The 63,212-nt window shown below is 47.3% G+C and overlaps 1 long non-coding RNA gene and 1 pseudogene across 3 annotated transcripts; both read left to right on the plus strand.

Annotated features, from left to right (window-relative positions):
* Positions 1–41,767: 41,767 nt before the first annotated feature.
* LOC149346616 (speckle-type POZ protein pseudogene) lies at positions 41,768–42,442 on the plus strand (annotated as a pseudogene).
* Positions 42,443–47,467: 5,025 nt separating this feature from the next.
* On the plus strand, positions 47,468–60,565 carry LOC149346617 (uncharacterized). Of its 3 annotated transcripts, XR_016292104.1 has the most exons (5): positions 47,468–47,897; positions 51,699–51,825; positions 57,653–57,713; positions 58,591–58,685; positions 60,292–60,565. It is a non-coding gene; the product is annotated as an uncharacterized LOC149346617 (long non-coding RNA). The 3 variants fall into 3 exon arrangements; XR_016292105.1 differs by lacking the exon at positions 51,699–51,825; XR_016292103.1 differs by lacking the exons at positions 51,699–51,825; positions 57,653–57,713.
* The last annotated feature ends 2,647 nt before the right edge of the window (positions 60,566–63,212 follow it).

A 63,212-nucleotide genomic window follows, 5' to 3' on the forward strand; every position in this document is an offset into this window, starting at 1 on the left:
CCTCCAAATGCGTCACTATGTGCAGGTATATTAATAGTTGGCAGAAGAGAAGCTGGTCTTCAGCTTATCTTTAGTTTTTTTTTTCCAGATCTCAGACACACGGAGTATGCCATGAAAACGTTCTGAATCTTCCACATTAGAATGCGTAAAGTAAAATGGTTCTTTAATCCGCAGTAATCTGTTTCTGGCTAAGTAAAAACCTGTTTACCGGTTTTTTGCAGAAACTCTTGGAACACTGGGGAATGCGAAGGAAAAATATAACTAACGTGCGGGAAAGGAATTAAGTGTTCTCAGCAGAGTGCTATGTGGGCGTTATGAAATTATGAAAGTATCCGTTAACAGAACTTTTCAAGCTGACACAATTCGTGAACCGTACTTCATGCTTATTAATGTTCACGCAGCTAAGCTAAAAGGCAGCTTATGAAGATCAGAGTTTTATTTTTAAGTTTGCTTATAAATACTGCTATCCCATGACATAGGTACTTTGCAGGTGAGGGTACAGAAGTTAACGTAAAACAACAGTAACGCTAGAAAATGCACAATTGCTTTAGTGAGTAGAGAAATGCCCACATAACAGAGAAAAATACCAGAAGAAAAGTGCATGTTTAAGTAATTTCGGCACTAGCGGATCTCCAGACCAATCCAATGTACTCTATAATTCGTCTGTGAAAGAAAAAGAAACGCAAATTTAAAGCAGTCCAAAAGCGGCCTATACAGCAAGATGTTGAGTGCGTAAGCGGGGCGAGTGGCAGGTGCAGAACGGCCGAAAGAAACGGGGGCGCCAACATAAATTTATTGTTGATGATCTTGTAAAGAAAGATAATGCATTCACACATGTGGCAGTGTTGACCTGTGTCAAGGGATTAACCCCGAGCGCGAACTGTGGTGAAGGAAGTAGCGATTATAGCACTGATATATAACCATTATCGTTTTTTCCTTGATATTTCGAATTTAACCATCTATATGGCGAAATGCGGTGACCAGACTTCGGAGAATGAACTCTCCTTAGGCAGTTCACCGAAGCAGTCTAATAGAGACACTTTCAAAATCTGCGCCTTTGTGTGTGTTCATTCTTTGTGCAGTTGTTTATAATTCCTTGCTGCAGCACAACTGTCTGCCTGTTGATATCGCTAAAGCACATGCTTATAATAGAATAAGAGGCACCTTTTTTCAATATAATGTTCTCTCAAATTTAACGTTCTCCAATAATTTCTAACGAGCATCCCGTGTGTTTCTCTTCACTCACCACGACTGTGATTGTTTGTATGTAGATTTCATTCGTAATAGGATTTTCGTATCGTGCAAATACTGTCATGTTTCACTCACCCACGTTTTCCGCCACCACTTAAGGCAGCAAAAATTCACTAATATAAACCTCAGACGGGCTTATGCCCTGTTACGGCCAATAGAAAAACCTTGGAGGCCGCTAAACATATCCTTATTATTTAAGCATTCATTCTGCGCAAGAATCTTTTAGACCATTATAAATTAGTTGTCTATGTATCATAAGGCTGTTTAGATGTGATACGTCTACTAACGCAGTAGTGCAGCCGCCCTACTGCGACTTGTGAGGCCCAAGTTGTTCTTGCTGAGCCTCCATGAGGCACATTTTTGCACACAGTCTTTCGGGACCAATGAGATGATGTGCAGGTGTACGGTGGGCAGCTGTCACCTGGTATTGAATTCATTTGAATACTTTTCGTTTGCTCACATAATGTTGTTCACTTGATTTTTTCTGACGCAGATGGACGGTCGCAGGCTTTTCTCGTGGAAAGGACATCAAAGGTTCTCCAACTAACCCGCAACAAAGTTTCTTCAGTAAATACACAAGCGTGCAGTTGCATTGGCCAGCATATGTATACAGTGCATCCAATTTTCGCTGGGTAAGGCGTGCAAGAAGTTGTGAAACGTGAAACGTTCTGCGAACCGTTCTTCGTATTAGCATGTCTGCCACTCTACACTTAAGAGTGAGAACCAAGCTAATTTTAGCATCACGCCGCGCCATTTATGCTTTTGACATTAGCGTTTCTGGCTTGAAAACGGCATCCTGTTAGCCGTCCTTACCACTCCGTCGTCGCACTTCCAGCTTGTCTTTATTTCATAAAATCTTCAGTAGCCCCATACGCACCGCTCCTTATATTCTTCCTCCCCCAGCACGCATATCACTCCGCACCAGTCATCATTTTCATGTGGCCCGTCCACTCTTGCGCACTGTCACCTTCGCCAATTGCTTTTTTCCCCGAACAGCTGCAGACTGGACGGCCTTCCAAGCGACATTGGCATCATCACCTTCTCATGCAAGTTGAATGAAAATGTAACAAATTATGTACAGTTGTAAGAACGATTTCTTTATTAGTTACCACCCCTTATGTAATACCCCAGGCATGGGGCCTTTCAGGAAATAAAATGAAAATGAAATGAAATGAAATGTCTTCCTTGCAGTCACGTTCGGTTTCACAATGCGACGAACGCAGATTAAGAAGGTGTCCTTTTTTTGCAGCACACTTCCCGCCACTGAATCTGGCCACTTCCCTACACATCGTGCTGTTAGTGCCTAATTATTGTCAAGGCCATAAGATCTAACGTATTCCTATGGGGCGAACCATTTTTGAGAGAATAATATACTACGCAAAATTCCCTGAGAAAACAAACACACATATTCAAAGGAGCCGTGAAGTCTTCTCTTCAATTTCTATAATCTCCCCGGCTTAGCTTTTATTGTTACTCCTCTATTGTCTCACTCATTAGCAGCCAAGATGAGTTCCTTTTTTCCTATCTGCCGTGTCAACAGACCTCTCCCACAAATATAATGACTACTGAGGGAAAAAGATCAGGAGAGGAACAATTTTTCTTCGAAAACGGCGAAAACCATGCTGCCACAAAAATTGTCTCGATGTGTCGCTTTGTCCCATGTTGAGCAAGAAACTGGAGGAAGAAGCTAAGAACGATAATAGCTTGCAAACTCAAGCCACCAGATGGCCATGCTTACATAAAGATGCAACGTCGACTTGACACCATGCAATGTGATTATAGATTATAGAAATAGACGAAATAAAAGCAGTCTGCAGATGGAACGTTGGTGCTCAATGCGAGCGAATGAAACAAGTGTAGCTGAAAACAACATGCCAGCGTTGAGTTAAAAGCGTCAGCTAATATTCTACCTAAGACAGTTGCCTCTAAACGATGTCCGGCGCTGAAAGAAGAAGCGAGCAACGATAGAAGGCCCAGGACAAATGTCTGGGCGTGTATCTCTATCTCTTAGTTTCCCTGAACTTCCCTAATAGCGTTCCTTGAATTCATAGTTCCTTGCGCAATGTGCTGCTTTGCTCACTACTTTGGACCTGGTCGCGTTTTCTAAAACTTTTTCCGCTAGAGCCACAAAGGTGCTTTTTCAAGAGCAAGGTAAGAGGATTTTTTAGACACGTACTTTGGTTGGTTGGTTTATGTGGTTTAACGTCCCAAAGCGACTAAGGCTATGAGAGACGCCGTAGTGGAGGGCTCCGGAAATTTCGACCACCTGGGGTTCTTTAACGTGCACTGACATCGCACAGTACACGGGCCTCTAGAATTTCTCCTCCAAAGAAATTCCAGCCGCCGCGGCCGGGATCGAACCCGCGTCTTTTGGTTCAGCAGCCGAGCACCATAGCCACTGAGCCACCGCGGCGGCAGACACGTACTTTCAGGGCAAGAACAAAATCACATCACTTCCTATGCTTCATCGACAATTAGAAAATGCGAATATATTCCGAAGCCAACTATGATTCCTTGTCCAAAATTCTTCGACAAAAACTTTTGATATTGCAAAACTATAAGGTACTGGTAAAAGTCTATTATTCCGATATGTGCAAAATCTTTACTTTATACCGTTTCCGTCGCTCGCATCCAGAAGTTAAGACTGCCCTAAGACACCAAAGTGGAACGCTTTTGACGGTAGAAAAACGTTAATAGCAAAAATAAAACGCAAGCCTACCGTCGGGACATCTGATATATTGATAGGTATCGTGAAATCTCGCAATATATAAAAAAATTGCGTTCAAGCGCTCTTTCTCGTTCAAAAATGTTTTGGTCCAAATTTTGTAGGGCATGATTAATGACAGCTAGATCCGGAGCTTAATATATGTACCGATGTGAGCTGCAAACCGCGAGCAGCTTCAGCAGAATGAGTTCTGTGATGCTCATATTTCTATCAAAATCCCAAGGGAAATAAAAAGTGATGAAAGTATTCCAGACGTCTTAAAATTTATGGTGACAACACAGCGCAAACGACGAGGAACCAGATTAAGAAAGACACCGGAAAGGGGCTGACTCGCAACTAAAGGCTTTATTTGCTAAAACCTTCTTATATGAATCTTTACCGACTAGCCCCGTTGAACGTCTTGTTCAAAATTATATTCTCTGATTTTTCAATGAATGATATGAAAACTCGGAACAGGCAGCTTTAGTCTCACAAATTCCCTACGCAAAGCTTCCGAACCGATGTAGCGCAAAAACTGTTCAATTGAAGGCTCTGCATTAGGAATTTTATTTCTCCTCAACTTCACAGGGAACAAATTAGAAAGGTCACAGTACTCTTACACCTCATCATCAGCACAGGAGGAAATTGCGTGCAGTACTATGAGCTGCCGCTGCCTCTGGCTTCCAAGCAAAAACTTTCGCTCTGGAAAACGAGGAGCTCAAAAACAAGATGAGTTTCTCATGCTGGTGAACAGCGAAAAAAAGGCGGGACAACGACAAGACAAGCGCTGTATGAAAGCATACTGTCACAGAAGCAGGTAGGCAGGTTTGTATTTGCCACAACGTCCAAGCGCCAGCGGAAAACGGCCCGGCCGGCTAACCGACTAGCGAGCGAGCTCACGGGCGAAGACGAGCGCGCGCCAGCCTCCTGAGCGCGACTACTAGGTGGCGCCAGTAATGCGTTGCGGCATTGCCCCTCCCGGTAGAAAAAGCATCGTCCCGATGCTGCGTGGCGAGGTCAAGCAGAACCGTAGGCTTGACCTAGCGGGCGTGGAAGGGCTTCATCCGGGCAACGTGTACGACTTCCGACTGTGTTTGCCGTCGGGACGTACGAACAGTTCCTTGCGGAATCACTTCGTAGGTGACGTCGCTGAGTTTGCGCAGCACTTCGTACGGGCCGAAGTAGCGGCGCAGAAGCTTCTCGGAGCGACCCCGCTGGCGAACAGGAACCCACACCCAGACTTTATCGCCAGGGTTGTAAATTACCTCCCTGTGACGAAGGTTATAGCGTTGAGCGTCTTTAACCTGCTGCGTCCGGAGTCTCGTTCGAGCAAGCTGACGGGCGGCCTCAGCGTGCTGGACGAATTGGGCAGCGCCGGCAACTGATGGAAGGGCGACATCGGGCAGTAACATTGCATCCAGCATGGTAACGGCTTCGCGACCGTACACCAAACGAAACGGGGTGAAGCGGGTCGTTTCCTGGACTGCGGTATTATACGCAAATGTTGCATACGGTAGTACCTGGTCCCAGTTCTTATGGTCTTCGTCGACGTACATTGAAAGCATATCGGCGATGGTCTTATTGAGTCGCTAAGTAAGGCCATTCGTCTGAGGGTGGTAAGCTGTTGTTCTGCGATGACAAGTGCCACTGAGCCGCATAACTTCCTGGGTGAGAGCTGAAGTAAATGCAGTGCCTCTGTCAGTTAAAACGACCGCAGGGGCACCATGACGGAGGACTAGGTTAAAGATGAAAAAGTTCGCAATATCAGTAGAAGTGCCGCTGGGAAGAGCTTGGGTTTCACAATAACGGGTGAGGTAATCAGTGGCGACTATAATGTAGCGGTTGCCCAAAGATGACGTAGGAAACGGCCCGAGCAAGTCCATACCGACTTGGTGAAAGGGTACTCGAGGAGGACCAATAGGCTGCAGCAGACCGGCCGGCTTGACAGGCGGCGTCTTCCGACGTTGGCAATCACGGCACGTCCTAACATAGCGCCGGACAATAGCAGCAAGCTTGGGCCAGTAGTATTTTTGTCGTACGCGAGCCAAGGTCCGTGAGAAACCGAGATGGCCGGCAGAAAGCTCGTCGTGGCATGCCTGCAAAACGTCGGGACGGAGCGGCGTTGGGACCACCAGCAGGTACTGAATGTCTGTGGAAGCGTAGTTTTTCTTGTAAAAGACGCCGTCCCGCAAGCAAAACGACGACAGGCCACGTGTAAAAAGGCGAGGTGGCGATGAGGCGGTTCCCTCGAGGTAATCAATGAGGGGCCGCAGTTCGGTGTCATCTCGCTGTTGTTGAGCGAGATCAGGCGTCGTGAGAGCGCCAAGAAAAACGGAGTCATCTGTTTCAGGTGAAGAACACGGGATAGGGGCTCGGGATAGGCAGTCAGCGTCACTGTGTTTCTTGCCGGACTTGTACACAATAGTGACGTCGAACTCCTGCAAGCGGAGACTCCAGCGGGCTAAGCGGCCAGAAGGACCTTTAAGGTTGGCTAGCCAGCAGAGAGAGTCGTGATCACTGACCACTCTAAACGGCCGACCATACTCCGGCTGTCCTTATCGGCGCGCCGTGCCAAGGAGTCAGGACTTTGCGTAGGATTGTAGCAAGGCTACGACTCATAACGCAAAAATCAGCGCCTGTATCTACAAGGGCAGTCGTATGGTGGTTGTCAACGGCGATCGGTATCTCAGCGGAAAGAAGCTCACCGTCGACGAAGTGCGCGGTATCACGGATCGTCGGACTGACGGGTCGTTCAGTGCGTCGAAGTGCGGCGTCGAAGGTAAGCTTCTGTGATCGTCGGGAGGTCGTCGGACTCGATGGTCGTTCGGTGCGTCGATTGGGTGCGTCGGAGGAAAACTGCGGCGATCGTCGGAAAGTGGTCGGACTGCTGGTCGGTGCGGGGGGTCGGAGGTCGGAATGTTTGGTCGAATCGGCGAATGGAGGATGTTGGTCGTAGCGCTCATCGACGGCGGCTCTACCTCCGAGAGTCGCCGTCCTCAGTTTTCCCGGCGCGGACTTGGGGATTGTCTGAAGGAAGTACGCCGGTTGGGGGAAAACTGTCGCGGTGATGGCGACCTGGACTGGCGTCCCGGTGGGGACGCAGGTGGGACGTTGGCGCTGAGGTACTGGTCGATGTCCCGAGGTCGTTCACCATAGCGCGGCCGAGGGGCATCCGGTGAAAATCCGCGCAAGCCCATCCGGCGGTATGGACAGTGGCGCAGTACGTGTCCGGCTTCGCCGCAGAGGAAACACAGAGGTAGATTGTTCGGCGTACGCCACACGTGTGCTTTGCGAACGGGCGGTCGAGCGTCGGGCGCATCAGCCGGAGCTGGATGGCGGGGTGCAGGACGGACGAGAGGAGCGGGCCTGTAGGGTGCCGGCGGTGCTGGCGCAGGGGTACGCAACGCGTCGCTGTAGGACATGACGTGCGGCGCAGGCGGCTGGGGGGATGGTATTGATGGCACTGCTTGCCGGAGCTCTTCACGTATAACATCCGAGATGCCTCCAACACGCGGGTGTTGCTCGAGAAAGGGCAGCTTTTGCAGTTCTTCACGTACGATGCTTCGGACAAGCTCGCGAAGGGCGCCACTCTCGTTGTCGTTCATCGGCAAGCGGAAGTCCACAGCAGTGATGTTCGCAAAACGATCAAATTGTACGAATCGCTGTTGTAGGGCACGCTCCATACTTGTCGCCTCCTTCTTAAAATCAGCCACAGTACATGGAGGGTCACGTACAAGGCCGACGAAGATCTGTTCTTTAACGCCACGCATAAGGTAGCGCACCTTCTTTGCCTCCGACATGGACGGATCCGCGCGGTTGAAAAGCCGAGTCATTTCTTCTACAAACATGGCGACGCTCTCATTGGGCCGCTGCGCTCGGGACTGTAGAGCCAGTTCAGCCATCTCTTTTCTTGCGTCGTTGCCGAATGTGCTGAGCAGCTTTTGCCGGCAATCTTGCCAGGTGGTGATGGTAGCCTCGTGGTTTTCGAACCACATCTTGGCGGCGTCTTCAAGTGAAAAATAAATGTTCCGTAACTTTCGCTCATCGTCCCACGCATTAAACGCAGCGACCCGGTCGTAGTTGGTCAACCAGTCCTCAACATCCTCAAATTAGTCGCCATGGAACGGCGTGGGCATACGCGGAGCATGGAAGAACAGCGGCTGGGCACTTACTGGATGGTGAACGGGCTGGCTTGCCTCTGTAGTCGTCATGGTTCGCGGTAAGGAAAGAAGGGGACCACACTCGGGAGCTAGGCCTCTCAAGCGGCGGCTGGCCTTGTGCACAGGTGTGTCCACGGTGTGTAGCGGGGCTTCGGAGGCACCCAAAAGCTCTTCGGACATGGGATGTACCCAGCAAGCTCCACCAAAATGTCACAGAAGCAGGTAGGCAGGTTTGTATTTGCCACAACGTCCAAGCGCCAGCGGTAAACGGCCCGGCCGGCTAACCGACTAGCGAGCGAGCTCACGGGCGAAGACGAGCGCGCGCCAGCCTCCTGAGCGCGACTACTAGGTGGCGCCAGTAATGCGTTGTGGCAATACCTCGCCCAGATCTCAGCTTTACTAAGTAAGTTTCTCAATCACCACGTCCCTATAGGTAAATAGAATCGTCTCCTCAGCGCCTTCTCCAGCAAGCTTGTGGGCGGACCCGTGCACATTGTGGATGGCAGCTGAAGTCAGCCTGAGAGTCAGCCGGGGTTCTACCACGCACTTCATTGTCACTCTCATCAGCAACACATATTTTCTATTTGCCCAATTCTAGGTGTGTTTGCGCATAGGAATTGTGAAGCTACTCGACCAGACCGCTAATTTAGCACGGTGTGCAATTTACCCAAACACAACAAAATGTTTGCCTTGTTTTCGCAAGGCTTAAAAAGGGTTCCAGTTGCCAAGTGGTGGTCTCGGTCGCAAGAACCACAAGGTTCACAAACAGCTACAAATCTATTAACTGACCTTCCACTTTCCTCTTTTTTTTTATGCAATGCCTAGACGAAATACTAGCGCCTGCATGGCTGCACACTTCATCCGAAGCGACAAAAATGGGGGCTCGTGCTCATGGTAAGTGACACAGACTTACGGCGCTGACAGAGATCCCGAGTCATTCTGCCTGCAAACCGCTGTCTTTTTCGAGCTCAAAGTTCGCAGAGATGTGGCATTTGGGAGTCAGTTCGGGATCAAGCAGAGCTTGGGAGCGGTATAGTTGCATGATTCAATGAAGGCTATACCACGCAAGCACTGTATGCAGCAAGGGCAGATAAAAAAGACTCATAACTTCTCTCTCGTATGCCTCACCTGTCTTCCTTGAAAGAATGAAGAGGGCTGTTTTCTTCACGTCTTTCGACACTTTTTTAGCAATTCTGGCGCGGATTATTTAAACGAATATATTTCTGGTGCAGTAAGCAGACAGCCGTCAACACGAACGTACTGCGAAGTCACGCTTCTCTGTCTTTGCCCTTGACAGCGGCGCTTACCATGTACAGTCTTCGTCAAAAGTAACCAGGCTCCAAGGTTTTCTTCTCATTCGTATAACAGAGCCCTCGCGGCTGTCCTAAAAGCTCTTCGAAGGTGAGTACAGGGATTCTTTTTTACCATACAGAGATTCAGAGCTTGACGACTGGCATAATAGTTTAAATATACGACTGAGAAGAAAAACGTGCAGCCGGGTTACTTTTGACAAAGACTGTACTAGTTCCCCAGTTCAGCTGAGCATGTCCCCAAAGTATACTTATCTTCCAGATGATGGGAGGCAAGCGAGAAGGCTGCACAGTGCAATAATATCAAGGTACAACTTTCCTATTATTGTGTTTATGGGCCCGTAAATAGGATAGCTTGTGGTGGCTCGGCTCGAGCGAGCCGGCAGGCCCGTGCACTTTCCCTTTTATCCTCCTCTCAGTCGCAACAACAACAAAATAGGGACTGTAACCAGGGGCTAAGCAGACTTAACAAAATTATTCACTACTCTGCTTTACTGACGGTTCGCATTTATTTTCTTGTGTACCGCTTCTTGAACGAAGCTACTCAGGAAATAACCTAACTGAACTCTGTAAACTCGTCCTATGTGGGTCGGGGGAGAAGCATTCTCATTTGTGTAAAAGTCTTACCTGCCTCTGCGCTCGTTTATGGCAACGGAACATTTCTTTTTTTTTTGTTCGCTACTTCCGCTTGAAGGCTGTGTATAAATCATGTCTGCAGGCCCAGGGAAAGCGTTTTTTTATTATTGTATAATAGCTCTCAACGTTACTGCCCACATTTTGCGCCCTATTGCTGTCTCGCCATATTAACTATATTGAAAAGAAGCATTATGCACAAATATATACATATATTTGTGCGCAATTTTTTCTGTCTGGGCTCATTATTTTTGGTTCCGGCAGAGAGTTGAGCTAATTATGCCTAAATTATTCACTGTCATAACCACTGCACTTTATACAAGAACATTTACATCACTTCGAATTAAGAGCTCGAATTTCTGCGAAAAATTTTAGCTTTGCATCAGAATCAAATCGGAAAAAACTGCATAGTCTTTCATGCATCATAGGTCACGGAGAAGGCTATTTATTTTGCGTACGCTTTCCGCTGCATTCGCACTTACGCCACGCAGGCTTACTCGAGTACTGCATTATGCAACCAACGGAATAGTATGCGCTTACCACAACCGCGCCCTGAGCCATCCTTTTTACCCACCGCCAGTCTCCGTGAACTTACCGGGACTCGACATTGACTGCAATGTCTATTGTTAGTACTTAGCCATCCAAATAACCTTTAACCTTTAATTTTCACCCGGAAAAAAGTCTATATGGGGGGCCGTATAGTGTAACCGCTCGCACTAGTGAAGCCATGGAGAAGGTCGGAGTCAGCATGCGCTACAAAGAACGAAACTAACTCTTGGTCTGAGCGGTCCTGGGCTCTCCAGCGCTATCATCTTGACTTGCAATAAATGTAGTCGCCAACAGCGCAGATCTGTGTACATGATAGATTAAGTAGGGAAATAAAAGCTGAAAGGTTGCTTCCCCTTTTCTATAAGAAGCGGAAAACGGCTTGTACATTCGAGCACACTAATTACAGAATATTGAGATGAGTTATAAATAATAGCTGTCTGCAAGAAGTCCTGTGAACATGCTAAGTCGTGCTCAAATTCTGCTTTGCCTTTATTTTTTTCGCTCTTCTTTTATGCCATAATCTGTCATTGCATAGCGCAAAACAGGACTTTTTGCCGCCGCTGTTTCCGACCTCATGAAAGTGTCACACACGTTTCTGGTTGCGAAATGAAAGTACATAATCTCGATACGCATTGAGGGCTATAATTCTTTTGCGGATGCTTTATTTCCTGGACCTTCAAATGGGGCATACCAGTATAAAGGCGCAAATTTGCGATCACAGATAAAATGTAGATTTTAGATACATACCTGCAATCAAGACTTCTCTTGCAAAAATTGCATATCCACTCCACTGGCACTGTACTCTGATGACAAAAATGTTTTTCATGGCTCTTGTTGTAATCGCAATGAACAGAAATATAAACTCGGTAATTTATACAGCTTTTGGAGGGCAGGAAGGGCGGAACGAGAACCCCATAATGCAAACCGTAAAACTTTACATTGTATAGATTCTTGTAACAACGTGACAGGGTATGATACCCTCCTTAATAATCTAATACAAGACCTGGTCCTGGCTTGCTGTTTTGAAAACACTGCTTTTATATTCAGAAGGCAAAAAAAAACTCTCGCGCTCCCCTATTTTAGGATTACGACTTCCACGGACACCACAAGTGTCCTGCTACTTCATCGGTATGGTCAGTTTGGCTTGGACAATGTGCTGCCGTAGGTGCCTGCCCCAATAGCATCTGAGTGATCGTATCTTCACCTGGTATGCATGGCGTTAAAGTCACCCCCAGTAGTAGCGCAATCTCCGGGATATATCCGTGAGAAGTGTTCCAAAAAAAAGATATCTGCACTCGACACGTAGAAGTACCCAACGGTCTGGCATAAAACGGAAAAGCCAAGGCTTGTTGATCACCATCTATAGTACGGCGCACTCCATCGTGCTACCTCCTGCGTCTGCGTGCTCCAAGCGGGAGTAACAAGCTCGGTGTGAGCAGCGCACAAGAGGACACAAACGCATGCCTACCCATTGGCTACTGGATCCGCAGATCGCAACCCTGGCCCACGATGTAGGAGCTGTTTAGAAGGGCGCAGTAAGGTTTGTATACTATTAGATTGGGCCTATTAGTGCCCGTCTCCTGAAGTAGGATAGCTAGACGAAGCGTCCGTATGATGGACAGCCTCCTCTGAACCGCTTTTTTTTGCGACGGATTTCCCGGCAGTTCTATCGCAAGAACCATACAGGAGAGTCCGAAGGAGAAATGTCATGAGGTTTCGCGCTAATGCCCGCCATTATTAAACTGGAAGGTGCGCGGAGTGAAGAAGACGTGTGCCCGATTCCGGGCTCTTGATTCGGAGAAATCTATGGCATTCCTAAGAGTAGAAGCATGCGCTTGATCACCTATCCAGGGACCATTTCGGTAATGTGCTTGAGCTGGTCTTCATCTGGGTGTACCATGCGCGAATAATCTTTCGCAAGATGTGTTTCTGCGCTTTGTTGTTTAGCACAGAGAGTTTCAGCATAAGCCAGATTTATGCATGCTTGCATTGATGCCGGCGCTGAGTATGCTCACAAGCTGTTAGGGATGAAGAAACGGCATTCTTTAGACTAATGCCTTCGGGCTGTATGGAGCATTTGTGTGAACCTTGCCCTGTAAATTTATGTTCTCTCCCTCGTGTCTTAGTTAACGGCTCACTTTGTATTATAGACAAGTGTTCATTAACAAGCACAACTGGCTCCTAGGCTGGTTATGTATACTGGTAGGGCTCTTGTGCCCATTCATCGACAACACTTGGTTTGCACATAGAAGCTCGGCTTGTTGCTTGCGCTCATTTCGTCGCAATGCTCGGATACGGCGGACAATGCTTTTGCTCGGGGTTTTGGCAGCCTTTCGCCGAAGAAGAGCACTTCCAGTCTGTGGTAACACGGTGGCCTTTGCAATTTCGGCATAGTGGTCCTGTAGAACAAACCTCGAGGATACCATCAACGGGGCGACCGCAGAACGAGCATCGACGTTGGTCGACTAGTGGACACGAATTTGTCCTAAGCCAGATATTGTGACAGGTCACAGAAATGACAGATTTCGGGTGATAAAGTGTTACCGGTAAGAACATGCTGTATAGATGGATTTTGGGGGGAAATATGGAGCCCTCGAACGTGATGAGAGCAGCTCCGTTCTTGCCCTTAGGCCTGTCGTTAATTATTTTGCTCGAGCAGCACGTGAGGTTGGCCATGAGCTATTACCTCATTTGCACGATATATGACACCACGGATCTGGTCACGGCAATTGGTTCCATAAGCTTGTATAGGTGTCGCCTTTACAGAAATTAAGAAGAAAAGCATGAGCAGGCTCTTAGGGCAAAAGGACGAGGAGACGCCGGGATAATGAAACATAGGGCATTATGGGGGTACAACAAATATGAAGTACTAAGAGGTATTTGGAAAGGAATAATGGTGCCGGGACTTACTTTCGGCAATGCGGTTCTGTGCTTAAGGGCAGAAGTTCAGTAGAGATTAGACGTAAATCAGAGAGCTGTTGGAAGATTAGCACTAGGTGCCCACGGCAAAACCACAAACGAGGCAGTACAAGGGGATATAGGCTGGGCATCGTTCGAGGCACGGGAAGCTAAGAGTAAAATACTATATGAAGAACGCCTGAGGAAATTGGACGATAACAGATGGGTAGCTAAGGTATTTAAATATTTATACTGAAAGAACGTTGACTGACAGTGGCGGAAAAGAACTAGAAAACTAACCAGTAAGTATGCCGGTCATGAAGACGGAGAAAGAAAGAGCATTAAACGACAGGTTATAAACGCGGAAGTTAAAAATTGGATGAATTCAATGGAAAAGAAACATAGTGTAGAACTATATCGATTCTGGAAAAGGCAGATCAGGAAAGAATTTTTCTATGATAACTCAAGAGTCAGTGCCCTACTTTTTGAAGCTATATCAGGGTGTCTTAGAACGCGCAGCTACAAAAAGAAATTTAACGAAGAAGATGACACATGTGCAGTGTGTGGTAGATCTGTGGAAACAATTGAACACCTCATAATCAAATGTGATGGTATCCATCCGGATGTCGATGCAGGCACAGTCGCTCTTTTTGAGGCCCTAGGGTTTAAAGATAACAATGGTCATGTAAATAAATCTGCAGTGGAAGTCAGCAAAAAGCGATTGGAGGATTGGTGGCTGAAAAGCAGAGATGTGGCATAAGGTTAAAATTGTAGGAAACCGTAGGCAAAGGTGATGGAGAATCTTAATGAGAATTGCCAACAGAGTAAACAAAAAAATAATAAATAAAGAAAAGCTGAGCATGGTGGCAATTGCCACCACCCCGTTTCAAAGGGGGCGCTCCCTCCCATCCATCCATCCATCCATCCATCCATCCATCCATCCATCCATCCATCCATCCATCCATCCATCCATCCATCCATCCATCCATCCATCCCTCCCTCCCTCCCTCCCTCCCTCCCTCCCTCCCTCCCTCCATCCATCCATCCATCCATCCATCCATCCCTCCCTCCCTCCCTCCCTCCCTCCATCCATCCATACGCGCATACGCTTAGCAACCTTTTACAGCTGTCTGCGAGCGGCCAAGTTTTACGTCGTGTCGTTTGTTCACAAAGCTGGACTCTTCTTGAGCTACCTGGGAAGGGCCTAGCCCCGTCCTGGGTTGCTTTGCAAATTCCGAAAAAGGAAAAGTGCAAGATCCTACCTGAGAAGGGTTAGTCCCAGGCATGTTTTCCGTGGAAAGAACAGAGAAGGGATTGGAGACGGGTATTGCCGCAGTCACTTGGCTGGAATCCTCATCCGTCATGCTTGCGTCGGCGTCAAGCACAGCGACAGATTGCGCCGCGTTATCTGTGCCGCTACGGAGCGATGTTGCCGTGGCGTCTCGCCGAGGCTGCCAGGGAGCCATGTTGGCGCCATCGGCGGTAGGCGTATCCGATGTATCGGAATGGTTTTCTTGGGGTAGTCTTCGGCGCGGAAGCGTTGCAACCATCATCCGCAGGTGGCGAGGAACACGATGGTGTGGCCTATTCATTTCTGGCAGCCTAACCCAAAAACTTCTGGGCCAAAATGCTTTAAATAGACGGAGTCATGCGAACGTGCGTGTGGTCGAGACGGCTGCCTGCAGCGCAGCCCCCCCCCCCCCCCCCCCCTTCCCCCGACCATTTCTTAAGTACTGCACGAACAGCTTGATGTAACCAAAGAGCGCTGCTGCCATTTGGCTTGTGCTGCACCATTTATTATGAGTGTAATATTTGACCCCTCCCGCAACACTGCACCGCACTTCGCTGCGTTGCTTATCGTGCTGGTTTTTCCCTGTCGTCTTCTCTCGTTGTGTTTTTTTTTTCCACGCGCTGTTTTCTGGCTCTGGAAGTCTTTTCTGTGCGCTGTTTTGTCGCTATGCCGCTTTCTCTGAGCTGCTTTTTCGTGCCCCTATTATTATTTTTATTTTGTTCACGAGTTCTATTCCTGTTTACTCTCTCTTGGCAGCATCCAACTACATGCGAAGCCTTGATATTTATTTTACACATAGTTGCGACGTAAAACATACAATATAATTTCATCATCTCTATAAAAAAGTGAAGAAAGAAAATGCAACTAGGGTGAGAGCTACCCATTTCCCGTCGTCCGATAGTCGAGACAATCCCAGCCGCAAGTAAAACGTAACATTTGGAAATGACTCGTGTAGAGCCTTAGGAAACGAAGGAGTGTTTGCGATGCCAGAGGCCGAACTTCTACCTATACCGGCATCGCGCTCCCAAGAGAAGAAAGGTGAAGTACGGTCAGTCGTTTCACTAACGACTTCGTTCTCGGCCTCCGGTGCTTTCTTTGTTTTCCTCGAGAAGGCTTCCGTTTCGTTAAACAGAGAGTGTTGTTATTTTTTACACATACCAAAGCCCCGTCCTCTCATCACTCATATAAATGATTATAAAAAAAACGCAAGAAATATTTCCACTCTCTGGTTTGCTCAATATCGGAAGCATCGTCGGATGCTGCTGGACAGTTTAGCTTAACGAGATTTTTCATAAGCACCGCAGTGATCGGTTTATAAGCGCGAGTATTTTATGTCAATACGTTCGCAAAATGAAGGCTCTCCAGCATCTTGAGTGAAAAAAGTTTTGGAACCATGTCCATAAAGCGGGGTTCGGTCATGCTTTCGTTTCAACTCTTCTGTTTTTTTTTTCAACTTCATTAGCAGAATACGAATCCTTCACCCAAAGTTTAAGTGGCAAAAGTGCAGAAGCAACTACAGCGGTGCAAGCACAGCCCGCATTATTTCCATTTGTTCTTTCTTGAATAAAGACAAAAACGAAGTTCAAGAAAACAGCCCTGTGATAGAAAGTTTAGCACGCACAACCATGAGAACCTCTTTGCAAAAGAAGTACGACCTGACAACCGCTCACGCCATCAATTTTAATTTTGCTGGAAAGGACCTGTTCACACTCACGCACACGTACACACACACTCACGCAAACACTGGTGAGGAAACGTACGCACCCATACGCTCACACAAAGGCATGCCAAGAAGGAAAAAATAGAGCAAAGGCTTTTCGATCCACTACGTATCAGCGTGTCTGCAGAGGGTAGAAAATCAGGTCATCTGGGTGGATTTATCACGCGGCAACGCGTGCAGGCTAGGAGCTTTTGGAAAATTGCACAACTAAAAGTGTGTTTGCGAGCACAGAGCACATATTTTGCGCACTGTGGGCGTAACCTCTATAACATAGCTAGTGTCATCTTGGTTTTGCTCCTGACATGAGGAAGTACACTTGCACCCTTCGTTCAGGAGTAACATCTCGCGTGAGTTTTTTTTGTAAACAAATTATTTTGCAGAATATATGCCTCCTAGTTTTCTAGGTCAGCACCAAATAAAGAAAAAAATACTCTCAAGTGTTGTCCGCACACATGGGTCTCCTATGCTCAAGAAAAAGGTCAGTGGACATTCTGACCTATGGATAGTAAGTTTCATAGCGTGAAGGCAGCGGCCTTTATCTCTCATTGGAATCCATCCATCACAATCCTACAATTGCGGTCAATCGTCATACAGAGAGTCTCATTACTATAAAAGCCCAGACCGGCAGCGACGTAAAGCAGCTCAGATTTAAGCTATGTCTAGCTCAACCGTAGTTCGGTCTTTCACACAGCAAACCAGATTTTCTTTCGTTTTGCGGCCATAAAAGGTCGGATGCTCTGTTGCGCCATGCTCTCCCCAAATATAGGGCCGCTGTGCCTGGTCCTTGCTTCTTTGTCTTCGTAAGAGGCTCTTGTTGTACTGTATGCGCACATCTCCATATATTATTCTCTGTCCTCTGTGCCCTCATGAAACAGAAACTTTACCATATTTCCCGCCACCCTATTATCTGCCGGTAGAAGAATTTTAAACAAAATACTTCAAGACCAGCCAAATATAACGTGACCTTGAGCACTTAATCGTATGAAGGGCTTCCTTATTATGATATTGCCACGTATCTTTCTAGCGTCCGTTCGTTCGCGCAAGGCCGCATAAAAGGGGTGTTATCATTTTTGTTCGTAACGCGAGACGCGACCGGTCTAATCTCGATTGTTCGCAGCCATGAACAGCTGCATCTACGTGTTTCCAGATTACTCTAGATGATCTCGACCTGTTATCTCGAAGTTTCCTTGCCGCCTTTAAATTGAACGATGCCGCGAGCAGCGGGCATTCGTAGTTCCACGATTGACGAGCACGCTTGTTGCTTACGCCGCCACCGAGTGATTCAGTTCTTTTGCGGCCGCAAGCCAACCCAAATAAAGAGCTTCGTTTGCAAGTCTTTCTGGTGTCTTCCTGACCGCTGGACTGCCGTCACAAAAACGTGACATCTGGTGGAGGTGCGGGGTAGCCTTCCATGTTCCGGACACCCCCTACAAGCCGTGACACCAGTCCTCTGAGTCATCTACCGCAGGACCTGAGTCCAGTCCACCGCGCAAGCCGACGCCTGCAAGGGGACGCACCTGAGTTCGGGATTCTGCCGGACCCTACCCGAAAGCAAAAGACAGCAGCAACGTCTACCATGAGCTTGCCCCAGATGATGACTCCAATCATTCTTCACCAGCCCCGGGTGCCAACTACCTTCGACGCTTCGCCTGGCGCCGACCCCGAAGAATGGCTGGAGCAGTTCGACCGTGTGGCTATCTTCAACAACTGGGACGATGCCACGAAACTTAGGTACGTCTTCTTCGCCTTGGAGGGACCAGCAAAAGTCTGGTTTGAGAATGAGGAAGCTAACCTCACGAACTGGGAAACCTTCAAAAAGCAGCTTCTAAAGACCTTCACGAACGTCGTGCGAAAGGAGAGAGCCCAGCAGCTGCTACAGTCTCGCATACAACACCCAAACGAGACCGTTGCTGTGTACACTGAGGAAATGAAGCGTCTCTTCCGGCGTGCCGACGCGAGCATGAAGAAAGAAGAGAAGGTGAAGTTGCTTATGCGAGGAGTTAAAGAGCAACTATTTGCCGGACTCGTTCGCAACCCACCGAAAACCGTCGCGGAATTCGTAGAAGAGGCATCCACAATGGAGAAAACTCTTGACGCCCGAGCCCGCCAGTATGACCACCAGCAGAGCTTTTTCTCAGCAAGCTGCATGGACACCGCTAACAACGATAACCTGCGGGAGGTTATACGTGAAGTTGTGCGAGAGGAGCTCCGACGATTGCTGCCAACGGGGACGCAGCCGCAACGTTCATCCCTCACTGACGTCATCCGGGACGAGGTACAACAGGCCTTGGGTGTGACGCCGAGACCCACGCAGCCTGTGCAGCCCCCAGCCATGACTTACGCCGCAGCTGTGCGCCGTCCTGCACCTCGACGGCGGGACCCAAGCCCCTATCGCCCTCAGCCAGCTGCGTTGGACCACCGCCCTCTCGCCCCAACCCGCCCGTCCTACGAGCGTCGCACACAGCCGAGGAAATGCGACGAGTGGAGAACTCCCGACCAGCGCCGGCCACTATGTTTCCACTGTGGCGAAGCCGGTCACGTCCTCCGGCACTGCCCATACAGACGACTAGGCATCCGAGGGTTCTCTTACGACGCTCCACGACCACTACCCGGCCAGCGACCAGCCGAAATCGAGTTTTTGCGTCGGGAAGGATGCTCATCGCCGAGCCGCCTATCACGTTCGCCGTCGCCATCTTCACCGCGCTTTGTATCTCCTAGCCGAGGTTACACGATGCGTGGACGCTCCCCCAGCCCCCGAAGGTTAAACTGAATAAAGCAGCCTGTGGAGGTCAGGTTGCTTCTGAGCGCAAGAACTAAGATCCTCCATCGACGAAAACACAAGACTATGCCTCAACTACGACGACCTCTATGACGACGACCCCGGTGACGACGACCCCTACGACGACGACCCCTATGACGACGACCCCTACGACGACGACCCCTACGGCGATGACCCCTACGACGATGACCCCTACGACGACGACACCTACGACGACGACACCTACGACGACGACACCTACGACAACGACACCTACGACGACGACCCCTACCCCGACGACAACTACGACGACGAAAAATACGACAACCCCGACGACGACGACGACACGGCCAGACTTGAAGCTTTTACCGCTGCCCTTAAACCTTATTAAGAACGCTAAACGACTCGAAGTTAGCATTCTCCGTGTTTATTTTCGTTTTAAAGCATCGAGGCGATGCTTGTTTGGAAGGGGGGTAATGCCACGTATCTTTCCAGCGTCCGTTCGTTCGCGCAAGGCCGCAGAAAAAGGGCGTTATCATTTTTGTTCGTAACGCGTGACGCGACCGGTCTAATCTCGATTGTTCGCAGCCATGAGCAGCTGCATCTACGTGTTTCCAGATTACTTTAGATGATCTCGACCCGTTATCTCGAAGTTTCCTTGCCGCCTTTAAATTGAACGATGCCGCGAGAAGCGGGCAGTCGTAGTTCGACGATTGACGAGCACGCTTGTTGCTTACGCCGCCACCGAGTGATTCAGTTCTTTTGCGGGCGCGTCAGCCCTAATAATGAGCTTCGTTTGCAAGTATTTCTGGTGTCTTCCTGACCGCTGGACTGCCGTCACAAAAACGTGACAATATCCTGACAATCCTTTTGAGTACTAATTTAGGAGAAGCTCAAAATAATCTCATGTAATAAAATTCTTCTGAGTCATCTTTGTCTACACTGGTTTAGTTTACATCTGCACGGAAACGTAGGTGAAATGAACAAAAAGACACCAAGAGCGCTTTGAACTTATGATATATTACGCTTAGATGCATTTATAGCTTTCCAATCGAACAGAACATAGAACTGAAAAGGAGAACCAGAAAGCAACCCTGCTCCATTCTTAATTACTCTTTTATGCAGCACAATTAGGAAAATGGCAATAAGCCGACGAATGCGGCTAGTTGGTTTATCATTTTTGCGATGAAAGCGCCAACTCTGACGAAACGACTCGAGGGGCAGGGACAAGAAACAGAACAAGGGCTTACTTTCAGCTATTTTATTTTTCAGGCGGGAAGAGCTTTTGTAGGAACGCGGCAAGGTGGGTACACTCATTTATGGTTCTTTCAATATGTGATAGGAGTGTACTTTATTGTTGAGACTGACGTGTGGGCTGGTCATGTAACTCCTTTCACTAACATCATCGTAAAGGCTTGGACCATTTCTCTCACTTTCTTGTCTTCCAATTTTTAGCTGGCAGTTGTTTTGCTAAAAATTGGTTTTGCATGTTTCGTTCTTGCTTTTGTTTCGCGAGGGAACTTTCTGATTCGCCTTGTCATGTTGCCGAGATGCATAATGTCGCGAAATGCACGTTTGCGCTCATGCAGCCAATTATTTAGGCACATGGCTGTCTAAGCCGCATATAGCTTCTTGCATGTCAGTGGGGTCTTTAAGATAACGCCTTCCACGAAGTCTACAAGTTTTCAGTTTTAAACCTATAAGTTTTTGTATCTTTGTCTATGAAATGCGTGCCCAAGAACGTGTGGATTCATTCGGGCAGGGCGCCTGCAGGGTAATGCGTGTTTTTTGTGTTTACGTAGCCTGAGAAGACCGGTGATCCACGTTGCCGGGAGGCGAAATTCCGCACACATCAGGATCGAGACAGGGGCTGTGACCTTTATACGAGCCCTTCATTAATTGGTCTCAATGGAGACCTGACAGACGCAAACAGGCCCCTATTCGACTGTGTGTGTTTGCATGCGATATAGCCCCCACGGGAGAGGATTATTGTAGGGGCTCACCATTGGCCAAGCTAATCACACAAGCGTCACTAGGGCGTTGGAGTTCTGCGTCTCCTCGTGCGTTGTCTAATTCAATTCCACTAAGTAAGTACATCTCCTTGGCCAAAGCTTGGCTCGGCGTGATTACATCAGCCTCGGTCGTAGCATTTCCCACCGCGATTTTCTCGGGGTACGCTGCGGGGTCCCTGGACGATGCTTTGCAGAGTCGACCGTGTCGAAGTGCGCGGGAACGTGGCTAACTAGTTGCAGCGCATTTCTCGAGGTGTGTGCAGCTGTGAATGTCGCAAGCACGTGTCTTGTTACTATCACGCGGTGTGCCTGCAGAGTGCCGGGTATTTTCTGTCTTACCTCTGCGCACCTATATTAAGAGGCACAAACGAAATTACGAAAACAACAAGAGTCCGTTGGTTATTACGTTTCAATGAATAGAAAGGTAAAAAAGGAAACAAGTTACCATGAACTAATACTGACTACTGCTAAGCAGGATAGTAACAAACTACGAACATCATCACTCTTTAGTTCTTCTGTGCGATTGTATGTGAGGGTGTGCAGTAGCAGTTTATTAAGGTGTGTGATAATCATATTCAATTATTAGAATCATTTGAAATCACCAGAAAGAGAAAACGTTTGGCACACATACTGACCTTACGAGGACATTGCCTGCTTGGTGGAAGAAGCTGCTACGGAAGATTCTAATACCGCTAGCTTCCAATTGTGGCGAAACAGCTTCCTCAAACTACAGTATCTAAACTGCGGGAATAGTATATTGTAGCTGCCGTAGGGACAAAGTAATTCGCTCGTTAGTCCGACCAAGACTGCACCTGCGACGTTGCGGAGAAGGTCGTTACGACGAAAGTAAGCTTTGTAGCCCGTGCTAGTTGCCAGTTAACGGAATTAGGAGTGGTCGTCTTTGTGATCTATACACCTGATTTGGGTACGGAGCGTCGCCAATGGAAGACTTGCAGCAGATGCTTATTATAAACCGCCAGCGAGGGGAGGGCGAACAAGAAAAATATTGCTGAGGCTATCACGAGAACTTTCTTGCCTAAAATTATAAAGGAAAGCAAACCAGTGGCGATATCCTTCGTTTGGCAATGATATCCGACTTTTGAAGAACGTGAAAAACGCAAATGAATGTAAATGTTTCAGTTTTGTAAAATTTCGCAGGGGTATAGAAATTTTTGAAGCACTTTAAATTAAAGAATGGGGCAAAAGTTCTTTTACCACTCGGTCAAATGCGCTCATCTCAGACAGCTGGCATATCTTCCAAGTTACCTAGTAAATCGTTGTTCGCGCCATCATTTTTGTCTCTGCCTGTTTCGGGCCCTTCTTTTTCGCTGTGTTTATGTACATGCACGGTTCACACGGTATTAAATGTACGGTAGCAAGTAAATGATTATTTTGTGTGTTTTCGTCCTTCTTCCCCCCCTCCCCCCCACCTCCATCTCTTCGTGCTTATTTGATAATGGCGTAATTATGCGCTAAGCAAGTGGCGCAGCATGCTCAAGCATAGCTTTTGCATAAAACTAGGGAGCGCTCTCGCGAACAATGCATCGTGGCTTGTTTGCACCTTGCTATCGCTTACAAGACGCTTTCGCCGCTAAAGTAGCTGACCCGAAGGCCCCACTTTGACTACCATGGACCGCAGCATTGCTACAAATAACCCAGGTACTCGCCCAGTTCTACCTGCTTCTTTCCAACGCCAGTCTCATAAGCTCCCTACTCACCATTTGCCTTTCTTTGCTTTTCTTGCGAGCCTCTTAATACGCGTCAGCTCTCATTCATTGTCGCCTGTCGCCTTCTTACAGAACTTTGTGCCCTACATGTCCGGATTCTTGCTCAAGCACCCACACCATACACAGCCCCTAAAGAGATCACGGCTAAAAGAAGCCAGTGAGTATCTTTGGGGAGCCGGTGAATCGAACCGAGGACATTGCCCGGCTCTGCAAGGGCTTTGTGCAACACGTTTTCTTCGAAGAAGGTGAAGCCTTGCAGGAGTTAGTCAGCCATGGCCACCGGCAGATGTAGGGGTGGCATAACACCGACCGCGATACGAACGCTTTGCCACGTGCTGGATTGCTGCTGCCTTAGGCATGGGCCAATTGTTTTCCACCCATCATTTCACTAATTATCCGACCAGCCGATTCTGTTTCGCAGCTGCTCAAGCTGGACCAATTTAAAGTTCCAAGTAAAGGCTGTTCTTCCTTTTTAGCTGTATCTTTGTTACTGATCCGTTCCCTTCTTGACCAATTAGCCCACTACGGTACTTTGTCCGAACTGCCGGGACATGAAATTTAAACCGAAGGAATGAACTACAGCTGTTTTTTTCCAAGAATATCACCTTGCATAATGTTAGAATAACTCCCTTCTGAAGGGTTCCTCTACACGTACGAGTAATAATCAATGAATAACAGAGGTCTCTTATTAAAGCTTTTGAAATGGCAATAAAAGGAGCCCTTAGCACTGGCGAGGGCGGTTCAGATGGTATAAAAACAGGAATTATGCCTTCTTCATTAAATATTTAGATAGAAAGCGATTGGCTTGTATCCAGCCCAGCATTCTGGACATAAATCTGTAATTTCTTCGAGCTTTAACAAGACAATTAGAATAAATGGCCCAAAGCACTTTCTGAAATAACTATTTGAAAAACGAATTTCTGTTTTGTTTGATAGGCACCAGCGCGAGTTTTTCAAAGCGAAAGCGCGTAACTATTCTTGGAAAAGTGTAAAACGATACCTGGTGTCGAGGCTGTTTGAAAGCCGTCTTTGCCCATCCCCGCCACCCCGACCATGTGATAGACGACGCAGGGCACGCGAGGACACCGCTGTGCTTACAAGACCTTACAGTCACGCTGCTCGGTGGAAGGGGCGTTAAACTTCTCTTTGGCGAGAGTAACAGAAATATGTAAAAGGCAAACGCGTTTAAATATCCTAAGCAAAGTTTTTTTCTACAGACGGTTTTCCTACATTACGGCGCATTTATACAGCGAGAGGTCTACTTCCCAAAAAATCTCTGCCTCTCCCAAAACCCAGAGTAGGGTAAGCATGAAATGTTTACGGGCATATCACATTGGTTGTAGTTGGTACTAGTCAAAATCTTGAAATGGGTCTAGTGTTATGTGGATACAATCGTTTCCTGTGGGTGTCTGACGATTCTCTTCCGCCCTGCCTCGTCAGCTGTATCCGGTTTCTGTCACGCTCCATTGCTCGGCTTAAGCAGCTGTGACGGTGGCGGCATCGAAATGCAGGACGATGCAGAAGCGTACGCGGACACGACGAGACGCAGGCCTGACAAGAATACATATGCAGCGCGTTCGAATACTCCGTGAGCGTGGATACGTCTGCCTGCCAAAGGGGGAACTTCATGAGCTGAAGGCCCAGCGGCCGGTATTATACATGCGTGAGTGTGGGACCACAGCACCATCCTTGGGGACGGCGCAGAAGCAGTTTTTTCGCCCCGCCACGCGCGCGTGATCAAGGCGGCCGTGTTTCGCCCAAAGTCCTTCTCGCCCTGGAGCTCCCCTCTTGCTCTAAGCGGCCCTCTCTCGTAGAGAGTCTCGTTAAATCTCGCGCGGTGCCCGGATGCTCTTGTTTCAGTGCCCGGATGAGCGGAATTCAGCGCCCGGATGTTGGCTCTCGGTCTCGGCGTGAAGTCACCACATTGCCGGAAAAGGGAGCTAAAAGCATTTCATGCTTAAAAGAAAGTTCTTTTGTATTAACGGCCCAAAGGAAATAAAATTTATGAGGCCCACACGAACAGCTCATGCTCATCAGATATGAAAGATATCACCAAGAGAGAAGCGCATCATTTAAAAGGCGATCGGAAAATGCCGGTAAGCAAATATACATAACAGAGACGAATAGGTTCCAGTATAAGCACCTTATTCTACCCTTGTACAAAAGCCCTGTTGAAAGTATATACGAAGAAGAAGTTGTAGATAAACAAATTTACTCACCGACCGACCGACCGACCGCCCGACCGACCGACCGACCGACCGACCGACCGACCGACCGACCGACCGACCGACCGACCGACCGACCGACCGACCGACCGACCGACCGACCGACCGACTGACTGACTGACTGACTGACTGACTGACCCATTGACCATAGCTGCTGAAGGCGTCTATGCAAGAGGAAACGTCAGTGGTGTCGGGAATTGCTGAACTATCACACGGGGCAATGCCGTGCGTGCCGCGATTCAGTGAGCTCTTCTTTGGGTTCCATCTTATTGAGGCGCAGGCCTACTCATCGCGTCAGTCAAACATGTTCCTTGACCATAGAGGACTGCACCGCATCGTGCACAATCCCCTTGCTGACGCCGCGGCTTCTGGCAGCGACCAAGACATTGGACCCAATTTGAAACAATGAGCTGCGCTAAAGATCTATCTTGGGCTTCATGGAACGCAACGCACAAATCTATTGCAAGCTTTCGCCAAATCCATGGTGACATTCTCAATCTATAAAAAATCTCTGGCTCTCCCGTAACCGAGACCCGAGAATGGAGTAAGCATGAAATGTTTACGGGCATAGCCCATTGGTTGTAGATGGTACTAGTCAAAATCTTGAAATGGGCCTAGTGTTCAACGCACCACACCACACCAAACTCTTCTTGTTGCCTCGAAGCGATCGCCTGCAATAGAGTGGGCTTAGGTAGGCAGCCGCGAACCATGGCGGCCTTGTCGCTTTCGGGAGCGGCCGCATAATCATGGCGTTGTCGGTAGGAGCGAGCAGTCTAATGCTGTGGCGTATCACTGGCAAAGCGATCGCTTTCTGCAAGACGTTTCCTACCTCTCCTTTCATCAGGCTCCATTGCTCGGCTTAAGCAAGCAGCTGTGACGGTGGTGGTATTGGAATGCAGGACGATGCAGAAGCGTACGCGGACACGATGAGACGCAGGCCAGACAAGAATGTATATGCAGCGCGTCTGAAGTCCAAGCGCCTGGTCTTTTACATGCGTGAGTGTGGGACCGCAGCGCCATCCTTGGGGATGGCGCAGAAGCAGGTTTTCAGCCAAAAGCCCTTCTCGCCCCGGAGCTCCCCACTTGCTGTCGTCTTGTCTCGTTAAATCTCGTACGGTGCCCGGATGTTCTCGTTTCAGTGCCCGGATGAGTGGAATTGAGTGCCCGGATGAGTGGAATTTAGTGCCCGCATGTTGGCTCTCGGTCTCGGCGTGACGTCACCACACTGCCAACAACGGGAGCTGAAAGCATTTAATGCTTAATACCTGCGACAATCTTTTGCATATTATTTTTCCAGCCACTCTTGCTTTCATGTGTATCTGTGTAACTGTGTTACATATCTAACGCCTGTTATTTCGCATCCGACTAAGTCGCCGATGTCACAAAGATGTAGCAGTAGTATAGTGACCGGTACAAAAAACGTAGGTTAAAACATGGCTGTTTTATTTCATCCTGAAATTAAAATGATTAAGGTTCATGCCACTTCTGTCGAGCTCCTTTCACGGTGATCAGCTAAAACTGCGTCGTGACAGCGACAGTTGGTGCGGACGCCAAAATATCTCACTAGGAACTATGAATATTTACTGGTTAAAAAGTTTTCGCTAGTTAGGCATGTGAGAGAGCCAGTGAAGTTGGTCTGCGAGCGGCCGATTTTCAGGCTGTCCTGTGTGTACTGTTGTAATCAGGTGGGCAGGGCAAATGAGTGCTTTTAGGGGAGACGCATTGTTGTGGAATGAAAAAAAGGTTGCGCGATAGAGATCAGACGCTTAAAGGAGCGCAGAGATCACTGCTACGAAAACTGCACAATCAGCCCATGCATGTGTTCCAGAAGAGGGCAAATACGGGCTGGTTGGTACATGTTTTACTAATTGGAAAAGCAGCGCAATGAAAGACGACACAAGCGAAGGACAAAGCACCAGCACTGTGTCTCTCACACACTTGCGCAAGAGCGTAACAGTCTCATAGCCTGTTTCTGCCTTTTTTTATCTGATTCGCGCAATTAGGAGCCATGTCTCAAGACATTGCGCCATGCAGGCGATGTTCAGTTGAGCAAGCTCGCTGGCATGCCGCTGGCGCGCCATCACTGTGCTAGTGTCGCCGTCTCGTGGTGGTGTTGAAAGCGGCAATTCCCGGCGCGCCAGCAACGTGCACAAAGGACATCCAGTAGCACATTCCAGAGCTTCCAAGAACTATAGAATTAGCTTCTGTATTCGATGAGACTGAGGGAGCCTGGCGAACTGTCGGGGTAGAGTAGACGAGCGAAAGAATGAGGCCCTTAGGTAAGAGAAGCGTGCACTCCGCAGGTGAGGTCATCAAAACACGACCGTTTGGGTAAAACAAATCTTAGAAATTTTAGACGAGTGCTTGAAGGTGACGTGGCAGGATTGAATCTATACACGGTCTCCATATATTCACACGGACCATGAGCTGAGGAACGTCTGGCTGAGAAATACAACGTCATGCCAATTATATGCTGCCTGGGCAGGTGGGCTTCTTTGCATTGTAAAGTAAAGGCGCCAAAAACCACACACACACACAAGACAAGAGAACGGGATAGGGCGCTACTCACAACTAATTTATGTTGCAGAACCCAGATACATATATACACTTAGCCAGCGCCTGCGCAAGGAACAAATTTACGCATCAATGTCTACATGGTAACGAACACTCAAAAAACTTTTTTTCCGCCTGATACAGAGATACAGATGTTTCGCTGACACATGAACTGCCTTTCATACTGATATAGAACGCTCAGTTAGTTCTCTGGCTTTGATATTGCTGCTTCTAGCAGCAATATCACCGCAATTTTCCAGCAATCGAAACACAATGTTAGTTCTAACTTAAACAACCATCAGTGGCCAGTGGCAGCAGATGTTTTACGGAAGTTTTATTCTCTTGCCAGGTTCCTTTTTGTGTTCGTCGTTCATTTCCATCTTGCAAGGCTTAGAACATGCAAAGCGTCGAAAGTGGCTTCGGCCAGGTCTATCATTTCGTAGACAGAGGATGCATTAGCCCAATCAGCAGAGTTAATCAGCCCAACATTGCAACTGGATTGTTTCACTCTGGCCCTTTGCAGTACCGACCTTTACCAATGCATTTCTAATATTGGGTCGATTACTTGTGCTGCCTGGGAGCATTTCCATTGCAGCTTCAAAGTGTGGGGATTTATTACTTTCGTACTTCGAATACATTCTCATAACCAAAGGGGCTTACACCATGGAAATTAAAGAAGCTCTAATATGATTTCCGGAATTCGGAGCCTTTCAGCACTTTGTCGGAGCTGGCGCCCATTCTTAACACTTTGAGGAACTGCTTTCTGAAAGTTGATATTGCGTTTAAATTAAGACGAAAAAAAGTATTGCTATTAGCCAAAGATTAAACTGATTGGAGCTGTAGTTGTATGATAAAAACTAACTACTAGAATTTCAGTGTGACGCTTAAAACCTTTTCGCGGAGAGGCTCTGTTACTTAGTGTGGCCTGTACGTAGTGACAGATTTTTTTGGCTATGTAGGGAAGGCTATAGGAGTGGAGAGCCCATAAATAATTTATCGCACAAAATATTTCAGCTGCCGACGGTGCGCCTGGCAGCCTGGCTCTTTGCTGTCTCCATGAGAGCTTCACGTTGTCGCTGGTCTAGTTGGCGCCATCCATAGAACCATATTCATTCATTATTGATAAGAATGCCCTAAGAGGGACCGGGTAACAACACCAGATTAAGAAACTAAGTCCGGCAGATTGGCAGGCTTGCGCATGTCGTCACCATTAGAGGCCTTCTTAATCCCTAGACCTGATCCCTAGACCCTAGACCTAATCCCTTAGAGGTGTGGAGGGCACGGAAGCTACTTGTGCCGGTGAGGTCCTGATGAAGTAGCGTCAGTTGACTTTGGAATCAGCAAGGCCATCGGGCTGGAGACCCTGGTTTGGCGCCATCGACTAGAGATGCCCGGTGTGCAAGAAACTCCGACAAACCCCTTGTAAGCGATCATATGGGCTAGGCGAGGGAGACCAGGAAGGATAGGAAGGGTAATGCCAGGAATCGTGTTCCGCAAGAAACCCGTCCGTTCGTGTTCAATGTGGCGGCGATGCAGTCAAATACAAGAAGGGATTGGAAGGCCTCACTTCAAGATAATGCCAGCGGCTTTCTTGTTCCTCCGTGTCAGCAGCCTCGACAGTATTCTGGTTTGCGGCCCCTTGCCCACCACGTCTGGGCGTCGGATCGATGCCTACCGATTGCGTGCGGCACAAGTTGACTGATATCGAATTCATAATATGGAACTGCGGAATGGCACTTTCAGTAGTGTGCGCAGATAGAAATAAGCGAAATAGTACTGCTCAGCCTTCACCCCTACGGCACAACCTGCTAGCCAAATGACACATGAAGAAAACAACACAGATATTGTGAACTGAAAACCCTAAAGCGTTCTGCGTAGAAAATTGCACGTTACCTTTAAATCCTGGACAAAAGATCATAACTTGCGATCAGTCAAACAAGAGTTCACTTTTTGACTAACTAACTGTTTTTACGCAACCAGCTCTCGGTCTTTCTTAAAGAGCGTGATACAAGCAAAATATCAATAGCTGCAGTAGCACATTTCGGCGCGATTATGGAAATGCAGCTCCGCAACGACGGCGAACGCATCACAAAAGAAAGTTTTTCCTTCCCAGATACTAACAGGGGGCTGCATTCCTCACCACACTTTAAGCTGCGTTCCCTACTCATAGCGTGTAAATGGTACACGGTTGCAGTGCGAAAACGCCTGAGCTCTCTGACTAATAAGACCTGCTATTCGTGACGAAGGAATTCTCAAGTGTGCGAAGAAAAAGAAATGTTTCAGCACGTCGCTCTCTGAGAGAAAAACTATGAAATCTTGCTTGAAGTAAACCTTGATATACGACGGCGTCCCCATTAGAGAGAGTGAAATGGAGCCCACAGGCTATCTCTTTATCAGTAAGCATAGCTGGAGGGAGTACCTAGAAACTCCTTGTAATGACCGCGTGCCTTCGGCAGGAGTTGGAGCGGGTGCGCTGGCCGCATCAGCCGGCGAGAGAAAATGAAACTTTGGTCAAGGGGCACCTCTGCCGGCAGCTAGCTTGCCTTATTATCACTAACAATGTGGAGTAAATGAGAGCCCTTCAAAGTTCATCGATATAGAAGTTCGTTTCGCGAGACGTGAGGGCGGTTCGAAAAAGTCACGTAGAAGTAACTTTTCGCTACTATATTTGGTATACACATGAATTTTCGCCTTTCATACATTTTAATTTTTTTTAAATTTACAGAGAATGTTTTTTCTGCATTTGAATTCGTGCGAAAACAGACTGGTGCTACGTAGAAGATGTCTGTGTGCGGGCAGTGCCTTGGGGGCGCTCGCGATGGGCCATCTTCTTTCCACGCAGCACAGCTAATTGGCCCAATATTGGAAGCGTATTGCAAGGTCCGATCCTGCAAAGGAACCAGACCAATCATTTGCAATATTATGCCGGTTACTTGTGCTGCTTGGGTTAAACTTACACTAGACGATTTTGCTAGACTCTGAACCTCCGCATTAGCGCTTTCGCACTAAAGCTGTGATGGATACTTCGATACGATCTCTTGATCAGAATTGTACTACAAGGCGTAGATTATACACTGCGCATGCAACAATATTTCAATGATTATTACCTAAAATTATCGAAAATTGAATGATACCCTTTTGAATTTTTTATCTTAAGGGGGGGGGGGGGGGGGCGAAGTTACATTGCAAAATTTCATCGAGTGATGTACAGAGTGCAGCCATCATCGCTGCCTACCGAACGTCATATATTTTGAAGAGAAGGAAGCCAGCAGTCGGATGAAGTGGATTTAAAATCTGGAAGCGCGACTTTCTAGCGCCTCATTATTTTCCATCAAATCTCTCACGTACTCAGTTTATTTTAAAGGGAAACTGAGAGCTACTCCTTTCATGCTTTCTTAGCAGGGTAAGTTGCCTCCGTCGGTCATTCTGGATATGTTGATGTTTGCCGGGAAGCAAAGAATACAAGTAATGCTGAGAAAATTGCTTATAATGTTTTTTTCCTAGACTGATCTGAACGTCATGGTGGCTAGTCTGAAAAAGGCTCCGCGACCATAGCTGAAGGGAAGGGGGGTGTACCCTGCCTCCCAGAGTCCGCCTTTGCATTGTTATTTGTGAAACTGATCGGTTAGGGCGACGCGTGTGTTTCATATTTTGGCCATCCCTAGCTTGTAACAATTCCGCTTTGAAAGAATGCAGTGTCCATTACGCCAAAATACGCTAACATATCAATGCAGGCCACAGTAGATTTTTCGTAAGTGCCCCTTTAAACATTAAATATGCGTGACATCATCATAGAGTTTCTAAATTTGTGATATCCGGAGGAACCTGGATAAAATGCAAAATAGCGAAAGATACGCAAAAATGAAAAAATAATCGCACAAGACAATTGCTTATTCACCGTAGTCATATTACAGGAAAGAGGGCGCCAAACCCTTGTGGGACGCGTTGGTTTGTCTTTCGGAGACCTCTCTTTTTGTTCCGCAACAATATGTAGCGGCTGTGCTACGTGCTAGGCGACTTCTAAAAACTTGTCTGCGGCATTTATTATTGGTAGCGAAATATTGCATGAAAGTATGCAGTGTGAACATCCTTCGCCTGTTTTCAACACGTATATATGCCAAGGACGCATTTTGTAAATAAATTTCAGTAAAGATAACAGCGGAAACTTCATGCTATTCGCAGTGTGTGACTCAGACTTGAACGAATTTGTGTGATTTAAGCGCAAATTGTGCTTCTTTGCTTTGTTGCATCTCATTAAAAGCAGTTCTGCCTCTTGTCGCTCTTTGCAGCTAAGTTTTTCAGTACGAGTTTATAACTTTTTCAAATAAGGTACCTTTAATTTTTATTGTATTTTCGAAACATGCCAGTGCTCTACCGAACACAAATGTATACTTCCTACTTCGCTGCAGCCCTTCGTACTTACAATGTTAATAATTTTGTCTTAACGAACACCAAATTTGTTAAAATGTAAATTTTCTACTACTCTGCAGCCCTTTACATAGGTGATAATTTGCCTTGCGAATAGAAAAGTCAAGCTGCTTTCAAAATAGGACTTTTTCTCTGCCAGGGAACGCTACTCCGAAACGCTACCATTTAGAGCCTCTTCCAAAGATTGTACTCATTCCTTGCATTCCGGCAGTCGTATATGTTGGCGTCAATATATTTTTACATATTCATACACGGGCGAGTTACGTCGCAACCGTATCTGTGAAGATGTGGACGTACTGATGACCGCATATCTTAAGTGTTTGCTGCGCCCTCCAAATTGCGCTTTATGTCCTAAAGGAGCAGCCAGTAACACAATTCGAATCCTTTCAAGACCAGAGAGAAAACTTATGCGCAGAAAGGGCGGACGCATCTTCGACCCGTTAGCACTGCCAAAGGAGCCTACGTCAAACGTGCCTTCACATTTGGGGTGTCTCAGAAACGAGTTTTACAGAGCGCGAAGGAACCGGCATCACGACGTTTAGAAACTCAGTAAAAGCTCGCCTAGCTCTTACGGACATTTTCCCCAATGCGTCTGCCGTCTTACTTTCGCGTCGCGTAGCTCCACTCCTCGATTAGTGTCAACTGAATGAGTCTCCGTTTAGAGTTACAAAACACTCGACATCGTTGCCGTGCTCCCTAAATATTAACAAAATTCATTTCGTTCCTCGCCCCTTTCATCCTTCTACTCGCTACTTCTACTTGGTTTTCTTTTTGCTAATGTTACACTTGACTGTTGCAAATAATTTTCTTTCGTCTTTCCTCCCCCCCCCCCCCCCCTCCCGCCCTCTTTGCCTTCTACTTCAGTTGTAAAGAGGCGCCACTCCCGAGCTCAGTGTCACTGAGAGGCAGAAGTGCTCCCTAAGGACTTAAACGAACCAGGGCGCCCCGGGAGGCGATTGCTAATGCAGGCTGCTAGGAATTAGAAACGACGATCGCTTTACACTTTCGTGCGTTGACGTATATAAAATTCCGTGCCACTGTTCTTGGTTGGCTGAGTTTCCTAGCTTTCCGTTGTTTACTTTTCCGCATTTGAAGAGATTCACAAAAAAAAAAATGGCAGAAGCACAGATGGTGTGATTCGAGCAACTGAGTAACAAGAATTAGTTTTTGGGATGATCCTTTTCTATTTGATGTGTTTCTAGTCCGTGCTTTTCGATTTTGCCGCATCCAGTTGCCTCTAAGTTGCGCCAATTGATTTGGGTTTACTAGGGTCGATTTTATGACTCGCTGCGGACTTTTAAGGGTGCCATGCTTGTTGCTACGTTCGCATTTCGCCTAACGTGAAGCCCCACGTGCGATCAGCCGATAACGGGAGCTCGCTTTAGACGCCCCTTTTTCTCTCTCCGCCTCCGCCGATGCACATTTTTCCTCTCGCCTTTCGTCGAAGGGGCGGTTCTCGCTATCGGGGTGGGCTCGCTGCACTTGAAGCCTGCGCAGAGACACACGCTGGCACTTCCGCCTAGTGGTACTTATTCTGTTTGTGCAGTAAAAATATGTGCAAGAAAGCCTTCAATGTCGCGGCCTCATTACGGGGTCAAGTCAGTGCTGGCATCTACAATGTCTTTCAAATAACTCTACGAAAAGCATGAAGATTCTTTCGCGTCATTATTTGGTTTCTCATCGCCGTATAAGTCGTCGAGTAGATGTTAAAGATTTTCTTTAGCCGTTATTTTAACCTGTCCTTTGATGTCTAGATCCAAGAAGGGGAAAAAATAAAAGCCTGCGTAAACTTCCGACGGAACAAAATAGACCGATCTTACCAGTGTAGTAAGGCTATGTCACTGGCGGCATCCATCTCTCTGCGAAAGTTTCGAGGTTCAGTCCCTAGTGCCGCAAGGGACTCACCGGTGATGCATTGAATACAAGATTGCCCCTGGTGAATGAATGCAAGCAATGAATGCAAGCTGGTATTCATTACATCACGCACCGGTGATGCAATGAATGTAAGCTTCGCCCTGGTCAAGTGTTCGCCTTTTGCGTGATGAAATGCATAGAAATGGCACTGACTATGCTTTGCGCAGTGAACATACCTTGTGCCATGGCACTTTTGCAAAATATTAGCTTGCGCCATTAAACTTCATCAGCGTCATCATTATCATCAAAGATGTCGAAAGAGTTTAGGGCTTGTTGAGAAAGAAAGGAGCTTTAAACGACAGTATACGAAAATCTAATTAGATGCGCGACCAATAGTCATTTAATGTAAGGTAAGCATCCATTTAAAATACCACTGACGGGTCTCAGTAAAGCAATTTCGCTACGCCATTTCTTTTTTTTTTGTCGTAAAGAATTCTGTTTTCTTTCGCTTCTTCCTTGGTTACTAGCGCCGGCACATGGGTGCATCACTTTGTTTAAATGTAATGACTACACAGAATTTTCGATAAAGTTCGAGATGGATGTTAATGCTTAAAGCTCCAGATCTCGAAATCTCGCTACCCTATTCACACGGAGCGGAAATGAGACCAACCATATTTCTTATCTTCAAAGCATCTACCGCTGTCGGCGTCGGTGTGTTCTCTTCTTTATGGACACAGTTACGCCCCAAAAGACAGTTTCCTTCAGTACCGTGTCAGTCATCTTGTCCCGTCTCGTCGCCATAGTCACTGCCAAGTGAGAATAATCAGGAACAATTTCACTCTGTTCCTGATAGCGTTCTTTCCATGCGTATTGCCACGCATGCACTCACAACCGCCGCACTAACAAACTTCAAACTACTGTATTTTCAACTACGAAAACACTGCTGAGACAGAATATAAATACGGCGCCTTTTTCATAAATTTTACTCTAACCCGTCATTGTTTGTTTATGGGCGTAAGCAGTCGTTAAGAAGCGTCTTTGTTTATTATGATGCCTGGCTATGTGATCGCCCTCTTTCGCTAGACGTGTCATGTGCTAAACGTGTCACCGGGGGCGGGGGTGACGCGCCATTTTATAGGATTCGAGGACTTTCGCGTTTTATAGATTTCGAAGTTTTGAAATTCACATCGCCTTACGTCCTCGCTTGGTCTTTTATGATATCTGGCTCAAGTATGGAAAGCATTCCGAGTTTATAGACACCGTCTATGTATTTTGTTTAGCGCGTTCCGTGAGATTACACGCGCTGAACTTCTCTTTTATGGTTTGCAACTGTAGCTGCGCAATAGCGCGTAGTATAAAGAGGTACTTATGTGGACCCGCAACGACGCCTAGCTGTACGGCGGCACTTTAAGGCGTCTAGAGGCACAGCATTAGCGAAAGTACTTTCGATCTGAGTTGGCCAAAACTTTACGGCGCTCTTAAAGGGCATGTCACGTATCAGCCATCTGAAGTAGTATTTATTATTTTTCTCTGCCAGTTTAGGGCATTCGCGAGACAGGCGATTACAACATAGAAACATGCTGCTACTCCCGTCACCAAGACGGTGGCAAAATATTTCCGAACACGGTTTTTTTTTTTTCAGTTGGAATCGCGCGCAAACAGCGAAAGTGTAGAAAACTGAGAAAATTGGTTTTTTGGGGCAAAGGCCAAGTAAAGAAGTAGAAGAAGACCTCGTTGACTCAGGGTTGTCGAGTCTAGTAAAGATTAGGAGCGCTTGGAAAAAAAACTGACCGTTCCTGTTCATCTTTCTCTAAGATCGAGAGGCTCTAACAAAATACAACAAAATAGAAACGCTTCCACGAGACAGCAGGGCTGCTTTAGCGTCCCAAGACGCTAAACAAAATCGCAGAACAAAATTTGATTTCCACTCCACGGCGGCCCCGACGTTGGATTTGAGCGTGCGCTGGATGGGAGGTATGCTACGGCAACTGTAACGTGGTAGTTTTTACTACAGTCAGTATAAACCTGCGGTACAAATACTTTGGTGCAGTGGTGCAAACATTTCAGCCACCGTTTTCTCAAGATGATAAAAACTTCTCAAATTAAGCTTTTTTCCCCAAGCTGGTGTTTAAACAGCTAGCTGATTATTCTTGAATTTTAATTATTTTGCTCAAGAAAAAAAAAATAATGCACGTTTGGCCACGCCCATGTGAACAGGCTTCAGTCGGTTTGAGTGAACTGCGTCACTCCGTTGTAGAAAAGGGTGTTTACTTTGAGCTGGGGCAAATAGTATACTCGTTCCAGAGCATGTTTTTATCCGGTAAAGTTATTTCATGAAGATGTCACTAAACTGATACTCAACTGTCACATTACTGTAGCATGCCTACCCATGTACCGGCTACCTGAGCACAAACACTCAGTTGTGACCTCCTTGCTCCTTCAAGCAACATAGAATATTTTTTATTTTCATGCTAACGAAAACTTGACACTTTCTAATTAAAGAAATTTCTGGTAACCTATGCCCGAACAGTCCTTTGATGCCACCAAGATTGGCCAAGGGACAGTAACAATGAAAGGAACGTACTTACCTTATGGGCAGACTTATGGAATGCCGCTCCATATTGATAGATCATTTAATGAGCCACCTTCAACAGAACGGAGCTCACAGGGGAACCAGCACGGTTTTTCATTCGTCGGCTGCCATTTCTCGGTGTCGCCTTGCGGGGGAGTACCATGAACTTAGTTTTCCTCCTAAACTAGTAACCTCCCTTAGTTACTCTTGGCGCAGCAGGTGTCAAAAATAACTAGCTGAAAGATATAGAGGCCACTGGCGCTCAATTAAGCCGACTAGATCTTTTGTTCACCCGCAGACTGAAGCTAACGATGGTCAGAGAGGGTCGGGTTTCCCTTGCCAAGATGCGTCGCAGTCTTCTTGAATAGTAATGTAAAATGAGGATAAAAAGCTGTTATCCTTCTCTTCATTAACGTTAACAAAGAAAAGGGATAAATATTCATGTTGCACTACTGACCCCTTTCTGCATGTGTCTCTTTACGACCGTCTCAGGACTGCCTTGTCATGCCCAATGTTGTGTAAATAAGGCCGCATAGTGACGAATGTTTACTGCAGCGTGGCTTCCAATCATAGGCATTAAACGTCCACCAGAGATGTCGGCATAAACCAACGCCTCCACTCGTTATAAGGTCGGGTAAGGGTAAGCTGATGGTGAGCTCAGCACCAGTCTCATTGCGGTCCAGGCACTGAATATCAACGAAACAGATGCCTTCTAACCCACAAGCGGCAATGGCAAAGGCCATCTCGAAAATATTTTCATTCGCAGCCGGCGCGCACAAGCCTAGTTCACGAAATGTGAAGAGAATTTGGACGCCAAGAAGTTTTGCCAATAGAAGAGAGAGAGAGAGAAATGGATTGAAAGCCAGGGAGGCTAACCAGGCGATGCCCAGTTGGCTACCCTACACTTGGGGAGGGGAACAAAGCGGAAAAAAAGGAAAAAGACCGGCAATGAAATGAGTTTTCCAAGTCTCCAGTGACCACTATGTCACGGGGACAGAGGGCGCGCACTGAAAACTTTAAGATTATAGACGCCAATACAATCCTCAGTCCCTTGAGAATCTCAGGAGCGCTTTCGCCGCTATACTTTGTGAGGAAGGCTGTGCCCAAGGCCCCAGAACCTTGGACTCTGTTAGAGGACGCAAGTCCAAGCGGTACAGAGTAGCAATCAGGAAACCGCGCTCTCGCTCAAAACGAGGACAGTACAGAGGAGGTGTCCGATTATTTCATCACAACCGCACTACTCACACGCTGTAGAGCCTGCCAACAGAAGTTTCTGTCAGCTGCTGCGGCAGGATGATGTCTCCTGCTATAAAAGCTATAAAAAAATTTGTCTATCATAAAGAAACGAGCTGACGGTAGCAAAATGAGTCCCATCCGCAAAACTTTAATCAAGCTGCCGCTATTCAGGAAATGACACACTTCTTCTGTAGTCAAAGAAAAACAAGCAAGAAAGAAGAAAGCCAGAAGGGGACGTTGAGAGCGTGCTTTCGCTTGTGGGCTTTCCTTTTGCCTTTACTACGAACAGGTGAATACCAACCTTTACCTCCCGATTCTTGGCCGATCCCCCAGAGTGGGTATGTGCCATTCTGTCAAAGGCTACAACAAGAACAACAGCTATGGAAGTGGAAGTGGCTTTGCGGGCGTCGGCAGGAAGCTACCGCAGCACGCAACAGGTCTGGAGCCTGCGTCGGGAAGAACGATTGTGGATAGCATTACCATAAAAAAAAAAAGGCACCATTTGCTCTCACTTCATGCTGCAGGCGAAAGAAGTCCGCCGTTGAACTCCTGGCTGCTTGGGGGACGGGGAGGGGGGTTAAAGTTTCGGGCAGCAAGCGGGATGCACTGGAGCGAGGTATTTATTCTTTGAGTTCCTGGCAGCGGTTATTGCAACAAAATAACACTGCGGTTTCGCTGTCGTCGTCATAATAAATTATGTTTTTCGCCACCGTGACCAGGTCTGCTACAAGCCTCGCATATAGAACTTGGTGCGCAATCAGAATTGCATGTTCTGCGGTTGCTTTTCACCCTTCTCAGTACACCCGCCTGTACTCTCTCAGAAGTATTCTCTGCCTAACAAGTCTAAGCCGGAGGAAGATACAAGGCCGATACGCTGCTTTCCGCGCAGGTCGAGTGCCGTTTGCTGTCGATGCGGTTTAAGATGCCGCTTGTAAGCCGCAGCCCATGCAAAATTTTTGCCTGCTCGCTTTCTCTACGGCATTTGGCGCGCAAAATTAAACATGAATTATATTGCAAGAATTCACATTGGGAACGCGAAAAGAGCCGAATCAATAGAGGGCATAATGCATACGGAATGCATGACGTCCCTGATGCTGCACGCTCCTTCTCTTATGTGCGCTCTGGTTTTACGTCAGAATCATTGCTGGAATATCCTACTCGTGAAATATTATGGCCACGTATGATGAACCGCCATATCATTAAGTACAGGTACCTCTGTGGCGACTCCAAAAACCCATCTTTCGAAGCTGGTGTTTCGCAGTTGTCTAGCTTCCTTCATAGAACGCAGCCGGCAATCACACAGATTCGGACAAAAAATATGCCTCTTTTGATTACGTGTAACAAAGGCATTATAAAGGTGACGCTGAATTTTCTAACATGGAAGATATTACTCACTGGCATGAACCGAAGCGCAGCCATACCGCTACAGAGTAAAGCTATACCGCTTCCACAAAAATTTCGTCGTTAAGGATAAATTATTCCTGATCTGGGGATCGAAAGAGGGACCACCACTTCACCGAGGCAGCCGCTCTATCAACTGAGCTAACCTGGACGGATAGGATATGATAGGTCAAGAGTTAATTGAGCAATAACCCGAAGTGCGACATTGTTGGGGAAATGTTTAGAGGAATCCCCCAAGGTTGGGTAGACTTTGTAATAAGGGACTAATTGCTCATTGAATAACACTAAAAATTTCGCGAACATTGTTAGTACTACGAGTTATTGAACAGTTCACTCTCGCCCTATACTATGCCAGCCGTCCCGGTTAGCACAGTTGGTTGAGCATCTGCTCCGGTGGAGTGGTGGTCCCGGGTTTAACTGCCGCCGGGTTTAGATGCCGCCAGGTTTAACTCGAATTATCGCATTTTCACGCAGCTGCGTCTTTGATACTCGAGACTGTGGTAACTGTTTTTCGTTCTTTAGCTCGCAAGTTCTTAGTTGCATCAAAATGGACAGCTGCCGAGAGCAGCGATGATCTGGTCCTTCGTAGAAGGCCGGGCCCTTTGTCGCTGCCACCACCGTGTTGTTCAGTTATTTGCTGGCGCAGTCCTCCGAATGAAGTGTTCGTCTCTGTGGCACCTCGGGTTACTCGTCTACTGTGCCATCGTCCATCGTCACTACCACTGGACAATGCATATTATTCGGGTAAGGGTAACTTCTACGCGCACCTCCAAGCTATCGACACAATAGATATCAAGGGGGTCATATCCACACATCATGGACAAGCAATTTTACGTCTACCGCAGGCATGAGAGTTGTGAAGATTTGCTGAAGTGAAGTACACAAAATGCTTGCGAGCTGGGGCGGCAGAACCCTGGAACGTGAAGAGTGTAGAAGTGCCCGCCGTGCCCAGATGCGTGCACTTACAATGCAAGACTCCGAACACAACGTGAGTGGTACAGTCATAAATCCAACGTGGACTTGCAATGGACATCCAACTTCACACCCTTTTGTTGTGCCACCACGTCCAAGCCACCAAACACGGCACCCTGAAATCCATCCCTAGGAAAAAAAGACGCTGGCAATAGTGTCCAGTAGTAGGCTTGATCTGAAATTCACTCCTCATTATAGGCCCGGAAGCGGGGAGCGGGATTCTTGTTTGTTATAGAGCGAGGGTTATGGACACTTGAGCGCTCGCCGCCAGAAGTTAAATGGAAGGCAACTTTGTCAAAAAAATTTTAATTTCTTTAAGTGCAAAGCATAATAGTCCAAGTTAGTTGGTGCACAGTGCAATTCGCACAATCACATTTAGGCTGCCCATATTTATTCAAGGATGCATGAAATCAGGGGGCAATGATTAAATTTTGTCGTTAATGTTGCCTTCAATTTATATCTGACGGCACCTGAAACATTCAGAAACATTCTGGGCCTGAAGCAGCCTCCTACGGGGGCTCTCCGTGGGTGCATCTCCGCGCACCTGCAGAGTCTTATAAACTTGAGCGACGCTAAGGACTGGTGTAGTCATCGTGTAACGGCGCTGGCTGTAAAATTTAATTGCGATTACGAAATTCGTGATACGCAATGTCAACGCGACGTTGTATGCAATGATGCTCACGGGAAGATGGTTTATGGTTTACGGAGGTTTAACGGAGGAAAGAGGGTAGAGTTGCGCTTCACGTTTGAATGCAAGTGTGTAATACATGCAACGATTTTTTAGCCCCCGTTTTTTTTTTTTTTCGAGAGGCCTTCCCATTAACATATTCGCGTGAATAGGAACAGAATGATGCGCAGTGTTTAGGCCGAGCGTAGAATCCCCCGAGAAGAAAAAGACAGAAATTTTATTTTCCCGATTCATCAGCGATGAAAAAGCAGAAGACGGGTGAAACCACCGGTGAGTTTCGGCCGCAGTTTCGGGACTTCCAAGACACTAAGCCTCGGTCCTTGCGACCCGTTTGAGAGCGCTGCCCCTGTCTAAGACTCTTTATCCCCAAGCGGTTTGGTAAGCGCAAACTTCTGTTACGCGCGGCTTGTTCAAGTGTGCGCCATGGAAGTGCCTGAAAATGACTTTATCGTCGAGAAAAAAACCACGAGGACTTCCTTCGTATGGTTAGTCCAAAATTTCTCCTACTGCTGGGGGCGACTTGGGCAAGAAATAGTCAGCTCCAAATTTCACTCGCACGGTTCGTGGTACCTTGCCTTCCGCACAGAAGATGATAGCAACAACGTTGATGATAACAAAAACGAGGGCAAATTCTTGTCCTTTTTCCTCCACTACGAGAGCAGGAAAAAATTGACTGCCGAGGCAGAGCTGTGTGTCGTCGATGTGAAGAACACTGATGCCGTCAAGACCACCACCGCAGTCATAACGTTTACCGAAGGGCCAGCAAGCTGCGGATTCTTGGGTACCATAACTAGAAGCGCTCTGGAAAGTCAAGCGGAGCAGCTAATGCCTGGAGATTCGCTTACAGTACGCTGTGATCTGACGCTCGTCGACTACACCAACGAGCACACAGATCGGCTCAGGACCAGCGTGAGTGTGACTGACTGCCGTCTCTCGGAAGACCTGGGATGGCTCCTGGATAGTGGCAGCAGTGCCGACGTGACTGTGATTGTGGGCGACGGGAGATACCGGGTGCACAAGGCGATACTAGCGTCCCGGTCCCCTGTTTTCCGAGCCATGTTCGAGCACGACATGCTCGAGAACCTGCAAGGTCAAGTCTTCGTGTCAGACATCGAGAACGAAGTGTTTGGGGAAATGCTCCGCTTCATCTACACCGGACGCTCACCGAAACTCGACGATATGGCTGACGCCCTTATGGTAGCAGCCGACAAGTACGGCTTGCAGACTCTTCGGGACATGTGTGAAGACGTTCTCACCCGCAACCTCAGCGTCGAAAATGCGGTGTTCAGTCTAATCGTCGGCGACAAGATCAGCGCTACCATTCTGCGCCAGAGCTCCCTGAACTTTATTTGTGCCAACCTGTCTGAAGTGATGAAAACGGCCGGATGGTGCACACTGGTGGATGACCATATAGATCTGGCGTTGGATGTCGTTATCGCTGCACTGCCAGAATCTTGCCACGACACCATCGAGCCGCCCCTCAAACGAAGGAGAGTGTAGTAGAGCGGCTCAGATAAATCTAACGGAGGCTCAGAGCGCTCCGCATTGTCTGAGACACAATCACCGCGGACAAGCAAACGTGTGGTACTGGGCATTTAAAACTTTTCTCGTCATGTGATCTGCACTGCCATGGAATCCCTCAACTCTAACCCTGGAGTGTGGTTTTGTGTCCTAGCCGGCGCCAAGCACTGCAATGTGCAGTTTGCTTTGGAACGCATATCGCTCGAAGCCTGTCACAGTATTAAGTAATGGGGTCCTTTCCTTGTGAACAAAATTCATAGAGCATATCAAAAAGTGTGGTGGAAGAAAATAAAAGTTGAAAAACGAACAGGTCTCTCCCACCAGCGGCTGTCGCAAATTTGTTTCAGCGACGAACGACTCACGGCTGTGGCAAAAAAAAATCACATGAAGTTGCTTCATGTCAGGTCTGACTTCCGCTTTCATGCAACCGAATCAAAGCACCTGGTAACGGACATTTTTTTTTTATTCGAGCTTTTCCGTAATTAAAGCAGTTTTTGTACATGAGGAATGATGCAATGAAGGAACTAAATTATTAGCACAGAAACGACTAGTAACTTCAGGCGCGCCATGCTATGTTGGCGATTCTATATGAACGCTGAATAAACTACGTAAGCTTCATCTTAACCAGATAGGAACAAATAGTAACATTGTAAAGGTGTGTGTGCTTCTACAAACACATTTTCATTCTTCTCATTTATGCAAGAACGTGCGCTGAGATTCTGTTAGTTTTACAGATAGATTTTTCCCGTGAAGTCCTGAATCTACTCACCGTAAACCTCGTCACAGAGAGATGTTCATAATATAACCAGCCCCTTCCCCAGTTTTCAAACACAAAAATATCGTTTCCTACCTGGTCTGTCCAGCCTATGTAAGAATGAAATGCCGTGCAGGTAAGGCATAGAGTATCAATGTTGGCTTAAAAGGGCACGATTGAAACCGCACAGTGTAATGGCTATGTCGTTATGGGGCTGAACATGCCCCTCCATCGCCTGCTTCTGTTTTTCACGCTAAGCAACCGTGTGCTCCCCCTGGCTGTTTTCACGCCTTCAGCAGCCTCCGCCTTTCCAGTGACTCTTCTGAGCTAAGTGGAAAGTTCGTTTCCTTCGTTGCTTTTGGTGCTTTGCGTAACGCTGCGCTGTTGCGTTTTTTTTTTCGTGCAGTACCATTAAATGCAATGAAGGCAAAAACTGTCCGGCGACGTCGGTACTATCTGTCTGAAGCGCCGACCTGAGAGGAGGTGTTTAGTGCGATTTGCCTCTCTCTATCTGCCACTTAGCAACCTTCCCCCTGCCCCTCTTTTCTTCTCTCATCTACACTCGTAAGGGATGGGAGGGAGACGATTGATGAACAATGACTCTGCACAACTCAAAATGACATATGGCTCAGGCAACAACAGGCCTACGTAAAAAATATACTGCCTCCCGGAGATCTCTCTGTGCAAAAAGAAAGCTTGCGGCCGATATTCTCTCTCGCTTTGCTCGGGAAGAGTAACATCGGTTTCACAAGCAGCACCAGCGGCTTTGGGATAGCCGCCTGCCAGTGGAGTGTCCTATTCCTCAGCCGCTGAGCCTCTGCGCCCGTAGTGGTATGACAACTCATCGAGATCTAACAACATGACACATTTTGGGCAATTCCGTTTTCGGAATTCGGCTAAACCGAAATTGAGGTATATATGGGAGAGAAATGCATTGGAGCCAGAGTTGAATATAGTCAGAATTCCAACAGAATGAGAACCAGAATAGATTGGCGAGTGAATAAAGCGTGGCAGCTCCTCCGCATCAGTCCAATTGACCATCCTAATTTTTTTTAGCATACGGTAGTGCCCTTCACACCTCTGGAATCCAATACCAATTTTCTTTCACTGCTATTGAGCGTCCATTGCAAACGTATGCGGCGCAGAACAAAGGTATGAAAGAGAAGCATACGAGAGATACAACCAGTTAGAAATGCAGCGCCAGCGATAAGGGGAGAACAAATGTGGAGATAACTTGCGTTCTAAGGCACCGCATAACTAATCATCTCTTTCAACTACCTCCCCATCGTCGGCGTCGAAGCAAACGTCGTATTTAGCTCGAGCAAATAAAGTTGTTTCTCTCTCTCTCTCTCTCTCTCTGTTTCTAACCCTGCTCCTCTGTACAGTAGAATGGTGCTTTTTTGTGGATTGCATTTCAGAACAAAGTACTGGAATGTTTCCGTTGAGTTAGCCTTCATGTTCGGCTTTACTTTCGTTCTCAAGTTCAGCTTCACTTTTGCAGCGAGTTCCGGGCGATGTTAGGCCGAGTTTGTCGTGAATAACAGAGAGTAGCACTTGAGTCAGTAGGTAGCATAGCAGTCACGCAGGTCTTGCGTACCCAGGCTGTGGAAAAAGCATACGTAACAGCGCTACAAAATATCTATACGGATTGCACAGAGCGAACACTGCCCTCTAATGAACGAATTATAAAGTACGGATCAGGAACGTTCTCCAGAAGCGTGGCTCTACTGCCCTGCTAGCGTGCTTGAGGGGGCTCAGAAATTAGAGGTAATGATGACAACGTTAGCACCTATGATATGGTGTCATTATCCTGTGAAAGACATTAGGGGAGCAATTAATGCTCGGTGTGATATCAAAGATAAAGATAAATTGCGACACAAAACCCTCTCCTTACTGCCTTTTAATGGCAGCAAGTCATGTTCGTCCCGAGCGATACATTTATTTTAGAAACCCGTGTGCTACATTACAACCAGATTCCGTGAAAGCCTTCTGTGAGCTTTTTCCAGGTTCGACAATGGCTGTTTCTTCACGATCCAGTGTGGTCAATAGGTTTTCTAAGTCCTTCACATCTTTCTTCAATGAAAGGCCGTTTTCGTGGTTTAAAAATTGCCACTCCGTTCCTCACGCTTATTGCGAAAGCAATAATGCTAGCACTTTCAAGCCTTCGCGTGACCCGGCCGCAGTTACGTTTGAGCTTTAGCGGAGTGAATATGGGCGACCAACTCGCTCCTTCAGATAGCCCCGCTGCAGTTACGTCGCGCCGCGCACCTGTGGCGCTACTGCCACTGTGACGTCATACCAGCTGTAGATTATGGGCGGCCGACTCGCTCCTTCAGCGTTCTTCCCTTCCTGTACGGTGCGGTTCGGGTGTCCACTGAGATAAGAGAGAATTACTGCGCCATTTCTTCTCCTAAAAAAATAGTTGGGTTTAAAGGGCAAGGCATCGTGCCAAACCGGTGGTGGCGTTCCTGCCTTCCTTTACGGCGCATTTCGGGTGTCCACCGATCATATCACGTGGGAATGCAAAAGAAACGAGGCTTTCCATAGAATACAAAATCCGAGTGCGGAACAGTGGGAGAGTTTGCTCTCCAGCGGCAACCCGGTTCTCCAGAGAGAACTGGTCATCCATGCCCAGCGAGCAGCCAAACTTAGTGGTGCCCTTGAATAGGGGCGCCGACCTCTGTCAACCGTAATAACTTGCAAAACAGAGCAAACAAAGTTTATCCTATCCTATCCTACTGCGCCATTTCCATTGCTCAAAAAGCCTCGCGTTTAAAGTGCAAGGCATCGCGCCGAACGGGTGGTGGCGTTCCTCCCTTCCTGTGCGGTGCGGCTCGGGTGTCCACCGACATGACATAGAATTACTGCGTAATTTCCTTTCCTCAAAAAGCGTCGCGTTCAAAGAGCAAGGCATCGCTCCGAACGGGTGGTGGCGCTCCGGTGGCAGCGCTACAACACGCTGTCGCGTTTCACTCCTAAAGGTGAACCTTAAGCGTCATTTTTTAGCCGTTAATTAGTATTTAGTCATTAATCAGTAGTAGTCACTAACTAGTAATTTTTCATTACTTCGTCATCAATTATGTGCGACGTAATCCAGTGGTGACGTCGCCAGTGTCACATAGGCAAAGTGGTGCGGAAAACGCTTTTGCCTACCCGCCGCGGTGGCTCAGTGGTAAGACGCCCGTCTACAGAGCCGGAGTACCCGGGTTCGAACCCGACCGCGGCGGCTGCGTTTCGATGGAGGCGAAACGCAAGAGGCGCCCGTGTGCTGTGCGATGTCAGTGCACGTGAAAGATCCCCAGGTGGTCCGGAAATTATTCCGGAGACCTCCACTACGGCACCTCTTTCTCTTTTTCTTCTTTCTATCCCACCTTCCTCTCTTCCGTTACGGCGCGGTTCAGGTGTCCGCTGATATGTGTGAGACAGATACAGCGCCATTTCCTTTCCTCAAAAACCAAACCAGCCAAACCAAACCAACCTCCACGCACTTTAGACAGTTTCGAACGCGCTACATATACATTCTTGTCAGGCCAGCGTCTAGTCGTGTCCGCGTGCGCTTCGTGTTATGCCCGCAAACATTTCATGCTTACTCTACTCTCAGTTACGGGAGAGGCAGAGATTTTTTCATTGCGAAAGCAATACTGCGCTAGGTTTTGAGCCTTCAGCGTCGTCCCGGCGGATCCACGTTTAACCTTTAGCTTGACCTCTGTTGTGGCGTTCATTGACGCACTCTGACATAGAGAGCGTTGTAGACTGCGTTGATTTGGAGGAAAAAGGCGCCACCAACTCTGTGGTTTAGTGGACACCACAATACCACTTTAAGCTAATTGCGGCGTTCATTGATGCGCTCTGACACAGACAGCGTTGTAGACTGCGTTGATTTGGAGGAAAGGAAAGGCGCCTCACCAACTCTCTGGTTTAGTGGACACATCAATAACACTTTAAGATAATTCCGGCCATCATTGATGCGCTCTGACATAGACATAGACTGCGTTAATTTGGAGGAAAGGAAAGGCGCCTTACCAACTCTGTGGTTTAGAGGACACCTCAATAGCACTTTAAGCTAATTCCGGCGTTCCGTGCAGCACTCAGGCTTTCGCCTTTCACTACTGTAGTCGCTAAACTTGCTCGTAATTTGCTTTCGGCCCCTTCCGGGCTTAGCCAAGCTAAGCCTCTGCCAATTTTTTTCCGCCAGCGTCCGCTTCGGCGGACGAGGTTGTTGCGACGCGCGTCTCTTCTTTCTCTCTTTTCTATTTTAACTCTCCTCTATCTGCACGTGGAAGCGGTGGTGGCTCGGCTCGAGCCACTCGGCAGGCCCGTCCACTTTTCTTTTCATCCTTCGCTTTGCAACAACAACTTTCGCTCACAACGCATAAGTGAACGCGAAGGGTACCACGAGACAGTTAAAAAGAGAAGATGCACGTGGTCACAATCATCATCATCATCATTTGCTCTGATGTCGTGGCACTGCGTCGAATCAGACGGGCCTGCGACATCAGTCCGAAGAGACACTAACGTCTTGGGACCGTGACGGAGCCGAGTGGCCCAGGCCAGCGTTCCTTGTAACGCACAAAGTGTGGCTCCTTGAAGGCGCCGGCAACTGTCAGGACGAGCTTGGATAGCTATGTGCAGCGACGTCGACCGGCAGCATCTTTCTACGGCAACCGCCCTGCGCTGGATGTAAGTACACGTCATCGTACACGGTGAGGACTACAGTGCTCGTTCAGAGCTCGTAGAACAGGATGGCAGGAAGGTATATACATAGCTATACAAGATACCTCAAGTGAACTCTGGTAGAGTATTTTGCCTGGCAACTGGTATTCTGGGTATCATCGAAAACACTACCGCATACATTTGTTTCGCTCACCAGTAATACCGTTCTCTATGCAATGCATGCCGCTGCAGCAGCACTCGGCGCACGTCGCAGTTTGCTTCCTCGACGCATGCTGTGGGTTCAAAGCGTTTGTAACTACATGACGGAAGCGGTAGCCGGTCGTTACGTCTGCGGCTTACTCTTGGCCACGAGCATTGTCTCCGAGCTATTATTACATGAGTGTCCGCGGCTATTAGGTAGCGCAACGGGTTCCTGCGTTTTGTGTGCTCAAGGCGGTAGCGACTCTCGTTCTCATGATCCTGTCCACCTACTACCGCAACCTAATGCCGTAGTATCCGCAACTAGGCCGAGTGCTTGTAACCGTTTAGTCGGCTAGTCTCTCGAAAAAAGTTTAACTTGGCGTTTTGACAGCGAAGAGAATAGGAAATCAGGGATTAGGACGCTCGGTTACTGAGACGGTGTACCCAGGTTCGAACCCAGCGGCGGCGGCCGCGTTCCTATGGAGGCGAAACGCAACAGGCGTTCCTGGGCTGTGCGATGTCAGTGCAAGATCCCCAGGTGGTCCAAATTATTCCGGAGCGCTCCACTTCCGCGCCTCTATTTTTTTCACCCTCTCCTTCTATCAATTTCTTTACGCTACAATGTGAAACAGGTACCGTGCCATTTCCTTTCCTCAAGAACCAGTTTCCATTTGAAAATTTGTTTTTGAGGAAAGGAGATGGCGCAGTAACTGTCCGACTTATCTCAACCCGAACCGCTCCGTAAGAACAGGATAAAGAAGAGAGTGAAAGAATATTAGAATTCGTTTTTGGTTTTTGCGGAAAGCAAATGGCGCAGTAATTTTCGCACACCTCGGTGGATTCCAGAGCTGCGCCGTAAGGAGATGGAGGGAGGTGGCAGTGAAAAAAAAACAGATAGACGCCGTAGTGGAGGGGTTTGAAATAATTTCGACCACCTGGGGTTTTTATGCGAAGCATACTACTTTAGCTACCACTTCAGCCCTTCACCGTGGTTATTCGCCTCCAAATCATGTGATACATGACGTCACACCACGTGAAACGATGACGTCACGACAGTGGAGAAACGGGGGCCCACCTCGCGCCGTCGCTGTGGTTGTGCGCCTCCAAATTACGCGACACGATGATGCTTCGCATTCTCCAGGCTTAACCAAGTTAAGCCTCAGCCATTTTTTTAACGTGCACTGACATCGCACAGCACACGGGCGAGGCGCGGCCGCCGCGGCAGGGTTCGAACCTGGGAACTCCGGCTCAGCAGCCGAGCACCTAAGCACTAAGCCACATCGGTGGGTAAATTGAAGCTACGTCATGACACTCATCGCTACAAGACGCGTCTTGATGACGCAAGGCGAGTAGGCCTCGCGCTGACGTGATTTGTTGCCATTGTTCGAGTTCCTTATTAGCACTTCAGGCTAATAAGGAACTTCCTTATTAGCCCTTCTTGGAAGACGTAGGTAGAACAGGCCTTGTGGTGGCGTGATTAGTTGCCGCTGTTCGAGTTGCCTAAAAAACACATGAAGCTTTTCCTTTGCACTTTTTCGAAGAAGAAATTCGCATCCATGTGAAAGAAGGAATGAAGCGCCCCCAGCGCCGCGTCCGGAAATCGTCGACGCCGACGTGTGTACCATTTCGACGTCGTTAAAACGTAAAGTTGGCATAATACGAATTCCTCAATCGAATTCTTAAATCGGTGATAACAATTCGATGGAGGCAAAATTTCAGAGCCTCGTCTACTGTGCGATGCCAGTGTACGTTAAAAAACCCCAGGTGGTAGAAATTTGCGGAGCCCTTCACTACGGCGTCCCTCATACCCTGAGTCGCCTTGGAACGTTAAACCCCCATCAACCATAACCATTACCTCCGGTAGTTTGCTTTTTGAGGGTATTTTACAGCAACGCCATTGTGATTTTTTTTCCAAAACGACTTTTAGCCGGGCTCCACATGTTTCATTTGCATGTGCACGTGTGCACGTGTGTGCGTGTGTGGTGTGTGGTGTGCGTGTGTGTGGTGGGGAGGGGGGGTTGAACTTTGGTTAGCTAGTCCAACAGGCGCACTGGTCAGTGGAGAAAAAAAATGAGAAATTAGTTTTTTGAAAATTGAGAGACAATATTAAACATGCAAACGCGTTCCAAACACCGGAATCTCGCCTCCTGGGACGGCGGTAGCCGAGATGCTGCTGCGACGCCAAAGAAACGCTGCCATGTGGTTCATCCTTTGGCACGAACCAGAGGCGTCTCCTGGCGTTCATTCTTGGAGGATTTAGTACCGCCCGCGGTGGAGGGGCATGTATTCTAAAAATGAATGGTGGGACAGTTCAAAACCTGCTAAACTACCTGAAAGCTAAGTTACTTCGGGAATAGACGTGCAAGTTAAACAGTGTACTTTGTTACTGGCGTCGCCGGACTAATACAGTCAGCTCCCACGTCGGCACAGAGAGCCCGAAGCTCTCCGCTGCCGCGCGGGCCTCCTGGACAGCCGAAGCTGGTCGTGCAGTGAAGCACTTTTTAGCACTTTGCCTCAATGCTCCTTGTTCTTGGCGTAGGCTAGCCGAGTGTTCTTCAGGACCCCTACTGTGGGAAATAAGTTTTACCCTCACTAATACAATCAAACGCCTTCCAAGCGCCACAATTTCGCCTCCGGGGACGGCAACAGCCGAGAGGCTCACACGACGCCGATGAAACGATGCCTTTGATTCACCGTTCAAAAAAATATCTCGAGTTTATTCCAACATTTTCAAACTTTTTTGGAAATGAGGACTTGATTGAGGACCAAGCTTGATCTTCTCCTTTGCGTCTTCTTCCAAATGACGTTACTTGCCCCTGTTACTCTCATCACCCGACTTGAGGTCGTTTTCAGTGAATTTCCTATATAGTAACTCTAAGGTAACCTGTGGTCTGTCCAGTAAGTTATTTGCTTTTCTAAAGAATTATTTTCTTATTTTGGCTGTTTAACTCCTCTCACTTACTCCTGCTCGTTGTTGCTTTGTGAGTTCGCTGTTCAATTTTTGCAAATAATTTTAGCTGCTAGTAAAATTTCACGCTTCTATTTCTACTGCAGTGATCCGTCGAAAAGTGGATAGCTTGACAAGCATTGGATAAAAAATTCAGGGGGCACTTTGGCTCTCTAAAGTGCTGCAAGGCGAAAGCGTTTCCTGGCGCACTGTTTGTATTTATTTACTTCTTTACTTTTCATATTTTGTTTTTATTTTGTTCCTCTTATTATTTTATTTTTTTCCATATGTTGTTTCCATTGTGCATTTATTTTTGTTTATTTTCTTATTGTTATTTTTATTTCTTGAATTTATTCCTTTTATTTTATTTATGAAACCTATGCATTCACTAGATGCGCCTTTATTCATGCTCGAACCTTGAGCCTTCGTGGCGGAGTTGTAGCATATCCGCTTCAAATGCCAAAGGCCCTGGTTTGATTCCCACCCTCGGCGCCGTTTCTTTTTAAGCAGTGACGCCGAAAGGCGGACAAATCTGTCGACACGGCTGCCGACGCGTCTGCTAACGACAGTATGAGGCATTAAAGGCTTTCGCCTTAATAAACGAGACACGGTATAGGTTGGCGCACATTTGTGACTGGGCCGTGATCGGCCGCGCGTTCTCAAACTCCGTAACGATGCAGGCGTCAGCATCACACGGCTGCTCCCGCGGTCGATGGCCATTGGGTCGTGTGGCATACCTGCATCGCGTAATGGCCGACCTTCCGGCGGCGGCGAGTCCTATAGCACTTGTCGCACTACAATGACCAGGTGAGTTCCTTCCGACGTCCAGCTCTTTCGTTGTTCCGATGCAGCACATGTCGCATTGGTTATTATACTCCGTCTCACAAGCTGTTTGCAGCACTACGAAAGGTACAGCTCTCTCGTCCAATCAGGATGGCGCGCACTACATTAGTACGTTCCTACGCGCCTGTGGTTCGATCCACCTGATGTCCAGGTGGCTTCTTTCTACCTATAGCAGGTGGCGCTTGATGTCTTTTTATTCTTTTTTTGGTTTGTTTTTGGACAGGCGGACGCCCGTTCCAAAGGGACTAGCCCCTTTTTTTAAGCACGAAATGCTTTTAGCCCCCGTTGTCGGCAGTGTGGTGACGTCACGCCGAGACCGAGATCCACTCATCCGGGCATTGAAATCCACTCATCCGGGCATTGAAATCCACTCATCCGGGCATTGAAATCCACTCATCCGGGCATTGAAATCCATTCATCCGGGCACTGAATTCCAGTCATCCGGGCACTGAATTCCAGTCATCCGGGCACTGAATTCCAGTCATCCGGGCACTGAAATCCACTCATCCGGGCACTGAATTCCAGTCATCCGGGCTCTGAAACGAGAACATCCGGGCACCGTACGAGACTTAACGAGAATTAACGAGACTCTGTAAGCCCTCCTACGCGACCGGCATGCAAGCACCGGTTGGTCTCCAAACGAGACAAAAAATAACTGCTGCCAGTGCCTTCTCAATGTTTATCAAGATATCAGTGGAGCTGTGGGTTTGATAATGCACGGAATTATAATTTCCGATTTCTAATAACGCGTGCAAAAAGCACATAAATGCCACGTTACACTTCGTTGACATACGTGATCTCTTAGGGGCTTCGCGCGTCGAAGCAAAGCCGCGCAGGCGCACAGGGGCCCGGGGGAGAAGCGCTGCGTTCAAAGGGCAAGGCATCGCGCCGAACGGGTGGTGGATTGGATTGGATTGGAGTAAACTTTATTTGTGCCTGCAGTTGGGCGCTCGCGCGCCCCGACGAGGGCCTACGTCGTCTACGAGGCTGCCGTTACTCGGCGCGGGTCTCCGCTCACCGTTGCCGGCTCGCTGGGTCCCTGCCTTTCGAGCGCCCCGAGGACCTGCTGGACGGCCCATAGCTGGGTGGTGGCGTTTCTCCCTTCCATTACGGTGCGGTTCGGGTGTCCACCGAGATGGCAGAGAATTACTGCGCCATTTCCTTTCCTCAAAAAACCTTGCGTTCAAATGGCAAGGCATCGCGCTGAACGGGTGGTGGCGTTCCTCCCTTCCTGTACGGTGCTGTTCGGGTGTCCACCGAGATGACATTAGGCCCGTAAACATTTCATGCTTACTCTACTCTCGTTTACGGGAGAGGCAGAGATTTTTTTTTTTGTCGCAACCTGTTCTCATCAGTTCCTCTGTTGTCGCGTCGCAGTAAATTTCAGTAATCGTGTCATGTGCATATAAATTTATTTACTACAGCGTGCCGAGGCAGCCGAGTGTCGATGGTGGCGAAATTCAAAACAAGCCCATGTGCTGCGCGAGAGGCAACGCACGTTAAACGGTCCGCGTTCAACAACACTTGGCCAGCGTTCAACGTCTCCGTTGTCCACTTGTAAAGCGTTAAAGCGTTCGCTCGCTCACCTGCGTGAGTTTTGCCGTCCTCTTGATGAGCTCATTTGTACTCCAACTGCCCCCGCACTCGACGCGAAGCGCTTCAAGAACATTTAAAGCCACCTGCTTCGCCTGCTTGGGGAAACAGCGCACTGTCGGTGTAGAGCACACAGGAGACACAACAGACTCGACCGACGCCATGTTGGAAAGTGGCGACGCATCACTACCTCGCAGCAGGCCTCCGCAGAGCTGTGTCCGTACGGGCTTTGTCTGGTAATTTCACCAGTGATTGAAACACTCCCTACCATTTAAATATACCTGTCCAAATCATGTTTTTAGTTGCAATGCTTATTGTTTTGATTAATAGTCATACACTCCTCGAATATTCGAGGGACTATTTTCTGCGTTTCTGCAGCCCTGATTGGACGAGAGAGCTCTACCTTCCGTAGTGCTGCAAACATCTTGTGAGACGAAGTAGTTTAGCTTGCATGCCGCGATTGTCTATTACTGTATATGTGCGGGTCCGACGCTCACTAAGGCATTTTGGCGGAGAGCTTTTGCGTGCACTCTGTCACCGTTATTGCATACTTGTGCTATCAAAGACATACATCTTGGAGAATATGTGCGAAGACCAAAGCTGCGCTTTTTAGCGCTGTTTCATTTAGGAAAAAGACTTTACGAAAAATGGAAAGCGTTTACTCGTATAAATTTTAGAGAACCAAGCACGAGCGTAATCGTAATTTGGCCGAGCTAATTGGCGCCCCATCATGAGAACGTGGATTCTTCATGTTGCGTGCAAGCTTACTCAAGCCTAGAAGTTCAACTCTTTTCAAGCTTTGACGCAGCGGGCGGTTTTGAAATGTCTGAAATGACCGCGACACTCCGTTGATTGACCCCATCTCTTCCGTTACTGAATCATGACTCCTATTGCGGTGTAGAGAGCCTTAAAATGCACTAGACATAACCGCTCTTAGCTCGGAAGGGGTTGCAGGAATCTGGGCAAGCTGGCGCGAACTGAACAACGCAGGAGATACAGCGGCAAGCAGAGATGATAGAAGCGGCACCAGATACAAAACCTTAACACAACCCGAAGCCTTGCATCAGGAAAAAAACGCAATGCAGGTCAGAAAATATTGAACGGACAAATATTGGACGAAAAGCCCTCAGCATCAGAAAGATGGAAGTGCACAGGAATGCACCTCTCGCAAAACTAGTCCCTCGTCCCACCATGTCACTTTCCGTCGATACTGCATTTAGTTTTCTGCGAACATTTGTTTTATCTTTTTTTTGTGAAACTGAAGGTTGCACTCATTGCCATCCGTTCGCTTTCTTTTCGGTAATTCCAGGTAAAGAATTCCCCTTTATTCGATCTTGAAATGAAGTTTCAGTCCATGGTGCCTAGTTTCGGTACATTTGCTGCTGTTTAGCGCTTGTTCTTCCCACAGAATTTGTTCTTGAAGTGAGTATCTGATATGATACCGTATAGACGCGCTCATGGCAGTTCCATTATTGGGCCTCGGTGGACTCGCGTTCCTCTGGTATCAGTTACTGGCGCTACACTGCGAACTTGCACACGCGTAAAATTGACCATTTGAAAATACCGCCCAAATAGTTTCATAGTTTCCGGCGTTAATCTTAACCCTTTATTACCATAAGTTTTCCTTACTGGGCAAAATTTCAAGGGGCTCCGTAGAGGCGAAAGGGTTTTCCGCACCACTTTGGCTGCCTCTGTGGCACTTGTGACGTCACCACTGGATGACGTCACGCATAATTAAGTACTGATTACTAAGTAATGAAAAATTACTGATTAATGACCAATTACTGGTTAACGACTGTTAACAATTAACTGCTAATTAATGACTCTTAAGCCTCGCCTTTAGGAGTGGAACGCGACAGCGTGCTGTAGCGCTGCCAGGGAGTCCACAGAACGCCATCGCCCGTTCTTCGCGATGCCTTGGCCTATGAACGCAACGCTTTTTGAGGAAAGGAAATAACGCACTAGTTATCTGTCATCTCGGTGGACACCGGAAGGGAGAAAGTGCGACTGAAGGAAGAGAGAGAAAGAGTGGCCGCAATGGAAGAAATGAAAATTGTATTTCAGGAAAGGAAATTAGGCGGTAACTGTCTCACATATCTCGGTGGACACCCGTCATCTGTTTGTAGAGGAAGGGGGGAATAGGGAGTCAAAGAAGAGGGGCCCAAATGAAAAAAAGGAAAATTGTATTTGAGGAAAGGCCATTACGCACTAACAATGATGAGGCTTAGAGACTTTTAGTATAGCGTTAGCGTGATAGCGGACCTAAGGGAAATTACGTTAGCGTGCCGCAAGCAACTTATCCCCACAGACAGTTTTAGTATAGTGCCTAGAATACTGTATATTCTAGGCACTATAGTTTTAGGGTAGCGTTTTGAAAACGCTAAACGCCATCTGCTTGACATGGATGCCAACGGTCCTTCTAAAATGGTCAACATTGCCGCTAGTTTGCCAAAGTATAATATTTCCGAGTTTTTTAAACGAATTATTAGTGCAGCGTTCATTTTCGTCGGCAAAATGACCCCGAAATTGAAATAAAAAGAAATAAAAACGTAAAATAGTGGCGCCATCTCTTCAAGGCAATGTTAACTACAAGCCGTTGGAGCAAGAATATTTGCCATCACATGGCGTCTAATGTTCAAAAACTTGAGGAAACTTTAATATAAACTTTCTTTACATAATTTAAGTCCATAAAACACCGCGAAAAACCTCCAAATCTTTTTTGTCTCGTTCCAGACGTTTTTGTTAGGTTTCTGCTGCGTTTCGCGCCGTTGCAGACGGTAGCAGTGCAGCTTGCGGTTCCATTAGGCTTGCGCGCTCCAGAATCGAGAGCGTATATCAAAAACTGGGCTGAATTGCAGCTTAAACTTTATCGTCGAAGCAAGGTAAGTCATAGCGAAAAGCAAAAACACCAGTAGTTGCCGGTAAACATGCCGACCGGAATCGCAAGAGCTGCTGAATTGGCTGAAGCGGGCGGCTGTCGCTAGAATGGACGCCGCCGTGTTTCCACGCTAAGGGCGCAAAAGCCGCAACTGCCGCAACGCTAAATTCTGAAAACTGCGTGCGCACGCTAACGCTATTTCCCCGTTAGCGTTCTGCGCATGCGCACTCTGGACCCGCTATTCCGCTATGCACGCAGTTACGCAAAGCCCGCAATACTAAAACTCTCTATTAAGTGCATTCGCTTTAAAAATTAACACTGTACTCAGTTGTCCACTGTGGTGGCGGAAACCCAATTTTTTTTTCTTCGGATGGACCAGCCACTGAGCAGCACATGATAGCAGCAGCTCTCGATGCATGCTGGGTCGTCTGCAACCTAAGCGTCGCGTGCATTGAGTGCCGGTCAAAGACATTCCAAGTGTAAGTCTTTCCTGGGGGTGAACTGGAGTATCTTGTTTAAAAATGTGCATTTAAAAAATGGTCGAAATTTCCGGAGCCCTCCACTACGGCGTCTCTCATAGCCTCAGTCGCTTTGGGACGTTAAACCCCAGAAACCAACCTAAAAAATTCTCGAAAAGAGAATTCATATGCTTGAACACTCACAACCAATGTAACGGAGCTAAATTTCCATAACTTTTCAATGTTACTGTTTTTACTGATAAGCACTTATTTCGCCTCGTGAAAATGTGTGGATGGGGCTACCATTACACGGACGTCCTGTGGCCTACCTCTTTCTTTTGGTGCGGTGGTTTCAGAGCTCTCGGCTCTTACATGGCGGAAAATGCTTCGTGCAGAGGGTTTGTAGCGAAGGCTGACGATTTTCCCTACAAATGAGGCTTGATGTATTCGTTCTTATTTTAAGCACAGTTTTATATAAGAATATCTTTGGTGAAGCATACTAACAGGATGGTGTGGCGTTGTGGCGTCATCCAAACCTGCCCCACCTGATTGTGAGCAAAATGCCCACAGTGGCAGGCGGCACTTATCTATAGATGGCTCGCTCGGGATGAGCAACCTGGGCAGCACACGGCCCACCGCTGGGAGCACCTGCAATCGGAGGGTTGTGACGCATCGCTTAACACTCCACCACTGCACTAGGAGGGGTGTGCGGATTGTAAGGAGTCGATCAAAGTATGGAATGATCGTTTACATGCGCGAGAATTAACCCAGTACGCTATTCGCTATTGAGTCATGCCCATAAGGCGGAGCATAAGTGTACCCTTGTAATTTTTTTCTGCCGTTTTGGCGCTGCACCTTGCAGGAGCCGGTCTCGAGCCAGGTCCCCGGATGATGAGCAGCCGTGGCCAGCTACACTGACCGTAGTAAGTCCGCCTCACGGGTGCCGGAATTCGGGCCAAAAAATTCAGGCGGGCAGTTTGTTGATATAAAATGCGATGAGGCGGAAGCATTAAGTGCAGTGTTGCAGCCTGTGTCACTGATGTGTGGTCAAGGTGGTGAATAAGTACACAATTGTTTGTGAATCTTAACTGCTGGCGACACTGGAGGGCTTTTCGGAGGCATATCCGTCTGATTCGGAGCCTTTCTGCAAGCACTCTCCAGCGTCCTGTACAAGGATAACTACATATGCGTTGGCAGGCAGTAGCGTAGACATTAGCACGCTCTGGCCGTTCCCATTCACTGATAAACTTTAGAAACACATCAACTTTATCGGTTGTGACTTCAGGAATTAGAATGAATCAAAAGTTTTATCATTTTTTCCTCGTCAATAAATTTGACTATCCCTGCTGCAAAAACATCGGCACAGGAATAAAGAGTAAAAAAGAATAGGAAAAAACTTCTTACAGCTTACCCTACACAGCGCCTGTGCTCACAACTGATTTCGTGCTCAGGTTGCTCTCTCCGAGCAACCCAGTCAGCTTGGCCGCGTGACCATGCGACGTCGCAATAACCTCCCCACTTAAATATGAGCAAACGGAAGCCCGTTGAGGTGCAAGTTAAAATATTGATTAATCAAAAAAGGATGCTGCAGAAGAGCAACCTGGGTCTCGTAAGGCTCAACGGTGGCTGTACCACTGCCACCAGGAGAGGTGTGCGGACTGCCAGGGTTCGATGAAAGTAGAAAATTACCTTCTGCATACATGAGAATTAACCCATTAAGCTATTGCGTCATGCCCTTAAGACTGAGCATAAGTGTTTCGACTAATTTTTTTCATGCCGTTTGCGCGCTGCACTTTGCAGGAGCTGGTCTCTGGCCAGGTCCCCGGATGACGGGCAGTCGAGGCCAGCTACACAAGCCGAAGTATGTGGCCGAAAGCAACATCTGACCATCAGGGGTGAGAAACGCTTTAATCAGAAAATAGGTTTGAACATGATTGCAAGGCTTTTTGGGGCCTAGTTGTGATGCCGACGCCGTCGGCTGTTTCTTAAAAGCTTCGGAGGGGGTAAACATTTTCTTGAGACGATCAGTGAAACAAATCTTCGTGGCCATTCCCATTGACTGATAAACTAGGACCACATGATCATTTCGGTCGTTACTTCAAGAATTAGAATCAAAAGGTTTAAAATTTTTTATATCAAATAAAATTTGCTTTTCCTGAGAAAGAAAAATTGCCTACAGCTTACCCAGCAGCGCATGTCCTTACTGCTGATTCCATGTGAGCAGCAATTATGGATAATTTCATTGTCTGAACGGTAGTCGTATGAAGGCGTGTTCAGAGCGGCGCGTCGCGAACGCTATGCGTCCTGCCTTAACCGGAGATGATACGAAGTGCATGACGACCGGCGATCCGCCTAGCCTACCGCTATCATTGTGAGGTTAGCGAATGTGAATCTAGGTTTGGTTTGGTTTATGGAGTTTAACGTCCCAAAGCGACTAAAGCTATGAGAGACGCCGTAGTGGAGGGCTCCGGAAATTTCGACCACCTGGGGTTCTTTAACGTGCCTTGACATCGCACAGTACAGGCACGTTAAAGAACCTCGGGAATGTGAATCTAGAACGTTACATGAAACCGCTTGAGCACGACGGACCGACCGACTCATGGGACACGTATATCGCGTAGCATAAATCCGGTCAACGGGCTGCAGCCCCTGGAACAAACATGGTGGATTGTTTGCTCCCCACCACGACGATTTCACAGAGCACTTCGATGGACTGCCGTGTCGAACGGAGTGACCACGCATGTAGGGACAGAGCACAACAACTGAATTTCCTGTGCGGCTAACGATTAGCGCGTTCTTCTCAGAAAGGCCCCATAAAAGAAAACGAGGTTTTTTAATAGCTGTGAATGGGAACAAAATGACGGCCAATTTAGAGTGGTTAGACGAAATGCTAATCAGGTGCACTACTACTTCGGTTTAAACTTCGATTTTGTTTTCAGTTAGAGGCTTGGCTTTGAAGGTCATTCAGTCTTGAAATAAAGTGCGCAGGTTCCACTCAGCCCTGTGGGCACGTTGCCAGCTGCCACTGTGAAGCAGACTTTAAACAAACTTGACTGAGAGCCTCTAAAAGGCATGCAGGTTTCGCTGCAACTTTCTGCTTTCACGAATGAAATGCATGATATCGGTTATTTTTGGTGACCATGGGTTGGTATCACGGCATGGTAGGCATGGTTTGGAAATTTTAACTTATTACGCAGTTTTCTTATCGTCGACGGCATGAATTTAGATCTAGCAGCGGGGCCAATACTTATCATTCCTAAATTCCCGTTCCTAGCGAGTGCAGTCGTGTGTCCTTAATATGGACGCTCCGGCTCAAGACCCAAACTGTACTAGAAGCGAATCGTGCTTTACCCTGACCGAGGCGACTAGGCTGGAGACTCCCTTCGAAAAGTGGATAGCTTGTCAAGCATTGGTAATAATCGAGGCAATGTGTAGGTTGACGTGCATTTGTGACTGGGCCATGATGGGCCACGCGTTCTGAAACTGTGCGTAACGATGCAGACATCAGCAGCTCACGGCTGCTCCTGATGTCGATGGCCATGGGATCGTGTGGAATACCTGCATCGTGTGCTGGCGTCCCGGCGGCAGCGAGTCTTGTCGCACTACTTTGACCAGGTGAGTTATTTTTGACGTCCAACTCTTTTTTTTATTCCACTGCCTGCTACTCACTATTCATTAGTGATTTGCTTAGCTTGCATGCCCCAATTGTCTATTATTGTGGGTTTGTGGTTCCAACGCCCCCTAAAGCATTATGGCGGGGCACTTTTGCGTCCACCCTCTGTCAACTTTATTTTATACTTGTGCTATCAGACGCACATCGTGGAGAGAGTGAGCGGAGGCGCAGGGTGCGCTTTTTGGCGGTGGTGCATTGAGAACAGGAATTTAAGAACAATGAAAAGTGTTTACTCGTATAAAATTTAGACAACAAAGCACCAGCCTAATTTTTCCGAGCTATTTGGCAACCCATGCTGAGAAGGCGGAGGCCTTTTGCAGTTTGAGTGCAAGCTTAATCGAGCCTACAAGTGCAACTGGCTTCTAGCTTTGAAGCATTGGACGCTATTGAAATGCGAGAAAAGTGGCGTAAATAACTGCGCGGCTCCCTTGACTGACCCCATCTCTTACATTACTGGATCAGTCAACGGAAGCTTTATTTTCTCTATCAAGGAAAATTTGTGCAATATATTTGGACCGATAATCTACAAGGTTAGGTTCCGGTCGAATATAAAGTGAGACACTTGGGCAGACACATTAAAGGTGCACTGAAGAGGAACCTGAACTCGTCTTTTTGCCGCGGGAACTCGATCTGCACGTTCCTAGCATTCTTACAAACTGCGACTTATTGCCCTCTGAGGCCGATTTCCCTAATTAAATCGAATTAACGCCCGGCTCCCGCCTTTTTTTTTTAAATCTACCTCGTACGGTGGGCGGACTCGACCAACGCGGGGAGTGCCTTTCAGCCTGCTCCGTGGAGGCTTTGCTTTCGCTTCATTTTTTTTTTTGGTTTCCGCGAATAAATAGTTTCATTTGCAGATGATATAACCGCAAAATAAGCCCGCAGAAATAAATATACACGCGGACTATTTGTTTTTACGGACTACTACGTATTACTCCGCCAATGGCAGAGCGGCAAGACGCCACGGTACTGGGTGAAAGGCACTCCCCGCGTTGGTCTACTCCGCCCACCGTACGAGGTAGAATTAAAAAAAAAAAGGCGGGAGCCGGGCGTTAATTCGATTTAATTAGGGAAATCGGCCACACAGGGATATAAATCGATGTTTCTAAGAATGCTCGGAACGTGTAGATTGAGTTCCCGCGGCAAAAAGACGAGTTTAGATTCCTCTTCAGTGCACCGTTAACAAATGCCGAAACTAATATTTCAACAAAATACCAACAGCGAAGTAAGGCAGCCAAATCATCCGGTGTACGGTCGGTTACAAAACAAGGCATTTGGGGAACCACTTAAGGGAAGTACAAATGAAAGTTTCAACAAAGTGTACATTTAATTTATCAAAAATGCAGAAAGCTGTATCACGTTCTTATTTGATTGTACCAGAAAAAGAGCTTCTAAGAGAGGTTCAAATCTCTCGAAAGCAGTATTTCTATTACCCATATTTTCCTGCCCTTCGTCGGGATCAATTCATTTAATCTCTCACCTTACGTATTGTTATGAAACGGAACGTTGAAATTGCTGCCAGCACCATACCTTGTGTTATGAAAAGGCAAAATGAATATAGATAGATAGATAGATCTTTATTTAGACAACAAGGTCTCGGATGCAGGGGCAAAAGGCAGATGCACTCTGCCTGACGGGGCCCAAGCACCCGACACAATGCTCACGACAAGCGGCAAAAGAAGCAAGAGCTTCATACACTCTCATTACAAAAAACAACACATAATTATACAAGGTAAAAGTAGGAGGAAGGTGCATACTTTTGCAATGACATAATTAAAGTAAATATTTACAAGACACATCACAACAAGAAAAACACGAGAATTCTAAGAGTTGACGGAAAAACAGGGACATCAAGAATTTTAATCATTCGGGCGAGAAAGGAGGTAAGCTTTAGCATTTCTATTGAATGACTTTTGGGAAACAGATTTCTGAATAATTTCTATGGCCTGTGTATGTTTATTTAGAAGACTGGGAATTAAATATGAAAGCATTTCGGTTCCATAGTTAGTCCTTATGAATGGTACTCTGTAACTGACGTGCCTTAATTTATAAGGCGCGTCACTACTAGAGTTTAATTGAACATATTTAGTGGGATGATGTTTGAAATCGTTAAATACATAAGAAAGCAGTTTCAACTCAAATAATTCATTGACTTTTAGAATAGAATGCTTAGAGAAGTACAAACCTGTATGATCATTGTATGCAAGGTTTTCGACATATCGTATTGCTTTTTTCTGTAATGTTATCAGCCTCGTGAGGTTAGTTTTCGTTGTAGATCCCCAAACAAGTAAACAATAATGAAGATGTGATTGAATTAGAGTATAATATAACTGCCACTTCAGCCATTTCGGAACAAGGTCTCGAAGTTTATATAATACACATAATGACCTTGATATGCTGGCATGAATCTTATTAATATGCAGGGTCCAACTCAAGTGTTCTTCAAAGATTATGCCTAAAAATTTGTAGGAAGAAACACGCTCAATTACGCTATTTTTGAATGTAAGATTAATTTCACTGTTATCAGGCTTGTTACGTGCCATAAATACAATAAGCTTTGTTTTATTAACATTTAACTCTAGTTTATTTATATTCAACCATAAAGACAATTCTTGTAACCATGCATTTGCCTCAGCCTGAATATTACTAAGATGCATGCCAGAAAAAAATACACTGGTATCATCTGCATATAAAATTATTGTGGGAGTTCGAGGGATGGCTATTATATCGTTGATATAAAGAATGAAAA

Source organism: Amblyomma mixtum, chromosome 4 (assembly GCF_055824585.1).
Source record: "Amblyomma mixtum isolate Tamu chromosome 4, ASM5582458v1, whole genome shotgun sequence".
Lineage (NCBI taxonomy): Eukaryota > Metazoa > Arthropoda > Arachnida > Ixodida > Ixodidae > Amblyomma > Amblyomma mixtum.